This window comes from Elephas maximus, chromosome 11 (assembly GCF_024166365.1).
Source record: "Elephas maximus indicus isolate mEleMax1 chromosome 11, mEleMax1 primary haplotype, whole genome shotgun sequence".
In the NCBI taxonomy this organism is placed as follows: domain Eukaryota; kingdom Metazoa; phylum Chordata; class Mammalia; order Proboscidea; family Elephantidae; genus Elephas; species Elephas maximus.
In genome coordinates, this window is record NC_064829.1 from 74416732 (window position 1) to 74488820 (window position 72089).

The following is a 72089-nucleotide window of genomic DNA, read 5'->3' on the forward strand; positions in this document are numbered from 1 at the left end:
CTAGTCTTTTGCTGAAAAGTGAGCTTCGAGAGTGGCTTCAGTTCTAAGTTAGCATGGTGTAAGGGACCATGGAAACCTTGGTGGCATAGTGGTTAAGTACTACGGCTGCTAACCAAGAGGTTGGCAGTTTGAATCCACCAGGTGCTCCTTGGGAACTCTATGGGGCAGTTCTACTCTGTCCTATAGGGTTACAATGAGTTGGAATCGACTCGACAGCAGTGGGTTTGGTTTTTGGTTTTTTTAAAGGGCTATTTTTTTTATAGTCTCAATGGTTGCTCCAGTCTCTGCCAGACCAGTCAGTCAGGTCTTTTTTTGTGACTTTAATTTTGTTCTACATTTTTCTCCTGCTCTGTCCAGGACCCTCTACTGTGATCCCTGTCAGTGCCGTCAGTGGTGGTAGCTGTGGTAGCTGGGCACTGTCTAGTTCTTCTGGGCTCAGGCTGGTGGAAACTGTGTTCTGTGTGGTCCTTTAGTCTTTTAGGCTAATATTTTCCTTGTGCCTTTGGTGTTTTTCTTCATTCTCCTTTGCTCTGGGTGTAACGGGACCAATACATGTATCTTAGATGGCCACTCGCAAACTTTTAGGACCCTAGATGCTACTCACTAAAGTAGGATGTAGAATGTATTCTTTATGAATTATGTTATTTCAATTGACCTAGCTGTCTTCTGAGACCGTGGTCTTTGGTTCTCAACCCCAGCAGCTTGGTCCCTCAAGGATTTGGCTGTGTCTAGGAAGCTTGGTCAAGTTGTGCTGATGCATAAAATTAAGCTTGTATGGTATGGTTTCTTTCCCTTCACCAAAGTTGACACATGTCTATCTAGTTAGTGATTTCCCTTCCCATTCTTCCCCTCCCTCGTAACCATCAAAGCTTTTTGTTTCTTCTGTGTATAATTTTTTTCTTGAGTTTGTATAATAGTGGTCTCATACAATGTTTGCCTTTTTGCAATTGACTTAACTTCACTCAGCATAAGGCCCTCCAGATTCATTCATGTTGTGAGATGTTTCACAGACTGACTACTGTTCTTTATCATTGTGTAGTATTCCATTATGTGTATGTACCCTAATTTATTTATCCATTCATCTGTCGTTGGGCACATAGGTGGTTTCCATCTTTTTGATTTTGTGAATAATGCTGTGGTGAACATGGTGTGGTTATGTCGCCATATTTTTGCTTTTAAACTCTCTGAACATTAACATCCTTCAGGAGTCAGAAACTGTTTTTCATTTTTATTTGCCTCATAGCTGGATGTACAGTAAATGTCCTATACATTTTTATTAAAGAAATAACTGAATACAAAATGAATCAAGGAAGAAAACGTGTTATTCCTGTGACCACTAAATACTAAAAATTGGGTGATAATTTATGAATAAATACATTTGACCAAGTATACTAATAAAGTCACCAACAATAATTTATAGACCCCAAAGTACCTATATACGTAAATTTGACTGTAACTTGGGAAGCATGTGTAATTTTACTTTAATTTAAAACCACTGTGCACCTGTATAAACCAAGGAGTCAGCATGAAGTTAAAGCATTTTGGATCTTCAGGATTTATGCTGTGGAGTGTTTCATGGTCTTTCTCTCCCCCATCCTTGTTATAAATAAAAATTAACGAGGGCTTCTTGGGCCTTTAGTGTTTTCCAAATGTCTCTGGCTGCTAATTGGCTAAACTGAACAGCCACCACCTCCTACATTTAGCACAGCATGAATTAAGCAGACTTTCCTTAATGAAAACCTGTAATATTTACAGCAAGCCAACCTATAACCAGAAGTACATGAATGATACATTCTGCATATTCAAATAAACAGAATAAAGTTCAGCAACTTGTTTCCATGATTAAGAAGTGAAATGTTTCCAGCCATTTCAAATGTGAAGGGAAAGGCAAGGTTAACAATATTTGAAACTTAGGGAAAGTTTTTTTTTGTAGTGGGTAGTGGAGGAAATGCTTTTTCACAGAGAAAGTCTTACGATTCACATTAAATTAAGCTTGTTTGGGATGGTTTCTCTGAATATATGTTAAGTGTATATTAAAGGTATGCTTTGCTCTCTTGGCACTCTGAGATCGCGTTAGGCAAAAGTTTCACGTCACCACACTGTTTCTGAAGAATTTCTTCTCGTGGTTGCCATATCATAAGGTATTTTAAAATATCACAGTAGAAAGTTCTTAAATAGATACTTTTGCAAAATGGAAGTGCAGTGGGTCATATGTTAATAGCATAATCTGACTAAACTGAGAGAAGCCCTGTGGGGGTGAAAACAGCTTAAGATCAGATGCTGAGAGTGAAGAAAATGTTCTCAGAATATTAGACAATTTGTAAGACTATCACAGGTTTCACCACTATTTCAGAAAAAAAAAAAAAAGATTTAATTGAAATGTAGAGCAGGCAAAATATAATCAGTTAGGAAACTTGGAGTACAACATTCAAACTCAACCTCACAGATGCTATAATATGTAATTTCTCTAGGTTGCTGCTTCTCACTGTTACTGTTTCTTTTTTCCATTTCATGAGCATCTAATATTGCTAGAACTGCAATGTAAATATGTATTTAAATAATTTTAATAATAGCAACAGCTATCCCTTGAAACCCAATTAATTAAATTTTAAATATAGTTAAGTGAAAAAAAATGTTTCAAGAGCTAACAATGCTCTATTTCTCTAGAATATGATTTCTTGTATTTGTTTTTTAGCTTTAGTGTACATATGAATTATTGGTGGAAATTATTAAAAAATGCACAGCTACTTGAGTTGTCCTCAGATACCTTGGTTCAATACACCTGAAATAAGCTTCTGAAGCTAATGTATTGTAAAATAATTCTGCACAAAGTAGGGTTGAGGAAGGTGCTGGTCCATAGACTGTTGCACCCTATAGGACATAGAAGAACTACCCTATAAAGTTTCTAAGGAGTGGCTGGTGTATTCAAACTGCCAACCTTCTGGTTAGCAGCTATAACACTTAACTACTATGCCACCAGGGTTTCCACAAGAAGGTATGGGCCAAAGTTGAAACTTTCAGAAATATTTTGAGCAATTGACAAAGTGATTGAAAATTTGTTGAATCTAACAATGAAAATTTGGCCTGATAATTTGCGTGTTTTTTTAAAATTTCATTTTTCTATTAATTCTATTAATACGTTTTATTTTTATACAAACTGTCCATAATATAGTAGGAAAAAAAAAACTAATTCTTCAACATATTTTGAGAAAAACTGCTGTAGTTGAGAATCTCTGCTCTATTAAAAAGATCCTACGGAAAAGACAATACCTTTTTTTCTTTTCTTTTTTAAATGAAAATACCTTGGTAGAAACTTTCAATTGTAAGCTTTGAGTAGTCCCATATGTTGACACAGCTGAAAGAGAAGGGATTAATATAAGATGAACAGTAACACAAAATTGGGAATTGTCAATAAAAATAAGGTTTGTATGCAATTTAGAGAATAAAGAAACATGGAAAACGGTTCAGTGGAAAAGTGAGACAATCACCTAATGCATAGTAAGAGGCAGGGATTAAGTACAAATGTGCTGCCTTAGTCATCTAGTGCTCCTTTAACAGAAGTAACACAAGTGGATGGCTTTAACAAACAGAAGTTTATTCTCTGATAGTCTAGGAGGCTAGAAGTCCAAATTCAGGGTGCCAGCTCCAGGGGAAGCCTTCCTCTATCAACTCCGGAGGAAGGTCCTTGTCATTAATCTTACCCCTGTTGAGGAGTTTCTCAAGGCAAGGACCCTAGAGCCAAAAGACGCACATACTCCTCGTTCTTGTTTCTTGCAGGTGTAAGGTCCCTGTCTCTCTGCTTGCTTCTCTCTTTTAGATCTCAAAAGAGATTGACTTAAAACACAACCTAATCTTGTAGGTTGAGTCCTGACTCATTAACATAACTGCTGCTAATTCTACTTCATTAATACCATAGAGGTAGGATTTATAACACATGGGAAAATCATATCAGATGACAAAATGGTAGACAATCACACAATACTGGGAATCATGGGCTAGCCAACTTGACACACAATTTTTGGGGGGACACAATTCAATTCATATCAGATGGCTAGTGAAACATTTCCTGTGGTTAGAATTCTCTCGGGCCCTTTAAGAAAGCTAATCTTTAATTTGATAATATTTGTTCTCATATGCTGTGTTTAACTGATTTAAATAATATACATACTTTTTGAAAAGAAATGACCCCAGGAGTCTGAAAAAAATGGAGAAACCTGTGTTTCAAGTTTATTTCAGCAGAAATTAATCAGAAAATTTAGGAAGAAACAGCTCTGTAAACCATTAGATATTCAACTCAATTCACTTATTGTTGCTTAGTTTTGAAACATTTTGCTATTTCCTGAATATAATTCTGTTATTGATTTCCAGTTATATATATTATGGTCAGACATTTTACTAGATATAATTTTAATCCATCGAAATTTAGTAAGACTTTATGGTTCATGGCTTGGATTACTTTAGCTCTTACCATTAATGATAAAATAAGAACAACAAAAAACAAAGGGATAGAAAATGAATTCTAACCTCATGGCATATCATTGTAAATATAATAAATATAATCTAACTCATAAAACCTAATAAATAGCCAGAGCAAATAATAGAAAATATAAATATAAACTTGAAAATGAATGAATCTATTATAAAAAGAGTTGTATTTAGGGGGAACAAAAAATTTCTGTTAAAATTTTGATAACTTATGCATGAAATAAAAATCAAAGATAAAGCATGTATAAATGATGAATTTTATGTATCACTGTGTTAATAAAAATGAGATGTATATGATTTGGGCATATATAAATATCATATGAATTTTAGTATGTTCTTATTATTTAGAAATTTATAACCTGTGGATATTGCTTATTTTTTTTAAATATAATAAGAATTATGTCTGATAACAAAGTAACCTTTCAGAATGTTGGGAAATGAAACTGCTAGGGATTTCTAAGTGCTAGGAGAGAGCCCTCATCTTCTGAAGATCTTCAAATACCATGCGAATTAGATTTGTAACCATTTGTGTAGTTAATTGCTCTCATCTAAAAGGATAATTAAATATCTCATATCTCATAAAGAGGGCCTCATCGTTATAACTTAGACTAGGTTCATAGGTTAAGCTTCCACTGTGCTTGAGAGACTAGTATGCTTCCTTTCTAGGTATTTACTTAGCTAAGAGGAATGAAGCTTTGGAACTTGGAGACGCCTCTTGGTTAAAATGCACAGGACTATATGACCCTTCCTTTTCAGGTGCACTGGTTATGAGTTCACGTGCTAACCAAGAAGGTCTGCATTTTGAATTCATCAGCCACTGTTTGGAAACACTATGGGGCAGTTCTCCTCTGTCTTGTAGGGTCTCTATGAGTAGGAATTCACTTGATGGCAATGGATTTTATATATATATATATATATCAAAACCCAGTATATATATAATATATATATATATATAAACCCCCTGGAGAGATTTTACTTACATACCAAAGGGTCAGAGTCAAGAGGAGAACCTTTTGGGAAGAGTAGGGGGGCAGCTGCCTCCTTCCACTTGATTAACAAAAAAGCACTAAAAATAGTTTTTTCTTATTTCTTACCTATGGGGTGTCCAGACACTCGGATAGGGAAAATTCCTTTTGGCTTTTATCACATCACCCTAGGGTTAAGGTCTGGGACGAAGGTGGCATGCTCGTTATTCACTGAAGTGTAATTAATAAGAAGTCTATCTCTTATTCAGAATATGTCATGTGCACATTGGGGATAAAATTAATAAGGAAGACTATTTAAAAACCAATACAGAGATTGTTGAAAATTTTGAATTTCGTTCTTTTAATATCAGGTGGATATATAAGTAAGAGAGGACAAATGGATTTATAAGAGAAATTTTTGAAAATGAGCTTCTAGATAATAAATTATTATAATTGTTTTCTTTAAACATTCAGGGATTTTTCCAAAAAGTTAGGAGAAGGGAAGAATAGTCTCTTTTGTTTATCAAATATTATTATTTCCAGTGCTCTTTATTCCATTGCATAGATCTTTGTTTTGTCTGGTATAATCTCCCATCACCCTGAAGAACTTATTTTCTTTTAGTACAGCTCTACTGTGGAAATAATCTCTGAATTTTATGTGGAAAAAAAAGAAAAAAAAATCACCCTCAATTTGGAAGGATATTTTTGTTGTCTATGGAGTTCTGGATCACATTTTTTCTTTCAATATTATAAAGCTTTTTTTTTAATATCATAAGTCTATAGGAGAAAACAGATATTTAGAATGTTTTTTAGTAAGTAAAATATTATTAAGAAAAAAAAACTGCAGAAGTGTTGGGAGGTATACAATGTAGGTTTCTAAATAAGATTAGGCATGTCTTGAAATCTTTCCTGATAGGCTAGTACCTAAAAGAACTTTAAAGGAAGAGCTTGGCAAGAGATGGAGTTCAGGGTGAGATATTATTACATAGAAGATAAGGATTGCCAAGGCATTTAAGCCAAAGAAAAAAATGGTATGGTCAGGAAAATGCACATGGCTCAGTTTGACTCAGTATAAAGTTCAAGCTAGAAGTGGCAAGAGATGTGTCCCTAATATACATTTGAGTTTTTTAATGCTCACCCGAATGTTGAACAGATTCATTAAAGAATTTCAAGCATGGGTTTTGAATTCATTAAACTTGCATCTTGAAAGACTTTTGGGATGGCTGACTGAGGGATGAATTTAAGGTAGCCAAGCTAGAAAAAAGGATTGCAGTGAGGAAATTGTTGGAGTAATCTCAGCAGAGACAATGGGAAGTTAAAACATAACGCAATCTGTGAGGATTGTGAATAAATTTGAGCAAGTAAAATGTATATCATCATTGATTTGATTTAGAGATGAGTGAAAAAAGATAGAAGAAAATGAATCTAGTATGGTGGTCATATTTGTGGCTTTTGAAACTGGAAACATAAGGGACTCTAATCACTGAGATAAATGGTGGTTCAGTGGTAGATTTCATGCCTGCCATGTGGGAGACTCAGGTTGAATTCCCAGCCAATGTACCTCATGTGCAGCTACCACCTGTCTGTCAGTGGAGGTTTTCATGTTGCTATGATGCTGAATAGGTTTCAGCAGAGCTTCTGGACTAAGGTGAACTAAGAAGAAAGGCCTGGCAATCTACTTCTGAATATTAGCCAATGGAAACCCTATGGATCACAATGATCCAGTGCGCAACTGATCATGGGGATAGTGCAGGACCAGGTGGTGTTTTCCTCCATTGTGCATGGGATCATTATGAGTTGGGGCCTACTGGATGACAAAATCACTGAGATAGAGATCAAGAAAAAACAAGAGGGGGCGTGATAAAATAATTCACTTTGGGTCAATTGAAACCTGAGTTTCCTGCTCATTAAGCAATTCTTTATGCAGGTCTAAAGGAGAAATACATTTTAGAGATTATGTCACGGTTATCAAAGACTTTGGTGTGATAAGTACTCCCGGGAAGATTGTGAGAAGAGGGCCAAGAAGAAAACTCTAAAAAACATCAGCATTTCAGATATTGTCATAAAATTAGAAGATTGCAAAGGATTCAGGGAAAGAGTGGCCAGAAAGACATAGGGAATTTAGGGGAGAGCGATGTCATGGAAGTCAAAGCAAGAGGGTTTGAATGAGAAAAGCAAAAGCATTGCCCAAAGGAAGAATGAATTCAAGAAAAACCATTGCATCTGTGAAGATTGCTTTCAAAGGAGGTAAATGAACCGAGTTTTAAGATTACTTACTGTCCTGAAATGAATCTGGTTCAAAGAACAAAGAAATTATTTGTGATGTTGGAAAATCACTTAAACTGCTTATGTCATGGTTTCCTCATTTGCAAAATCAGAATAAAAATAGTTCACCTACAGCATGGATTTTTTCTTCTCAGAAATAGTTAATATATGTAAAGTATTTACGCTAATGCTTAGTCCATAGTGCATATTATATAAGTATTTGCTGTCACTATCTGAATTTATTTTCTTCCTCTTATCCTTTGAGATCTATTGCAGAGTTCAGGGGAGTTTTTCTTTTTCTATTTGCTAGAAAATTTGCAAATACATTTCTGTATAACCTGTATTTTTGACAGTTTTTGAAATTTGCTTGAATACATGCAGTATATGTCTTGACTTGAATGTTAATACTACTGAGTCCTATCAGAGCAGACCAGAGCACTTTGGGAGGATGTACAATTACCAGATGTGACCAGAGTTTATCACTGCCAGAGAATATGCCAGGTTTCCTCTTATCTTTCCAAACCATGCTTCCAAATGCCCAGCCAGGCTATGTGGTTATTTCCTATGTTGGAGATAATTGTTGGATAGGATTTGTCATGGTAACACAGGGTGTTGTTGTGCAGACCACTCAGCATTTGCAGAAGCTGTTTTCCATGAGCTGAGCTCGGGAGGGTACCTTGGTATCCTTTTAAGTGTTCCCTGGTTTGACTAAGTCCACCTTCACTGCCTGATGTGGGCCACAATTATTGAGTGGGCATGTTGCAAATCATGACAACTACCTTTTGAGAAGTTGATGACAGTGTGATAGTAATTGTAGTGGAGTAGTTGGATACAATGCAAACTTGCAATGGGTTTATGAAAGCTAAAAAGTACAGTTTCTGTGTGCAGACTGTTGGTGAAAGCAATGCAATGGTAGGTAGGGAACTGGACAGCAATGTGCAATTAAGGGATGATACTCCTAAATAATGTTTATGCAATAGAATGCTATAATATTCAAAAACAAATGAACTATTGCTACAGTTACTAATATGGAAAATATTCCAGAATATAAAATCAAACTTAAAAGAAAACTTGAAGATGCATACAACAAAATATTATTTAAGTAAAATTTGAACTCTAAGAAACCATCCTTTATATTGCTTAAAGGTACATTTAGTAAAAACATAAATCATGTATGGAAACAACAGACACAAAAATCAGGATAGTCTTTACCTCGGTAAGAGGCACAGGGATTGTATTATGGAAGTTTGCAGCATAGGCCTCACTATTTTAAATATATAATCTGTCAAACTGGCTGCTGAATATATGTCTGGTTGTTATATTATTTTAAAACTTTTTTGAATATCTGACATATACTGTAATTATTTTAATAAAGCAGCTAGCGAATTCAAACTGCTGAACTTTTGGTTAGCAGCTGAGCTCTTTAGCCACTGTGCCACCAGGGGTCCATAACAGAACAGAACATATATCACATTGCATTGTGCCATGCTGTGCCATGCCATGCCATGCCACAACATACATGTGTATATAGTTGTTCTGTTGCTATTGTTAGATGCAGTCAAATCAGTTCCAACTTATAGAGACCCTATATACAACAGAACGAAACACTGCCCGATCCTGTGCCATGCTCACAATCATTGTTATGTTTGAGCCCATTGTTGCAGTCGCTGTGTCAATCCATCTCATTGAGGGTCTTCCTCTTTTTCGCTGATCTACTTTACCAAGCATTATGTCTTTCTCCAGGACCTGGTCCCTCCTGATAACATGTCCAAAGTACATGAGACAAAATCTTGCCATCCTTGGTCCTAAAGAGCATTTTCTAGCTCTACTTCTTCCAAGACAGGTTTGTTCGTTCTGGCAGCCCATGGTATATTGAATATTTTTTACCAACATCATAATTCAAATACATATGTATTTGCTACATATTTTTGAAACCTAGTGGTTTAATATTTTTCTCCATAAATAAAGAATTAATTTAGGACATACCTTTGGATTTTTCTTCTCTCCAATCTAGGACCTCTTTAGTCTCTCTAATAAACTGGTGGGCCAAGAAGCAATTCCTGCGTTCTTTCAACATTTGCTCCCAATCCTATCACCTCGTATTCATGGCACCTGTACTCAGGGGAAAGGCATGGACAGACAGAAAACTAACTTACTCTCTCAGGATTACTGGAATAATTTCTTTCTTTCTTTTTTTTTTTAATTCTGTGATAAATATTTCAAGGAACTACTACTGGCTTTCCTTGCTTCTCCAAGAAATTTCCACATTGGTTATTTTATGAACTTTTTTTCTTTGACTTCTGTGTAGTAGGTTTATCCAAGAGTACTGCTTCTATGAGTCTTCCAGTTCCTTTGTATACCTATTTAATTTCCTAAGGCACCGTGATGATTATGTTTGTGTATCAACTTGGCCGGGCCATAATTCTCAGTGGCTTGGCAGGTAGATATTAATGTAATTTGGTAATTATGTAATGATGTAGTCCTGCGGTTGTATAATGATGTAATTTGGCAGTTATGGAATGATATAGTCATCCTCCCGGTTGTGATCTGATATGATCAGCCAATTAGTTGTAAGGGGAGTTTCCTCATGGGTGTGGCCTGCATTCAATATATATGTGGATGTTCTGGCAAAGCTGGCTTACTTGCTCTGGATCCTGCATCTGACTTGTCATCATCTGATCTCTGGTTCTTGCAACTTGAGCCTGCCGTCTTATCTGCTGCTCTTGGATTCATCCACCTCCACAGGCCATGAGCCAGCAGCCTACCATTGAACCAGCTGATCTTGGGTTCATCAGCCTCTGCACCTAAGTGAGTCAGGAGGAGCCTCTAGCCTGATGCTTGAGTCATGGACTTGGGACTTCCTGGCTTCTACAACAGTGTGAGCCATTTCCTTGAGATAAATCCCCCCCCCCGTGTGTGTGTGTATGTGTGTGTGTGTGTGTGTGTGTGTGTGTGTGTATGCTTCACTGGGTTGCTATGAGTCAGAATCGTCTTGACGGCACTGGGTTTGGTTTTTTGGTTTCACTGGTTTTGCTTCTCTAGAGAACCCAGCCTAAGACATTTGGTACTGAGTGGTTCCAGAGCAACAAAATCATAAGGATGAGTTTTTTTAAATTGGTTCTCAAGTCTGACTAGTCTTAAAAGCACTGATGACTTGCCTCCTGTAGTAAAGAGGGGCCGCTAATACATGATATGCAGTGGCAGTATTAATATACAAAATATCAACACCAACAGATCAAGTATTGGTGAGAAGGAAGGCTCAGGGTGATCGCCTGTTTGATCCTTTTCTACAATATTGTCAGAATGAAAAGTATAGGGAAGCTGGTTGGTTGGTCCTACTTTCACTAGACAAAGTAGTGAAAGAAAGAGATGAGCTCAATGCTTCAGAATCACAGCTGGAGGGCATGTAAAAAACCTCAAAGTTGCTGTTTGTGCCTTTAAAGAAAGCCTTATTTCTTGTAGTAACAGAGCTGATATTGCCAAAAACCAAACCCAGAGTCTTATCGTAAGAGTGGCTGAATTACATTGTCAGTTGAATTCCCAGCCTCTAATGGTGTCTGAAGTTAAAGTGAGCATATTGATTGGGAAGAAATGGGATCCTGAAACTTGGAATGGGGATATATAGATAGATAATCAGGAAGCTGGGGATGCCAAGCCCCTAATTTCTGTTGAATCATTCTTACTGACAGAACAAGCCCTCTTACTCTCATCTGAAGAGATCACTCCATCTTTGTCTGCTATGCTACCCTTTTAGTAAAACCATTATCTTTTCCAACTCCATCTGATGAGATTAACACTGCTGTGTCCTGGTGGCACAGTGGTTAAGAGCATGGCTGCTAACCAAAAAATTGGCAGTTCAAATCCACCAGCAGCTCCTCAGAAACCATATGGGGCAGATCTACTCTGTCCTATTGGGTCGCTATGAGATGGAATTGACTCAATGGCAGTGGGGTTTGGGTGTACCTGAGGAGTCTTTGTCTGAGATATCACCTCAGGCGGCGCCTGGGGCATTGCCTGGGGCATCACCTGAGATAGATGCTTTATAAGACATTACTGAATGTTCCAAAGCCCCACCCCACAACCATTCTTGCTTCTAGACCTATAAATAGACTTAAGTCCCCAGCAAGCCCTAAAAGGTGAAGTACCGAGTATGACCCAGGGTGGATGTACACTACACTCCAAAAGAACTGTTGAATTTTTTTAATATGTACAAATAGAAACCCGAGGAATATGTGTGGGAATGACTATTAGGTGTGTGGAGTAATGGTTCAAGGAACATGAAGACTTGAAGGATGCAGGGGTGGTGATTCCCACCACATTCACATTCAACTCACCTATTTGGCCTGTGCAAAAACAGATGGATCTTGGAGAATGACAGTAGATTATTATAAACTTAACCAGGTGGTTACTGCAATTGCAGCTGCTGTTCCAGATGTGGTTTCATTGCTTAAGCAAATTGATACATCTCCTGGTACCTGGTATGAAATTATTGATCTGGCCAAAGACTTTTTCAAAGGAACATCAGAAACAATTTTCCTTCAGCTGTCAAGGCCAGCAATACACTTTTTCTCTCTGACCTCAGAGGTATATCAGCTCTCCAGCCCTATATCATAATTTAGTTGGCTGGGACCGTGATCGCCTTTCCCTTCCACAGGATGTCACACTGGTCCATGGCATTGATGACATTATGCTGATTAGACCTAGTAAAGAAGAAGTGTCAATGACTCTGGAGTTATTGGTAAAACATTTGCATGCTAGAGGGTGGGAAATTAATCCCACAAAAACTCTGGGGCCTTCCACTTCTGAAATTTCTAGGAGTCCAGAGGTGTAGGGCATGTCGAGATACTCATCCTAAAGTGCGTAAGTTGTTACATCTGGCCCTTTCTACAACTAAAAAGGAGGGACAACACCTGGTGGACCTCTTTGTATTTTGGAGGCAACATTCCTCACTTGGGTGTGCTACTCTGGCCTAGTTATCAAGTGACTTGAAAAGCTGCTAGTTTTGAGTGGATCCCAGAACAAAAGAAGGCTCTGCAACAGGTTAAGGCTGCCATGCAAGTTGCTCTGTCACTTGAACCATATGATCCAGCTGATCCAATGGTGCTTGAAGTGTCTGTAGCAGATGGAGATGCTGTTTGGAGTCTTTGGCAGGTCCCTTTTGGTGAATCACAGTGCAGACCCTTAGCATTTTGGAGCAAAGCCCTGCCATCCTCTGCAGATAACTACTCTCCTTTTGAGAAACAGCTATCGGCTAGTTACTGAGCCTTAGTACAGACTGAATACTTAACCTTGGGCCACCAAGTCACCATGCAGCCTGAGCAACTCAGCATGAGCTTTGCGTTGTCTGATCCACATAAGGTCATTCACAGCAGCACTGTATCATTAAATGGAAGTGGTATATACAAGATGGAGCTTGAGCAGAACCTGAAGGCACAAGTAAGTTGCATGAGGAGGTGTCTCACTTGCCCATGATCTCCACTCCTGTCACATTATCTGCCCTGTCCCAATCTGCACCTATGGCCTTATGGGGAGTTACTATGACCAGTTGACTGAGGAATAAAAGAACTCATGCCTGGTTTACAGATGGTTCTGCACAGTATGCAGGCCCTCCTTGCAATTGGACAGAGGCAGCACTGTAACCCCTTTCTGGGACCTCCCTGAAGGACAGTGGTAAAGGACAAATCATCTCAATGGACAGAACTTCAAGCAGTGCACCTAGTTGTTCACTCTGCTTATAAGGAGAAATGGCCAGATGTGTGATTTTATACTGATTCATCAGCTGTGGTCAATGGTTTGGCTGGATGGTCAGGGACTTAGAAGGAACACGATTGAAAAATTGGTGACAAGGAGGTATGGGGAAGAGGTATGCGGATAGACCTCTTTGAATGGGCCAAAAAGGTGAAGATATTTGTGTCTTATGGGAATGCTTACCAAAGGGTGACCTCAGCAGAGGAGGATTTTAACAATCAAGTGGACAGGATGACACTTTCTCTGGAAATCAGTCATCCTCTTTCCCCAGCCACTCCGTCATTGCCCAACGAGCTCATAAACAAAGTAGACATGGTGGCAGTGATGGTAGCCATGCATGGGCTCAGCAACATGGGCTTCCACTCACCAAGGCCAACTTGACTACAGCCACTGCTGAATGTCCCATTTGCCAGCAGTAGAGACTAACACTGAATCCCTGATATGGCGCCATTCCTTGAGGTGATCAGCCAGCAACCTGGTGGCAGGTTGTTTAAAATGCACCAGTTCCATCTTGGAAAGTGTAGCCTTTTGTTCTCACTGGGATAGACACTTACTCTGGAATGTGACTTCCTTGAACACAATTCCTTTGCCAAAGCTACCATCCATGGACTCATGAATACCTTATTCACCATCATGGTTCCCCACACAGCATCACCTTGGATCAAAGGACTCATGTCATAGCAAATGATAATGGAATTCTGTGGTCGTAGCATGTTCCCATCACCCTGAAGCAGCTGGCTTCATAGAATGATGAAATGGCCTTCTAAAGACACACAGTGCCAGCTAGGAGGTAACACTTTGCAGTGTTGGGGCAATGTTCTCCAGGAGGATCTAAACAACACATAGTGCTATTTCTCTCATAGCCAGGATTCACAGAGCCAGGAATCAAGGGGTGAAGATGGGAGTGGTGAAATTCACTATTACCCCTAGTAACCTACTCGCAGAAGTTTTGCTTCCTGTTCCTGCAACCCTATGGTCTGTGAGTCTAGAGATCCTACTTCCAAAAGGAGGAATGCTCCCACTTGGAGACACTACATCGATTCCACTGAAGTATGAAAATGAAATGTGCAAAGACCTGGATTTAGAAAACTAAAAGGGAAGAACACGATCAACATTTCTGAAGCTGAAAGAACTGAAGAAAAAATGCAACCATTGAGTTGCAATTTTAAAGAATTCTAGGGAAAAATATTGAACGATGCAGGAAGTATCAAAAGAAGATAGAAGGAATACACAAAGTCACTGTGCCAGAAAGAATCGGTCAACATTCAGCCATTTCAGGAAGCAACATATGACCAAGAACTGATAGTAATAAAGAAAGAAGTACAAGTGGTCCTAAAGGCATTGGTGAAAAACAAGGCTTCAAGAATTGATGGAATACCAATTGAGAAGTTTCAATAAATGCCTTGTTCAATACTTTGCCCTAGAATTCTTTAAAATTGCAACTGAAGGATTGCATTTTGTCTTCAGTTCTTTCAGCTAGAGACATGTCGATCATGTTCTTCCCTTTTCGTTTTCTAAATCCAGGTCTTTGCACATTTCATTATAATACTTTACTTTGTCGTCTTAATCTGCCCTTGAAATCTTTTGTTCAGCTCTTTTACTTCATCATTTATTCCATTCACTTTGAATACTCTATATTTAAGAACAAGTTTCACAGTTTATTCCAACATTCATTTGGTCTTTTGTTTCTTTCCTATCTTTTTAGTGATCTTATGCTTTCTTCATTTTGATGTCCTCAATGACATCCCACAACTCCTGTGGTGGTCTTTATTCATTAGGGTTCAATGCATCAAATCTATTCTTGAAATGGTTTCCAAATTCAGGTGTGATGTACTTAAGGTCGTATTTTGGTTCTCCTGGATTTATTTTAGTTTTCTTCAGCTTCAGTTTGTACTTGCGTACAAGCAATTGATGGTCTGCTTTGCAGTTGGCCCCAGGCCTTCTTTTAACTGATGATAAATTGAGTTTTTCCATCCTCTCTTTTCACAGATGTAGTTGATTTGATTCCTGTGTTTTCCTTCTCGTGAAGTCCACATGTATAGTAGCCATTTATTTTGTTGAAAAAAAGGTATTTGCAGGGAAGAAGTCATTGGTCTTGCAAAATTCTATCATGCGATCTCTGGCATTATTTCTTTCACCAAGGCCATATGCTCCAACTACTGATCCTTCCTCTTTGTTTACAACTTTCACTTTCCAATCACCAGTAATTATCAATGCATCTTGATTGCATGTTCGATCAAATTCAGACTGCAGATGTTGGTAAAAGTCTTCAATTTCCTCATCTTTGGCCTTAGTTTTTGGTGTGTACTTTTGAATAGAATTGTATTAACTGGTCTTCCTTGTAGATGTGTGAATATCATCCTGTCTCTGACAAGGTACTATTTTAGGATGATCTTGAGAATTTTTTTAGATGATGAATATGACAGCATTCCTCTTCAATCTGTCATTCCCAGCATAGTAGACCATATGATTGTCTGATTCAAAATGGCTACGAATGCCTAGGATATCGATTTTTATGCATTCCATCTCTTTTCTTATAACTTTTAATTTTCCTAGATTTGTATGTCATACATTCCACTTTCTGAGTATTACTTGATGTTTGCACCTATTTCTTCTCATTCTGAGTCATGCTACATCAACAAATGAAGGTTCCTGAAACCTTTACTCCATCCATGTCATTAAGGCCAACTCTACTTTGAGGAGGCAGCTCTTCTACAGTTGTATTTTGAGTGCCTTCTAAAATGAGGATCTCATCTTTCAGCAGTATATTGGACAATGTTCCACTGCTATTCATAAGTTTTTCAATGGCCAATTTTTTTAGAAGTAGACTCTCAGGTCCGTCTTCCTAGTCTGTGTTAGTCTGGAAGCTCTGCTGAAACCCTGGTTATGAGTCATCCTGCTAGTATTTTAAGTACCGGTGGGATAGCTTCCAGCATCACAGCAACACATAAGCCACTACAGTATGACAAAATGACAAGTGCATGGTGTTGACCCTAACTGCCAAGGGTAAATTGGATTGATGTTGCATAACGGAGGTAAACAAGAGTATGTCTGAAATCCAGGAGATCCCTAAGGGTGTCTCCTAGTACTACCATGCCCTGTGACTAAAGTCAATGGAAAACTACAGCGAACTCAATTCCGACATGACTTACTACTACTAATGGCTCAAACCTTTCAGGAATGAAGGTTTGGGTTAAATCACCAGGCAAAGAACCATGATCAGCTGGGGTGCTTGCTGAGAATAAAAGAAATAAAGGTCATAGAAGAAGGTAGTTCTAACCCTTTCATGGACCATGGGATATACACCTCAGTGTTACATTTTTTGTCCCTGGAGGTTTATTCTCAGGCATATGAGCCACTTTAGTACATTCTGGCATTCTGGCAGATACTAGTGTAACTGCCTAAAACACGAGGAAGTTATCTATACCACACTGAAGTGTTGAGAGTTGTTCACGTGAGACGATGCTTCCTGGAGGAGTGATTGTGTGAAATTTTTGTGACATTTAGTTTCTGTATAGTGAATATAAGGCTTACAAGTATGTCCTTTGTGTTACTGGGAAGGCATGTTTACTGGCATTCGGAAATATTAAACTAATTGAGTTACTTGGGGGATTAAAACAGTTTATGATGCACTTCCTAGGCCATGGGACCGGTATGTCCCACATGTGTGGTGTGTTTCATGGAACACGGACAGATATGGCCTACTCTAAATAAAACTGATAACAATTATGTCCAGCAAGTGCAATGTTTATTTAGTATTTCATTTGTATTTTTGGGAAGTTGAGTAAGATATTTTATGGTTCAAGTGTAAACAGAAAGTGTGATGTGACATGGGACTGATATGTCCCACATGTGTGATGTGCTTCATGGAACATGGAGTTGATAAGTCCCACTGTCAATTAGCACCCTTTGTTTTCAATACATACATGGATGTTCTGGCAAAGCTGACTTGCTTGCTCTGGATCCTGCATCCAGCTAGTCATCATCTGACCTCTAGTTCTTGGGAGCTGAGCCAGTGGCCTGCCATCTTACCTGCTGATGTTGGGATTCACCAGCCTCCACAGCCTGTGAGCCAGTAGCCTGCCATTTTACCTGCTGATCTTGGATTCCTTAGCTTCTGTAGCCTGAGCCAGCAGCTTGCCATCTACCTGCAGAATTTCAGTTTATCAGTCCCTGCAGCACTTAATTCAGAAGAAAACTCCAGCATGACCCAGGCCCACAGACTTGGGGTTTCCCAGCCTCTATGACAACATGAGCCATTTCCTTGAGATAAATCTCTCTCTATATATATATATTTATACGTTTCACTGGTTTTGCTTCTTTAGAGAACCCCACCTAAGACAGGTGCTAACCATTTTGACTAATTTGCTTAAGTAGACACCATTATAACCTCATTCAGCAAGCATAAAACAAAGAAAAACTTGACATAAATATAGTTAAAAACTTTCATTTCTCAACTCTTTCTCCTCTTGTTTTTTACCTTTTCTTGCTTCAGCGCTCCAAATTGGCATCTTAAATTTAATATAGAATTATCAAAGTAATTATAGGATGTCATAAAACAGACTTAACCATGGACTTCAACAAAAATGATAGACACTCCGAGATATAATTTATTTTAGGCACTTTAAGTGTTTTGCAATGTCAATTTCCCTCAAGCCTTTCAAGGAATAAAAAGAAATTAAGTACATTCACAGTAATGAATATGCAAGACAATTTTTATCATCAAATTAATAACATAGCAATTTGCTTAGGATTGTGTTTATTGACTCACTAATTGTGAATAGACTTCCTCTGAATTCCAGCGATTTTACTACATGTATTACAATAATTAAAGATGTACATACCAATACTCATTTCTGCATTGTCTTTCACTGATCTGTCTCCTCTTAAACCGTACCAAAACACTTAATATTGTTTTAAAATATGTTGAAGTGTCTTCTTTTTAAAGATAATTTTACTGCAACTTTTAACTCTTCTAGTCAAACTGAAAATCAATTTGTCAATCAGAGAAAACATTTTATTTTAATTGGAATAACAACTTTGGAAAGCATATGGAATAAAAGTATGTTTTCAAAACTTGCAAAAGAGTACAGAAAAACAAAATATAAAAAGGGTAATATTCTTACATAGTGGGAGTATGGTTTATTTCCACCACATGTCTGTCAGTTTGTCATACTGTGGTGGCTTGCATGTTGCTGTGATGCTGGAAGCTGTGCCATCAGTATTTCAAATATCAGCAGGTTCACCATGGTGGATAGGTTTCAGCAGAGTTCCACACCAAAACAGACTAGGAAGAAGTACCTGGAAGTCTACTTCTAAAAAAATTGGCCAGTGAAAACCTTATAAATAGCAGTGGAACATTGTCTGATACAGTGTCAGAAGATGAGCCCTTCAGGTTGGAAGGCACTCAAAATACGACTGGGAAAGTGCTGCTTCCTCAAAATAGAGTCTACCTTAACAACAAGGATGGGGTAAATCTTTTGGGACTTTCATTTGGCACGACTCAAAATGAGAAGAAACAGCTGCAAACATCCAAAAATAATTGGAACATGGAACATATGAAGTATGAATCTAGGCAAGTTGGAAGTCATCAGAAGTGAAATGGGCCACATAAAGATCGATATTCTAGGCATTAGTGAGCTGAAATGGACTGGTATTGGGCATTTTGAAACAAAGAATCATATAGTCAGTTGTGCCAGGAATGATAAATTGAAGAGGAATGGCTTCGCATTCATCATCAAAAAGAACATTTCAAGATCTACCCTGAAGTACGATGCTGTCAGTAATAGAATAATAACCATATGCCTACAAGGAAGACCAGTTAATAAGACTATTGTTTGAATTTGTGTACCAATCACTAAAGCCAAAGATGAGGAAACTGAAGGTTTTTACCAACTTCCGCAGTCTGAAATTGATCAAACATGTAATCAGGATGCATTAATAATTACTGGTGATTGGAATGCAAAAGTTGTAAACAAAAAAAAAAAAAAGGATCAATAGTTTCAAAATATGGCCTTGGTGATAGAAACGACACCAGAGATTGCATGACAGCATTTTGCAAAACGAATGACTTATTCGTTGAAAATATCTTTTTTCGATGACATAAACTGCGACTATACATGTAGATGTCACTGTATGGAAAACCCAGGAATCAAATTGACTACTTCTGCAGAAAGAGACAATGGAAAAGCTCAATATCATCAGTCAGAACAAGGCCTGGGGCCCAGTGCAGAACAGACCATCAATTGGTCATAAGCAAATACAAATTAAAGCTGAAGAAAATTAAAATAAATCCACAAGAAACAAAATACAGTCTTGAGTGTATCGCACTTGAAATAGGAAACCATTTCAAGAATAGATTTGATTCATTGAACACTAATGAACAAAGACTACGAAAGTTGTGGGGTGACATCAAGGACATCAAAATGAAGAAAGTAAAAGATCACTAAAAAGATAGAAAAGAAACAAAAGACCAAATGGTGTCAAAAGAAACTCAGAAACTTGCTCTTTACATAGAGTAACTAACATGGGTGAAATAAATGATGAAGGAAAGAGCTGAATAAAAAATTTCAAGAAACAGATCAAGAAGACAAAGTAAAGTATTACAATGAAATGTGAAAAGACCGGGAGTTAGAGAACTGAAAGGGAAGAAGACGACTGACATTTTTCAAGCTGAAAGAACTGAAGAAAAAATTCAAGCCTCAAGTTACAATTTTGAGGAATTCTGGGGCAAAATATTGAATGATGCAGGAAGTATCAAAGGAAGATAAGAAGGAATACTCAGGCACTATACCAAAAATAATTGGTTGACATTCAACTATTTCAGGAGGTAGTATGTGACCAAGTATGATGGTATTGATGAAAGAAGTCCAGGCTGCACCAAAGGCACTGGTGAAAAACAAGGCTCCAGGAGTTGTTGGAATACCAACTGAGATGATGCAACAAATGGATGCAGCGCTGGAGGTGCTCACTTGTCTATGCCAAGAAATTTGGAAGACAGCTACTTGGCCAACTGATTGGAAGAGATCCATATTTGTGCTCAGCCCAAAGAAAGGTAACCCAACAGAATACAGAAATTATCGAACAATATCATGAATATCACACGCAAGTAAAATTTTGCTGAAGATAATTCAAAATCCTTTGTGGCGGTACATCACAAGGGAGCTGCCAGAAATTCAAGCTAGATTCAGAAGAGATTGTGGATTGAGGGATATTGTTGCTGATGTCAGATGGCTCTTAGCTGAAAGCAGAGAACGCCAGAAAGATGTTTACCTGTGTTTTATTGACTATGAAAAAACATTTGACTGTGTGGATCATAACAAATTGTGAAAAACGTTGCAAAAATGGAAATTTCAGAACACTTAATTGTGCTCACGCAGAACCTGTACATAGATGTTTCAACAGAATATGGGGATTGTTGTTGTTGTTACTACCTCATAGTGACTGTATGTACAACAGAAGGAAACTGCCCGGTCCTGCACAACCCTCACAACTTTTATGTTTTAGCCTACTGTTGCAGCCACTGTGTCAATCCATCTCATTGAGGGTCTTCCTCTTTTTCACTGGCCATCTACTTTACCTAGCTTGATGTCCTTCTCTAAGGACTGATCCCTCCTGACAACATGTCCAAAGTATGTGAGATGTAGTCTCGCCATCCTTGCTTCTAAGGAGCATTCTGGTTGTAATTCTTCCGAGACAGACTTGTTCGTTCTTTTGTCAGTCCATGGTATATTCAATACTCTTCTCCAGTTCCATAATTCAAAGGTGTCAATTCATCTTCAGTCTTCCTTATTCATTGTCCAGCTTTCGCGTGCATATGAGGCTACTGAAAACACCAGGGCTTGGGTCATGCACACCTTAGTCTTTAAGGTGACACTTTGCTTTTCAACATTTTAAAGAGGTCATTTTTAGCAGATTTTCCCAATGCAATGCATCTTTTGATTTCTCGACTGCTGCTCCCATGGGTGTTGATTGTGGATCCAAGTAAAATTAAATCCTTGACAACTTCAATCTTTTCCCCATTTATCATGATATTGCTTATTGGTCCAGTTGTGAGGAGTTTTGTTTTCTTTATGTTGAGGTGTAATCCATGCTGAAGTCTGTGATCTTTGATTTTCAACAGTAACTGCTTCAAGTCCTCTTCACCTTCCACAAGCAAGGTTGTGTTATCTGCATAAGGCAGGTTCTTAATGAGTCTTCCTCCAACCCTAATGCCCTGTTCTTCTTCATATAGTCCATCTTCTCGGACAAGGGGATACTATATGGTTAAAAATCAGGAAGGGTGTACATCAGGGTTGTATCCTTTTACCATATTTATTCATTCTGTATGCTGAGCAAATAATCCAAGAAGCTGTACAATATGAAGAAGAACGTGGCATCAGGATTGGAGGAAGACTCGCTAACAACCTGCAATATGCAGGAGACACAACCTTGCTTGCTGAAAGTGAAGAGGACTTGAAGCACTTACTAATGAAGATCAAAGACCACAGCCTTCAGTATGGATTGCACCTCAACATAAAGAGAACAAAAATCCTCACAGCTGTACCAATAAGCAACATCATGGTAAATGGAGGAAATAATGAAGTTGTCAAGGATTTAATTTTGCTTGGATTCATAATCGACGTCCCTGGAAGCAGCAGTCAAGACATCAAAGGATGTATTGCTTTGGCAAATCTGCTGCAAAAGACCTCTTTAAAGTGTTGAAAAGCAAAGATGTCACTTTGAGGATCAGGATGCACGTGACCCAAGAGATGGTATTTTCAGTCCCCTCATATGCATGTGAAAGCTGGACAATAAGTAAGGAAGATCAGAGAATTGGTACCTTTGCATTATGGCGTTGGCAAAGAATATTCAATATACCACGGACTGCCAGAAGAATGAACAAGTCTGTCTTGGAAGAAATACAGCCAGAATGCTCCTAGGCTGCGAGGATGATGAGACTTTGTCTCACATATTTTGGACATATTATCAGAAGAGGCCTTTCCCTGGAGAAGGACATCATGCTTATTAGAGTGTCATCACAAAAGAGGAGGACTGTCAGCAACATTGATTAACACAGTGGCTGCAACAATGGGCTCAAATGTAACATAAGGATGGCACAGGACCAGGTAGTGATTCATGCTGCTATAGATTAGGTCACTCTGAGTCGGAACCAGTGAGAGGGCATCTAACAACAACAGGGTTTATATTTATATTTAATACATTTCTATATTTTCTAAAAATTAAAAAAAATTATTTAGTTGGAAAATGATAATATTTAGTTTAAGTGGAAGAATTAATAGGTCAGAAAATGAAGACAATTTTAGAAAGAGAAGCATAAGGGAGAAATTATTCCTATTTTAATTAAAATATGGTAGCACCCTCCTCCCCCCCACCCCCCCACCCCAATCCGCTGTCATCCTTTCTACAGTTTCAGTTATCTGTAGTCAACCTAGGTCCAAAAATGTTAAATGAGTAGGGAGATGAAATCTCAAGCATCCCACTTTGTCCTACCTATGGACCACATTCATTCCCATAACGATTACTACAGTATAAACCCTAGTGGTGTAGCGTTTAAGTGCTATGGCTGCTAACCAAAGGGTCAGCAATTCGAATCCACCAGGTGCTCACTGAGAACTCTACGGGGCAATTCTACTCTGTCCTTTAGGGTTGCTATGAGTCGGAATTGACAATGAGCTTTTTTTTTTTTTAATTGTTATGATTGTTCTATTTTATTATTAGTAATTATTGCTAATCTCTATTGTGCCTAATTTATAAATCAAACTTTATCATACATATGTATAGGACAAAACATAGCATGTATAGGGTTCCGGGAAACCCTAGTGGCCTAGTGGTTATGTGCAACAGCTGCTAACCCAACCGTCGGCAGTTCAAGTCCGTCAGGCGCTCCTTGGATACTCTATGGGGCAGTTCTACTCTGTCCTATAGGGTCGCTATGAGTTGGAATCCACTGGCCAGCACTGGGTGTAGTGTTCCATACTATCTGCAGTTTCAGGCATCCACAGGGACTTTCAGAACATATCCTCTTTGCATAAAGGGGGACTACTGTATGTTTTAAATTTTTGTTTATTAAAAATATAATGGGACAAAACTCTAATAAAATAAATGGGTCCGAACAGGTCAACTTGAAGAAGGGATTGTAGAAGGAAGTCATTGGTAATTGCAAGCTTTTCTCCCGGGTAAATTCTTTCAAATATTTGGTAAAGTATTTAAAACTAAAATGAAGTTGTATTATATACAAATACTATATGCAAATACACAAATACTATATGCAAATATCACTTAGATTATATTCCTAATGGTATGAAATAACTAGAAACTAGACTTTACACATTCAAGTATTCTTTACACTGTGAAAAATTTTCTATATGTAGCTGTATCGAAGCAATTAATAAGATTAATTCTAAATTCAGCTAAATTAAAAATTTAAACATCTTTATGTTGAAACAGTAAACACAAACACAAACTGGGACTATTTGTATGGAATTTGAGATTTGAGAAGCACTACCCTAAATATGGAATTATCTTATACAAATCAACAGAAAAATTATAAAAATTCCATTTAAAAATGATTAAAAATCATGAATAGGTAATTTACATCAAAAAAGAAGCAGTGAATGAATGTTACTTTATCCATGCTAGTAGACAAAGAGGGGATGAAACAAACAATATAAAATAACCACATTTACAAAAGAGAAGACTCTGATTTTGAAAAAAAGGATTTTTAAAAAAGATAATGTATGGATATAAACCTTCGGGGGAGGGGGCACACAACAATTTGGCCATAAATATCCAGAACATTAGACAAGAACATACCAAGGGAATATGCTTTTTTAATGATCCTTAAAGGATTACAGATTTTTGCAACATTTTATTTCCTTAAGTTCACTAGGAGCCCTGGTGGCACAGTGGTTAAGAGTTCAGCTGCTAACCAAAAAGTTGGCAGTACAAATGTACCAGCTGTTCCTTGGAAACCCTATGGGGCAGTTCTACTCTGTCCTGTAGGGTCACTATGAGTCAGAATCGACTCGATGGCAATTGGTTTTATGTTGATTAATTACAAAGTATTGTATAAAAAGAAGTGGGTGAAAATAATCCACATAAAAGATAAAAAAAATTCAGTAACATAAGGAGACAGGAAAAAGGAATATCAAGAAAATGGAAGTTGAGTCAGAGCCCTCAGTCAAACATTGAGAGAGCAGTAAGTAGAGCTGAGGAAATGTTCAAGTGCAAGTGAATTTCCTCATGAGATTGCTCTGAGTTTAGACAGGAAGTTTATTTTTATTTTTGCAGAATATACTGGACGGGGTAACAAATGAGTCAAATTGAGGAATTAATAATTAGACTAATGTGTTTGAAGTATGCTGTTATGAATGTAAAATTAGTTAGAAACTGTCAATTTGTAATGTTGAAAAAAGTTACAGGTGCTAACAGGTTTGACTAAAATAAACTCAAATATATGCTTATTAATTTCTGTATTGAAATAATGCTTGTACACTAAAAAGGAAATTAAAATAATAAAATTACACATAATTTCAACATCAGACTTTAAAATATTTTAGAATGCTTGCCATGTTTTCTTAAAGCCTTTGAATTGATGTTTCTGTCAGTTTTAAATTAATTTTAATTGTACAAACCTGGAGGCTTCTGTTCTGGTTCTGTGTATGCTTAAAATCCAAAACCAAACCCACTGCCGTCGAGTTGATCCTGACTCATAGTGACCCTATAGGACAGAGTAGAACTGCCCCATAGAGTTTCCAAAGAGTGCCTCGTAGATTCGAACTGCTGACCTTTTGGTTAGCAGCCATAGCACTTAACCACTATGCCACCAGGATTTCCCTTGATATGCTTACCATTACAATATTTATTTACAGTGCATATACAAAATCAGCAAATAACTGTTAACAAATTCTAATTTTTCACCACTTATTTTCAAGCTAATTTCAGAAAATTTTAAATAATTTGCCATGAGGACTTGAACACAGAACTTGAGGAGAAATTTTCCTGCCTTAAATAACCATGCTTTCTTAACTTTCGTGTATTTCCCTCCCTATAGAACTGTAAGAGGTGGATATAAAATTTGTGGCAAAGTGCCTCTTCATTTTTTTATTCAGAAATATCTAGAGACCAACTACTAAAGAGAATTATTTTTAAAATTAAAATTTATTGATTAATGTCTCAGATTATTGAAAGTGTTTTCTTCAACCAATAACAATGTATCTATTTCTGAAGCATTCTTATAACTGTTTCGTTTCTCCAACTTTATTAAGCCTTTTGAAAACATTTGTTATAATTTTTAAGTGCGTAGTTTTTACATTAAGCAATTAATGTAAAAGTAAATTTAAAAAATTAGAAGAAAGCAGACAGGCAAATGGTAAATAAGCAAATGATCAAACTAAGCTAAAAAAGTTTATTAAACCTCTTTTTTATGTTTAACACTGATATATTTTTTTGAAAAAATCATGACCTTAAGAAATTCACAGTATGTTTATATAGAAGTCAATTACATGGATGTAAATTAGAGGGAAATCACATTTATATATTTGTGCCAAATTATATATATATATATATTTTTTTTTATCATAGGTGGTACAGATTACAGTTTAAAATTTCTAAGAAGAGATTGATTAATGTGGTATGAAATAGATCTAAGATCGTGGAAGAAAATAGAACTTGAAAGGACTGCAAGAGGCAGAAGTAAAAACAGAGGACGTGCTAAGTTTTATTGAATGGAATAGTGAAGACATAGATGCAAGAATTGTTAGCCAATGCTTCTGCAAACTGGAAACTTCACAATTTTACTGAAGCAGAAATAGTGAAAAAACATACCAAGATGTGATTATGTAGCGCTTGGGCACTATGCTAAAGAAAGATCCTTAAAATATAATAATGCAGTGTTTAATGACTTGTTTGTGTCTAAAGGGGGAGTTCAGATAAATGACAGATTTGAGAGGCAAAAAGAGCCTCCTTAGAATATCAGAGATAAGGCAATAGGATGGTACCAGTGGAAATAGAGTAATATAAAAAGTACAGAGCTTTGAACTTGAGAAGAAAGGACTGTTTGAGAACGACACATTAGCTTCTTATGAATTGACCCATTGTTCAGAGCTTATGAACTAATTAAATACTTCTGAAAAGACTACTGATTCAATTTCAGAGTTGACTGAAATGACACGAAAATATTTTCAAAATAAATATGGCACCTTCAACGTGAGTTTCTTGGAAAAGTCTTTAGGCTCATCGTCATTTTCTATAACCTCAGTTTCTGCTGTTCTGACAGGCTGGAACATTGCATAATTAGCTGTGACATCTTTTCTTTCCACTAAAGTTTTATAGCAGTTTCTTTCTCACTTTTCAGTAGTGAAATTAATCTTTTAAAAAATATAAAAATAACTCTATTCTCGAGAGAATGTGACTGTTTTGTTTCATAGCAACTTGGTGTTGCTATGGGGAGAGTTTCCAGGTTCAGTTTGTTTTGTGTCATTGATTAAAAAATTGTTGGGCAGTTTCTTCTGGATTTTGGTTCTTTCTCCAGTCAATATTTGAATAATACAGTTTATCATAGTTCCTATTGTTTTCTAAGTGTTTAAATATGTGTGCATCATTGAATATTTATTATTATTTTTTATTTCCTCAGCTTATATGGAGATGGGGAACAAACTTAACTTCAGTCATTAAAAGGCTGTAGGCACTTATTTTTGTTTTGTCTGCATCGAAAAATATAACCTTGCTTCAAAAGAAAATAAATAGCAAAGATTAATATTTGAAATAAGGCACCAATTTAAAACATCAAAACAGAGAATTGGTTCCCTTGCATGATGTCTTAGTCTCTCAGGAGGCTGCTGACTTAAATGACACTGATTATACCTGTTACTCTAATGCATTATTCATGAAATTGGTGATAGAGCATTTTCAAACGGTCTGTCGTTTTCCATTACATTCCATCAAAGAACCATATGCTGCTCTCACGGTGTATTGATATTAACACATACATAACATACTCAGAAAGGCATATGGAGGCATTATAGGGTTTCTGATGAGCCTTGGAAAATACTTATTCAGTGCTTTGAATGGCTTACATGATTACGCGGTGCTTTTTTTTTTTTGATTAACAAGCTTCAACAGAGGAGACAATTGGTAGCCGTCTCCTCAGCAACGATTTTGTTGATTACCAGCTATTAGCCCTTAGGTACAACATTTGAGCTTCGTTGACCTTTTTTCTCACTTATCAAATGAGGTTAACGACTTGATTCTCACAAGGTGGTTGTGAATATGAAATAGAATAAAAGTGTGTGAACCCTATCAGTATCTGGCAGAAAAATGATATTCAATGAATGCTATAAGTATTTGCTATATTTCTACTGGTAGACAGGTTATTACCAGAGACATAAAGGAATTTTTGAAAAGGTAAAAAAAAAAAAGTACTTTATAATTCTGAAGAATAGAATCTGTGCATTTGTGTGTATGCATATGTCTGAGCAATCGACATTTTAATAAGTATACTTCTTTCTGACAATTTAGACCCTGGGCTGGTAGACCTCTAAGTTAATATACGAGGGATTCCTGTGACTATAAGTAGACTTGGGCAGTTTTTAAATATAACACCATTCAGCTGCAGTAAAGCCTTTCTTCTGTTTGCCAGTGCCACGTGCCATTGGATGATAACATTCAGTTTTATGTGCACATTGCTTTGAAAGTGTGATGGTACATGTTTACTAGTGGAAACCTCAGTCGAAATAGGTTTTCATTATTAAAATAGAAAACTCCTCTCTTCACCCTTCTTTTGATGATCAGTTAACAATAGTTGTAAAAAATTCTTACGCAGCTGTCCTACCTAAGCACATTAAAGATTTACTGGATTTAAGGTTAAGGAAATGATCATGAACATTTAGACATGCCGTATCCTTAAAACTTAATAGAGTTATCTCGATTTTTCATTTTGGGATTAATCTTCTCATTTCTTTTTTTTGTAGGCAGAATTGAATATAATCTCACCACATGGGGAACATAAAATTTAAAAATAGAATAAACCAAATTCCATTAGAATGAGAATGTGGAAAGTCAATTTATCTGCTAATAATCCAGAGCTCAAACAGTAGAGTTGCAGAGAGCAAATAGGTTAAAATCAGAGGATAAATATTTTACTTTATTAAGAATACTTGGATTTTCAGCTTAAGAACAAGCTGGCTTCTATTGACAACATATTTTTGAGCTACCAAAATTAAAAATTGGAAATACAACATCGATTACAATTACAAACATTATTTGTAGCGGTTGTTCGTTGAAAACTATTAAGATGAGCCACTGGTTTTTTCTGAAGTACTAGAGACTTACAGCTGAAACTGTATAATGCAGTTGATCAAAAAAGCTTTACATATTTATCCTCTTTTTTCCCCAGTGGTGATTTGAGAGCTAGTACATTCAATTCCCATGAAGTGACAGAGAAGATAATCTATTTTTAACTTCATAATCCATTGTAAAATGATATGAAATTATAAAACTAGAGGACAAAATAAATGCATATACAGAGAATCATTATACCAAAAAGAATCAGTCGCTATCCAACCATTTCAGGAGGCAGCATATGATCAGGAACCGATGGTACTGAAGGGAGAAGTCCAAGCTGCTCTGAAGGCATTGGCGAAAAACAAGGCTTCAGGAATTGATGGAATATCAGTTGATGTGTTTCGACAAACAGATGCAGCACTGGAGGTGCTCACTCGTCTATGCCAAGAAATAGGGAAGACAGCTTCCTGGCCAACTGACTGGAAGAGATCCATATTTATGCCTGTTCCCAAGAAATGTGATCCAACCGAATGTGGAAATTATAGAACAATATCATTAGTATAACACGCAAGCAAAACTTTACTGAACATCATTCAAAAGCAGCTGCAGCAGTATATCGACAGGGAACTGACAGAAGTTCAGGCCAGTTTCAAAAGAGGATGTGGAACCAGGGATACCATTACTGATGTCAGATGGATCTTGGCTGAAAGCAGAGAATACCAGAAGGATGTTTACCTGTGTTTTATTGACTATGCAAAGGCATTTGACTGTGTGGATCATAACAAGTTATGGATAACATTGCGAAGAATGGGAATTCCAGAACCGGTAATTGTGCTCATGAGAAACCTTTACATAGATCAAGAGGGAGTTGTTCCGACAGAACAAGAGGATACTGGTTGGCTTAAAGTTAGGAAAGGTGTGTATCAGGGTTGTATTCTTTCACCATACCTATTTGATCTGTATGCTGAGCAAATAATACAAGAAGCTGGGCTATATGAAGAAGAATGGGGCATCAGGATTGGAAGAAGACTCATTAACAACCTGCATTATGCAGATGACACAGCCCTGCTTGCTGAAAGTGAAGAGGACTTGAAGCACTTACTAACGAAGATCAAAGACCACAGCCTTCAGTATGGATTGCACCTCAACATAAAGAAAATAAAAATCCTCACAACTGGACCAATGAGCAATGCCATGATAAATGGAGAAAAGATTGAAGATGTCAAGGATTTCATTTTACTTGGATCCACAATCAACAGCCATGGAAGCAGCAGTCAAGAAATCAAAAGACACATTGCATTGGGTAAATCTGCTGCAAAGGGCCTCTTTAAAGTGAAGGGCAAAGATGTCACCTTGAAGACAAAGTTGCACGTGACCCAAGCCATGGCATTTTCAATTGCATCATATGCATGTGAAAGCTGGACAATGAATAAGGATGACTGAAAAAGAATTGATGCCTTTGAATTGTGGTGTTGACAAAGAATATTGAATATACATACCATAGACTGCCAAAAGAACGCTTAGTTAGTCAAAAGAACGAACAAATCTGTCTTGGAAGAAGTACAATCAGAATGTTCCTTAGAAGCAAGGATGGCAAGACTGCATCTTACATACTTTGGACATGTTGTCAGGAGGGATCAGTCCCTGGAGAAGGACATCATGCTTGGCAAAGTACCAGATCAGCGGAAAAGAGGAAGACCCTCAATGAGGTGGATTGACACAGTGGCTGCAACAATGAGTTCAAGCAAAACAACGATTGAAAGGATGGCGCAGGACCAGGCAGTGTTTCATTCTGTTGTGCATGGGGTCGCTATGAGTCGGAATCGAGTCAACAGCACCTAACAACAACAACTATATATGTGTATATATATATATATATGTTCATGTTTATCCTTTGTGATACAAATAGTTAAATGCTTGAGTACTAGCCGAAATGTCGGCAGTTCAAACTCTCCTAGAGGTGCCTCAAAGACAGGTTCAGGGATATGCTGCTGAAAGATCACAGCTTTGAAGACCCTATAGAGCAGTTCTACTCCACATATGTGGTCACTTGAGTCAGAATCAACTTGACAGCAATGAACAAATATATATTCTATAATTATATAGATACATGGAGCCCTGGTGGTACAGTGGTTAAGAGCTCAGGCTGCTAACCAAAAGGTCGACAGTCTGAATCCACCAGCTGCTCCTTGGAAACACTTAGGGACAGTTCTACTCTATCCTACAGGGTTGCTATGAGTAGGTACTGACTCAATGGCAATGGGTTTGGTTTATATAGATACATAATAATATGTGTGTGTTGATTACATATTTTTTCTGAAAATAAAGGTAGAAGAAAGAATATATTAGAACTTATTTTATGTGGCAAGCATAATATATAGATATTCACACATATGTGTGCATATATAATACATACCTAGATATTACATATGTGTAATGCAGTAATACACATGTATAATAAGAAATACGTATGTATATACATGAAATAAGTATGTGCATTCATGTGTGCATATCCATACAGAATGTACATATATACATGTAATCCAACCTGTTGCCGTCGAGTCGATTCTGACTCATAGCTACCCTATAGGACAGAGTAGGACTGCTTCATGGGATTTCCAAGGAGTGGCTGGTGGATTTGAACTGCTGACATTTTGGTTAGCAGCCAGGCTCTCAACCACTGTGCTACCAGGGCTCCATATACACTATATATATTTTTTTAATTATTAGCAACTTTTTTCTATATATACAAAAATTATGCTTCTATACAGCTCTGTATACAGGCTCTATACAGCTTCCTACTTTGCCATTTTCCCATAACTGTTTCTTGACTTTAATTTCTGTAATTAATAATATCTCACATTTTAGGAGTCACTGGAATTTAGAATATAATTTATCTGGCATTATTCATTTAATCTTCATAGTAAATCTGTGAGAAGTGTAGAATTATCCTCAATAAAAGGTAGTGGATTTGAATTGAATTTGAGTGAGATTGGAGCTCATCTGCAGTGCCAGAAGGAAAAGGAGACAATAGCATTTATTGAGCACCTCCCATATACCATAGAACATACTAGGAGACATACATTGTGTGTTGCATTTATTCATAACTTGGAATTCGACCGAAATTTAAACTCAGAATTTACATCCCAGTTTTAACAGAGCTTCCTCCCTAATAATAAATTACATTTGCATATTACAGTTGTCCTTTTTTTTCCTTGTATGTGTATATCTGCTTTTTATAGTTAGATAACTAAGGTAAACGTGCTTGAAGTTATTAAGTCTAGATCACAAGAGTAAGATGAAAACTAGGTAAAGTCAAAATTTAAACATATATCTTCTGACTTCTAAATCAGTGCAGTTTCTTACTCTACCATCCTGACTGAACACACACACACACGCACACACACATCACTTTTATGTACCCTGAACCTTACAAAGAACGTTCATATACATTTATTTAATCTGCTGACAAATTAGGATGCTATTGAGCTTCTTTTTGGTTTTAAGTTGATTTCACTTTGTTTTAAGCAGTACATGTTATGCTTTGTATTATATACTCACTTTATACCTCATGACTCAGAAGAGTGAAAATTGCTGAATCTGCATACAGCAATGACTGGTGATAGCGCCAGCTCTAGGAATATGCTGACCAAAGTGTCTGTGCTTTATGATAACAAGATGATTTGTCCACACACCATGTGCATAAATCTAGCAATAGCTAATTACCATGGAATTTTCAGACAATTAGCTTATGACACCTGGATATTGCATCATTTCTAAGTAAAGAAAATTGCATGCAACTTGAGCTCTACTTGTTTGATAGGCCTTGCAGGGTTTTCTGTTTTAAAACCAAAAAAGCTTTTGATTTTCAGTTTGATTTTGAAGCGGTAATATCCTAGCCAGTAAAAGTGTCAACTTCGTGGCAAATAATGTAGTGTTACACACGAAATGTAATAGTGCAAAGATGTTTCTTGGGCTTTTCATTATAAATATTGTATAAATGTTGACCTCTACCTAGTCCCTTGGAGATTTAGGTGTCTGTTTGAATATCCTAGACAGGTTTTGTTATATCACTATATTCTCACATGTGCCTTTTGAAATTGTGCTCTTAAAAATGACACCATTTATGGGACCCATAAAGAATATGATTTCTATGGAATTTTACGTGATTCTAGTAAAATATTGAAAAGCATGCTGTACTAAATATACTAGAATTAGAATTTTCTCTAGGCAGTTTGATGAGAGGTTTAAGATGTATTTAAATAGCAAATCAGCTAGCACTTTAAGTACTTCCTAAATCATACAATATAAGAAGGATTCTACGGAAAATATTTTAACGTCTAACTAACATGCACACACACACATACACAAAAGACTTTGCTTTCTAATTCAAATATATTTTGGGATAGTTTTCTAATTTTTCATAATGCTTGGGATAAATTAAGCAATGGATTACATCTTTGAAGCTAGTTTTTTTGTTTGTTTCTTTTTTTCCCTTAAGTTAAAAGGTACTCTATTTTCTCCTTCTTTTTCTCTTGTTATTAACTGCATCACTGCCATAACAAGAGGAACAATGGAAGATATTATAGAAATATTTTAAGTCAGAAATCTATTTAGGTATCATTTTTTGGAATTCATTCCACTGCAGCGAAGTGCAGCATCCTGTGGTTTCAGTACTTTTGGTGAAAAGTCATCACAGTGAAGGTAACAACAAAATAACATGAATTTCATCATGAGGTGATTTTGGATATATATTTTTTGGCACTAAGCATCCCTTTATTCCTGCCTATTTCCTCAGCCTAATTCCCTAGTCTTCCATCAAATCGTGGGAGGCACCCAGTCTCCTTCTAATAAATTTATCCTCTAATAAAGTTAATCAGAGCTTGTTATTTTTATTTAGGACCAAGAAACCTGACTGGCTGGAAATTTTTACTAGAGTGGGGTTCTAGGAAATGGGTAAAATGTGGAAATGGATACATAATATAATTTGGGCTGAAAACAAGAACAACCCAGTTAGTAATCAAATGTTGGAATATTGTGCACATGGCATGCAATACGGCTATAGCTAACAGTAATACATTATCTCTTATGGTCACCAGATTAAATTCTTCATTGGAGGCAAAGCTTTGGGGCTTTGTTGAGAATTACATGGCTTTGAAATGTCATGGTTGAATAATCATAAATAAGAGGAGTAGGAAGCTTACTTCCTTAAAGCTTTCATATAAGGAACAGTTTAAGGCATAGGGGAGTTCTATAGCCCATTGTATAACAGCTGTAGACTTATAATACCTTAAGCCAATACCTGTGCCAGTTTCTTCCTAGGGATGTTGAAATGCAATTCGCAAATTAACCAGGTCTCCTATATGGTTAAGAGCTATGGCTGCTAACCAAAAGGTTGGCAGTTTGAATCCACCACACACTCCTTGGAAACTCTATGGGGCAGTTCTACTCTGTCCAGTAGGGTCACTATGAGTCAGAATCAACTCAAGGTCAATGGGTTTGGTTTCTACGTGAAAATGCGGGTATTTATCAGAATAGAGGATTCCGAGAATTACAACCAAGATCGTTTTCCGAGTCCTGATGAGGTTTGCTTGGCAAACAAATTTTGAAGCCCCTTCTTAACTTCTTAACCTATGTTTGCCTTGATTGAATATGCTTTAATTCCTCACTCAAAAACTCACTGTTCCTTGTAGTAGACAACTAGTTACCATCATGTCTTTCCCCCCTCTCCAATTGTCTATACTTGTATCCACCCAGATGTGACTCAGATAATGAAATATTCTGGGAGACAATTACAAATTCAAGCCTCGTAGAAGTCTCTCATTCTAAACAAATTTGCTAATTTATATTGCCAACAATCTAAAAGATGTGTGTGCTGACAAAGAAATGAAGAGTTGGTTCTAGATTAAGATGAAATCATCTACATGGTTTCACTAGTTAGAGATAATGGTTTGAATGTTCAAGGTCAAGAAACAAGGGCAGGTTTTTAAAAAATTATTATTATATATTTATTTTACAAAATGGTTTTGGTTATGTAAATCATAGGATCAGTTATTCCTAATGCTAACTAACATGACAGTATCAAAATATTTGGTATGATATAAATAAAAGTGATGTAGTGATTTGTAGAGGCAGGCATTCTCATTTCAATTTATCAAGAAGTACTCACATGAGGACCTTCATTGATGCCAGCTGTCTTAGAATATTTTCTGAAATACATTGGTTAGAAAAGCACCAGCCTTTTCCTTTTTTCTTTCTTCCTTTTTTCCTTTTAATTGTGCTTTAGGTGAAAGTTTACAGCTCTAGTTTCTCATACAAATATTTATACACACATTGTTATGTGACATTAATTGCTATCCCTATAATGTGACAACACATTCCCCCTTTCCACCCTGGGTTTCCCATGTCCATCCAACCAGCTCCTGTCCCTTGCCACCTTCTCCTTTTGCTTCTTGTCAGGAGCTGCCCATCTGGTCTCGTGTATCTACTTGTACTAAGGAGCATACTCCTCACGAGCTTTACTTTATGTTTTATAGTCCAGTCTAATCTGTGTCTGATGTGTGGGCTTCGGGAATGGTTTTAGTTTTGGGTTAACAGAGCATCTGGGGACCATGGCTTTGGGGGTTCCTCCAGTCTCAGTCAGACCATTAAGTCAGGTCTTTTTATGTGAATTTGAGTTCTGCACCACACTTTTCTCTCGCTCTGTCAGGGACTCTCTATTTTGTTCCCCGTCAGGGGGGTCATTGGTAGTAGCTGGGTACCGTCTAGTTCTTCTGGTCTCAGTCTGATGGAATCTCTGGTTTATGTGGCCCTTTCTGTCTCTTGTGCTAATATTTTCTTTGTGTGTTTGGTGTTCTTCATGCTTCTTTGCTCCAAGAGGGTTGGGACCAATTGATGCATCTTAGATGGTCACTCGTAAGCTGTTAAGACCCCAGACACCACTCACCAAGGCAGGATGCAGAACATTTTCTTAATCAACTGTTTATGTCAATTGACCTAGATGTCCCCTGAAACCAGGGTCCCCATACCCCAGTTACTCTGTCCCTCAAAATGTTTGATTGTGTTCAGGAAATTTCTTAGCTTTTGGTTTAGTCCTGTTGACCAGCCTTCTAAAAGGATTTTGTTGCCTGTTTATGTTTAGTCTTTATTATTTGCATTTGTTTGTTTTGTCTTGGGATACTAGGTGATGATATTGTATTTTGATGGAGTCCACTATTTTCATGGTGATGAGAGGGTTCTCTTTTACCAGAAGCCATGTGACTGTTTTTGGCTCTTCTTTTCAGTGTATGAATCAACAACAGCAAAAAATATCAATGTCCATGAAGTGTCCATTATATGACAATTTAGGGGAAATTCTTTTGCTGGCATACCTGAAATTTTTTGTGGTGTGTCATTTAGAATATCCAGTTGAACATTTTCCTACATTTCCTTCCTTTTAACAGACATGAATTTGTGGAATCCTGGTAGTGCAGTGGTTAAGAGCTTGACTGCTATCCAAAAGGCCAGCAGTTCGTATCCACAAGCCACTCCTTGGAAACCCTATGGGGCAGTTCTACTCTGTCCTATAGGGTCACTATGAGTCGGAATCAACGGCAACCATTTTAGTTTTTTTATACCTGGATTCATTGTTACCGATTAACTCTATGATCCCTGGTGGCATAGTGATTAACAGCTTGGCTGCTGACCAACAGCAGGTCAACAGTTTGAATCCACCAGCCGCTCCCTGGAAACCCTATGGGGCAGTTTCACTCTGTCTTGTTTCACTAGAGTGGGAATCGACTTAGTAGCAATGGAATTTTAATTAACCGTATCATTTAGTAGATGGATTGCAAAGATGGTACCATAAAAGAAAGAGAGGAAGAATGGATACCATCCAGATAATCTTGCATTGGAACTAGATGTAATAAGTGATGAAGCTTTGGGCTATGTTAGGGAAGCTTTATTTTCAATAGTTCAGGTAAAAGTTGAATTATATTAGGTGAAATTATTTATATTTGGAATCATACATATGGAAAGAAGCATATATGTTAATGTCTGACTCTAATATTTTTGATTCATTGGACATTTATAATTTTTGCCACTTACTATTTGAAACCTCTATGTTTGGAGATCCTGTGCTGTGGGAATCTTGGCAAATGCTCCCATTTACTGAATTTAAAAATCAGATGTATTTTTCCTTGACATTTGCAAATTAGGTCACTGAAGACCACTACGCTTAAGGACTGCAATACACTAGACACTATTCTAGACACATATATACTATATTCTTGAAAATTTATTAGAAATAGAGGTGAATAAAAAGATGAATAAGGCAAAATGAGTGAACTTCACACAGTACATGTTATAAAAAAGACATAGTAATCAAAATAATTTTAGTTCAAGACAAGTTTCTACCATGTATCAATAACATCTAGAGGCTGAGTTTGTGCAATGCTAAACATATTTGGAAGGTTCTGTTAATGGACCTATCAAAGAAGAACTTTGAGAGCCAGAAAAAGAAGTCTGGGATTTATGTGTCAGGAGGGAGGTACTAAAGATTTTTGAGGAGACCAGCACATTTCCTTCTGGCAGCAGAATGCTTGGCTGTTTGAAGTGACGAGATTAAAGATAGGGAAGATGAATTATAAGGCTACAGTACTTGGCAAGGAAATAGGTAATAAGAACCAAAGCAGCTAACATAAGTGGGAATGAAAAGTGTTCTATAGGCAGGAAGGGTTTTACAGAGACAGAGTGAGAAGAATTGAGAGAAAGGACAAGGTGGGGGGTGATGATGATGAGAACAGTTAGAGGAATAATTCAGAGATTCTACAAGAATCTGAGAATGACAAATTTTTAAATGGCATTGTTAAAATTGATATGAACTAGGAAAGTTTCTTCATTCATTCTCTTTTTTTTTTTTTAAGAGTGTCCAAAGAGTAGTTTGAGATGTAAACTTGGGCTAGATTTTCTGGTATTCATGTGACAACTTAGTGGAAGAATCTTTTAAGAATATTTTCATTTTTATTCTGAGGAATTTTTAGTCTGTGTTTTTTTTTTTTTTAGGAAATGATTCCAGCTTTCTGAAGGGCAACATGAAGACCAACACAAAGACCTACAAATAAATAAATAGAACGAATAAATACATTGCTTGTTTAAAAAATAGAATAAAACTCTACCATGTCAAATCCATTTTGTGTGTGTAACTATTTGACCATGGTACCTAAAACATAAGAATTCTGTGCTTTCTGCTCTTCCGTGTGTGAAATCTTCTCAACTATTCCATTAATGGATAGATAACTAGCGTACCTCCATCCAACAGGGAAGTGTAGAATATGGCTTAACATTTACAACATACTCCTCTATGGTAACTACTCTCCCAAGAAACAAAGAGTGTTTGCTCTTTATGCCTAAATCAAATAGGCTATGAAATAACAAGAGAAGAACATGCTCAACATTTCTCAAGCTGAAGGAAAAAATTCAAGCCTCGAGTTGCAGTACTGAAGGATTCTACAGGGAAAATATTAAAATATGCAGAAAGCATCAAAAGTAGGTGGATGGAATACACAAAGTCACTATACTAAAAGAATTGGTGGATGTTCAACCATTTCAGAAGGTAACATATGATCAGGAACTGATGGTACTGAAGGAAGAAGTCCAAGCTGCACTGAAGGCATTGGTGAAAAACAAGGCTTCAGGAATTGATGGAATATCAATTGAGATGTTCCAACAAATGGGTGCATCAGTGGAAGTACTCACTCATCTATGCCAAGAAATTTGGAAGACAGCTACCTGGCCCACCAACTGGGAGAGATCCATATTTTGGCCTATTCCCAAGAAAGGTGATCCAATCAAATGTGGAAATTATCAAACAATATCATTAATATCATATGCAAGCAAAATTTTTGCTGAAGATCATTCAAAAGCAGCTGCAGCAGTTTATCGACAGGGAACTGCTAGAAATTCAAGAGAGTTTTATAAGAGGGTGTGGAACCAGGGACATCATTGCTGATGTCAGATGGATCCAGAAAGATGTTTACCTGTGTTTTATTAACTAATGCAAAGGCATTCGACTGTGTAGATCATAACAAGTTATAGATAAAATTGTGGAGAATGGAAATTCTGGAACATTTGTTCTCCTGAGGAATCTGTACGTAGGTCAAGAGGCAGTAGTTTGAACAGAACGAGGGGATACTGATTGGTTTAAAGTCGGGAAAGATGTGCGTCAGGGTTGTATCTTTTCACCATACCTATTCAATCTGTATGCTGAGCAAATAATCCGAGAAACTGGACTATATGAAGAATGGGGCATCAGGATTGGAGGAAGACTCATTAACAACCTGCATTATGCAGACGACACAACCTTGCTTGCTGAAAGTGGAGAGAACTTGAAGCACTTACTGGTGAAGATCAAAGACTACAGCCTTCAGTAAGGCTTACATCTCAACATAAAGAAAACAAAAATCCTCACAACTAGACCAATAAGCAACATCATCATAAACAGAGAAAAAGTTGAAGTTCTCAAGGATTTTATTTTACTTGGATGCACAATCAACACCCTTGGAAACAGCAGCCAAGAAATCAAAAGGTACATTGGGAAAATTGGCTGCAAAAGACCCCTTTAAAGCTTTGAAAATTAAAGATGTCACCTTGAGGACTAAAGCACTCCTGACCCAAGCTCTGGTGTTTTCAATTACCTCATATATGTGTGAAAGCTGGACAGTTTATAAGGAAGGCCAGTGAAGAACTGACTCCTTTGCACTGTGGTGTTGGCGAAGAATATTGAATATACTATGGACTGCCAAAAGTACAAATCTGTCTTGGAAGAAGTACAGCCAGAACGCTTCTTAGAAGCAAGGATTGCGAGATGACATATCACATACTTTGGACTTCTTGTCAGGAGGGATCAGTCCCTGGAGAAGGACATCATGCTTGATAAAGGAGAGGGTCAACAAAAAAGAGGAAGACCCTCGACAAGATGGATTGACATGTTGGCTACAACAATGGGCGTGAGCATAGCAACAATTGTGAGGATGGCGCAGGATCAGGCAGTGTTTCCTTCTGTTGTGCGTGGGGTCACTATGGGTTGGAACTGACTCAACAGCACCTAACAACGACGATGACATGAAATAACAAATGAATCAAAATTGTTCATTAGTGGTAATTGACACATGCAACTTTACTAAGAAAATCTATATGCTTAAAAATGTGAACAAATTATAGACATGGTTTGGGTTCATGTGTTATTCATCATTGTATCATCTTCATCTGGCATGAGCCTGCCACATAATACAAACTCAATAAATGTATGATACTTTGGATTGAGAATGGCTTTCCATTACCCATAATAACGGGATATGATGTCTTTAATCTTGTTTAAGTATATAATTAGAATATGAATTATTCAATACAGATACAGGATAATTTTGAAAATGTTGCTACATTTTAAGTTGAAGTGAGTATCTTTCAGAAAATACAAATGCTGTCATCTAACAAAAATTCTCTATCAATTGAAGCGTTTACTCTATTGCTCCTTTTATCAGAAGTTATGCGAAAGTGATATCCAACTCAACCAGAAAAATGTGCTCAGTCAGTGGTAAAGGGGTTTGTTTTGTATTCTATATCTTTGGAAAAAAATATCATATATACTACATTTTATGCTAATTAGACTCTTTTATTACCAAATTTTCCAATTCAAGTTCTTAGCCATAATACAGGTCAATTGACACATTACCTTCGTGAAAAAATAACTAAAATCTACTCCATGCAAAGTACACATATTCGGTTGTTTATGAATTCTTATATGTGTGTGAATGTTTGTGTGTGTGTGTGAATTTTTGATATTCCTGTAGGAAATATTGTGTTTTGAGTAGAGGATGAAGTATTAATTTATATCAATGTTATTTTCCCAAGAAAAAATGACAAATGCTTTTTAAAAATAGATTTTATAAACATACCTTTTCTCTTTAGCGCTTCTATTTCAAAAGCTTTGCAACCAATTTTATTAATCAAATAATTTATTCTAATAAAAGTGGAAAATGGATTTTCTTCAGTTAAATATGGACTATTGAAAATGAGATCAATATTTATCTCAAAAGATAATATATATACATATATTTTTAAACAGGGCTCAAGAGCAACATTTTCAGAAATATCTTAAAGTCCTGATTTATACTTTTCAAAGCAGTAGGTTATTTATATTTTAATCCCTAATTATAAAAATAACTAAATTATATTAGGAGAGCATGTTGCCAAAAACAAATCATATTTTTACTATTCAGAAATTAATGCTATTATATATTCACAAAAAGCATTTACTTTGAAAAACATTTTCTTAATTCTGTATTTTGATTAAATGAAAAAAAATTACATGTTGAAAAAGAAGGCATCAGCTCAAAAGTTATTAGCATAATCATTTAGAGAATAAGATCGAGAAAATTCTTGTATACATTTTTTCTTCTCTTTACTCTTTTTAAGAAAGGTTAACATTTATTCAGCTCTTTTTTTCTAGCTTCCTCAGTGATTAACATTTTATTCCTTTGCTTCCTCCCTCAACGTCTGTCTGTCTCTCACTGTACAAAAAAAACAACAAAAACCCTGAGTGTAACAGACCAGTGGCGGAAGGAAACTGGCATCTCTTTTTCACTGTTGAGGCCCTAAAAGTCCCGGCTGGGAAAGCTACCACCCTATCATTTCAGACAGTTGAGCCAAGGTTTAATTTGGGGTTTCAGTTATCTCCAGATGAAAGTATCACGTCTGATACATCCAGAAAATTATCTGTTGCTTTTATTTGCAGAATCTTACTTAATCCTCACAATCTGAATGAAGAAATGTCAGAGCAGATTCTAAGAAACTTGCTGGACATACATCTAATAAGTATCTGGTATTCAAAACCAGATAGAACAATTCCAAACACTGCTATCTTTGTCATACGACTAGCCTGCCTTCCCTCTGTTTCCCTCTACTCAATACCCCATTATATTATTATGTGTGGGCTCAGCAGTTGTGCACATTTGAAATGATCTGGTATATACTGGTAGTGATTAAAGATTACCACAGCCAAGTGTATCTCTGGAACAAAAATGGCCCACTAGATACGGAGATTGGCATTTAACCAAAGGGTCAGCAGTTCAAATCCACCAGGCGCTCCTTGGAAACTCTGTGGGGCAGTTCTCCTCTGTCCTATAGGGTTGCTATGAGTCAGAATTGACTCAACGGCACTGGGTTTTGTTTTGGTTGGTATACAGCTTCAGCAATAAAGTAAAGGGCTTGGCAGTAAGATTCAAAGCCATGCATACACTTAGATTCATTGCTGGTTTCATAAAAGATAACAACAATGGCTTCCTGCAACTTTGATTAACATGCAACATGTAGGATAGTGTTTGCCAAAGCTGCCTTCAAAGATAAATGCATTTTATTGGAATCTGTGATGCATAGAATATTGTCTAATTGATTACACAGCCCATTCGACAATCTAAAGTAAAAGAGATTAATGGATCAGTGCAACCCTGAGTAGAATTAGCTGCCAAACAGCTCATAATTCAATTTATCTTGTCACTAGAAATATGGCCTGGATATTGCACCTGGCTATTAAGAGCAAGTTGATGTCTCTACAGCAACGTGTACAGAACTTTTACCTATGTGGACTTGAAATATCACGGACACCTTTCAGAGAAACTGCACATTGGAGGAACTACACACAAATTTACTATCAGAAAAGGATATGCATATGCTATTGACTTCTTTTGATGCTGCATAAGCCCTATATTATTATAACTTTAGTTTGCAATATATATAGACAAAAGAGGCACATAAACTGATGCAGTTCTTAAAAGTGCTGACAACATATGAACGAACATGTTTCTGAGGCACTTAAGAGTGTAGACAGGATGAAGAATCATTCAGCCACAATAAACCTGTTGGAGATCTTTCCCAGGCTTCCAGAAAAAGGCTTTTAAGTTATTTCTTATTTTATGCTTTGATTAGATTGACATGAGGAGCACCATAACAGGAAGTGTTAGATATGAACTTATTAAGTATGTCAAGCAAATGGGAAAAAGTATCTATTCAAGGCTTCTATGAAAATCTATGTCAGAGCCAAGATCTTGGTTGGTAGAAACATTATCGCTTCATAAAGCTCTTCAAGTAAATTTTCATTCTGCTTTTTATTTGAGTGACAGAATGACTAAAATAATGAACACTGCACGACTGTTTAAAATGATTGCATTGGCCACATCTGTAAGCCCTTGAAGTAATGGCGGCCTTTATGAATTAATTGATCGTTATGTAGAATCCTGGGTGCTTTGTGAAGTAAATAGGCGGTATCAAAGGCGGAGGCATGACTGTGTGCAGCATTGCTAAGAGAATTCCTTTATAACTCCACCCTCCTTTTGATTATGCTATATCTTTAGTGTTAAAAAAGTTTCCCAACATGATTAATTTTGGTTAACTCTTCATTTGAGAAATCTGCTTTCTAAGGTAGTGTTTTTCTTATCTTGAAAGTAGCAGAACCCTTTTGTACACAAAAGTATTTTTATTGTATCAGTGATAAAAACCAAAAATACCTGTTGCTGTTGAGTCGATTCCAACTCATAGGGAGCCTACAGGACAGAGCAGACTGCCCCATAGGGTCTCCAAGTAGCGACGGGTGGATTCAAACTGTTGACCTTTTGGTTATTAGCCAAGCTCTTGACCACTGCACCACTAGAGCTCCATCGGTGACATGAAGCAAATTAAAATTGTTATTTAATTTGTATAAATATATTCTATAAATTAAGGTAAGTGACAGTTAAACAACAAGTAAAAATAATGAAACTATTTCGATAAATATAAAGCAGAGAATGGGGTGATAAATAAGGATTGCTTTCTTTTTCAAAAACCAGCATTCAGTCGAGCTCCATTTTATTTTGGTTATACAGCCATTGAGAAAACCTTGGCAAACTGTTGCAAATGGTAACTGTTTTTAAAGAGTTTGTGTTAGGTCACTGCTGCACAGCTTTTAAAGAGCAGTTAACAACAGGTTTTCCTTATCTGCCAATCAAATACCTGGCAAAGATTAAACTTCAGTATGGGATAATCAATTATTTCACTGAGAGGCTTATAATAAAATTTTTCTTTTCTGAACTGAATATATGAATAGCTTCCTTTTATGCAATCGTTCATTTTTTTTAAAGATATTGAAGTGCATTTTTTCCATTTATTCACCCACCTGAAGCTTCTAGAGGTTTTAATATGGAAATGAAAAGAAATAACTCAGTAATTGTGAAGCAGTCACTGGCTAGGAGGGAAGGTAAACCTAGATATGAAACCAGACTATAGGATTTATTAACTGTAAGACCTTGACAATGTTATTGAACGTCTTTAATCCTTCATTTTCTTATTTGTAAAATGGTGATTAAAGGATGTACCTTTCAGCAGCACACCTGTGACATAGTAATAATTATAATGAATGGCACCTATTAATTGCGTATTATTTTGCAAGCACAGGCTGAAGTACTTTATCCATATTATTTCATTGACACAGAAAAATGCTTTTAGGTGGGTACGATTATTATCTCACATGTCATAGATGAGGAAAACGAAACATACATTTTTTTAATAGTTTTCTAATGTCACCCAGGTTAGTAATAGAGTCAATATTTCAGCCCGTGAAATATGACTCCAGATCCAGTTTAAAAAAAAAAAAAAAGTCATTAATTTAGAGTTAGTGATGTGATCAGAATTATCAAATAACTCTGTGAAAGAGCTTTTTTGAAAACAATTATGCATCATTTAAAAGTCAAAAATAGGTTGTTAAATAAAATAGAGGTGGTTACAGTTATATAATGGTAAAACAGCAAGATAGTTATAAAAAAAAGAGCAGTATTATTCGGTGATTTTCATGTAAAATAAATGTCTGATGAAAATTCAAATTAATACATCCAAAAATCAGTAAAAGCATTCTACTTCAAAAATAAATATGTTCCTGATGGTGCAGCTCTGGTGGTGCAGTGGTTAAAGTGCTCGGCTGCCAACCGAAAGGTTGACAGCTGTACCCACCAGTCACTCTGTGGGGAGAAAGATGCGGCGATCTGCTTCCGTAAAGATTTATAACCTTGGAAACCCTATGAGGTCGCTATGAGTCTGGAATGCACTGGACAGCAGCGTTTGATTTTTTGTCTTCCTGGTGGTACAGTGGTTAAGCACTCGACTGCTACCTGAAAGGGTAATGGTTTGAACCCACCGGCTGCTCCGCAGGAGAAAGATGTGGCAGTCTGCTTCCATAAGGTTATAGCCTTGGAAACTCTATGGGACAGTTTTACTCTGTCCTATAGGGTTGCCGTAAGTCAGAGTTGACTTGACAGCAGTGAGTTTGGTTTGGCTAAAATGGAATTCGGTAATTTGATAGATTAGTGATGCATAGATTAGTGATGCATAGAGGTTTTTTTTTAGAGTTCTAGAGTCTTCTACGGCTTTAACTCTCTTGCTTTGCTGAGAAAAAGAAAAGTGGAAGGAAAAGTAAAAACAGAATGAAACACAGACATACAGAACTAGGAATTGCATCATATATATGCTCTGACTTTTTTTTTGTTCTTGGAAATAAAAAGGTTGGGGAAGCCGAAGTGTTATTATACAGGACAGATTGATGAAGCAATAGTGGAGAAAAATTAAGTTGAATAATTGAGCTGTTTAGTAGTGTGGTGTTTTTATTTCTTTGTATCTTCTTTTGATTTTATTATATTTTGAAAGTGATAAACATGGTAATTATATTTAATACCTGAAAAAGCATAACTGAATAGAATGTTCCATTTTTATTAACCACACCTAAGCAAAGCCTATGAGTCGGAATCAACCTGACGACATTGTGTTTGTTTTTCGTTTTTTTTTTTTGTTTGAAAGCAAAGCCTAACTCCTGTGATAAAGAAAATACTGATTATATATAACATATTGAATACTAAGTGCTATGATTGATGGAGGCATAGTGGTTAAGTACTACAGCTACTAACCAAGAGGTTGGCAGTTCGAAACTGCCAGGTGCTCCTTGGAAACTCTATGGGGCAGTTCTACTGTGTCCTATAGGGTCGCTATGAGTTGGAATCGACTCAGCAGCAGTGGGTGGGTGTGGTATGATTGCTGTATTTGAATTAACTTATTTTATACTCATGAAATCCTCTCAGGTAAGTGGTGTGAAAAATTTGTGTTTTTCTCTTGGAGAAACTGAGGTTTATAGTGGTTGTTTCTTGCCCACTGTCAGGAAATTAATAAGTGGGAAACTAGGATTTGTACCCTAGCCATAAGGTTACTAAAACAGCAAGATAACCATTGTGATACTATTTATAATTTATCTCCATCCATCAATTATGTGATAATTCCTTCACATTTAAGTTGTAAAAAATAATTTTGAACATTAATCTTAAAGCCTTTCTTTCTCTATTAGCTGGGCACTCTTGGAGCCAATTAGATATACTCTGTCTGGATTTCATTGCAATAATTGGCTCATTTCAGTTGGTGTGTTAATTCCTCTCTAGGCAACCTGGCAGAACTGTTGGCAGCTCTAATGTGTACCTCTCATTAGGTCTGCATTACGGTACTTATAACTTTTAGCACCCTTGCTGATATTACATTTTCTTCCTCATCTATGAAAGGCTGGTCATATCAATCACTTATTATGACTGTTAGGACCTATAAACAAAACCCCGTTGATTTTGGCACAGTAGGGCAAGGAGCAGAACAATGTTTCTTACATCAACTGGTTCTTCAGACTTGTGATTCCTTTGGTGGGAGAAATAGTGACATTTCTTGGGAATGATCTTGGTTTCCTAATTCCCTTTGGGGCCACACAATTATTTGTCCAGCTCAACATTTAAGAGCTTAGTCAATTTCCTTGAAAGAGTTGAAAGATGACAGTCACATTGGTCTCGGATGTTGCCTTTCACTGGGAGCTTTATACCTTCAGTCTTTCAATTCCTGGCATTCAAGATGGAAGAGAGAATGGAATTTCATCTGTATGTCCAGTAGCCATTATTGTTATGATTCTGACCTTCTAGCATTAGAAGCTATTTTTCTTCATATTTTCTTTCAAATTCATTTGTTTGGCTTTGTATTTACTCATTTATACATTTGCCATTGCTTTGGCTTCATTATATATACATTTCACAACATATCAGTGCTTAAACTGAATTATATATTTTTTCTAGAGCCCCACACTTTCACTATCACAGAAGATGGTAAGGCATACGTAGATAGTGGCTACCATGTCCGATGAATACTGCCCCAAATCTGGTGATATTTAAGAACATATTGCAAGTACAGTTAATAGCAAACAAACATTAGAAATACAAAAAATGAACAGGTTAGAGCATGTAGTAGGAGAAGATACCTTAAGAATCATTTTTTCTTAATGCAGGAAACGTATCCAGATTAAACCGTCATTGTTCCAAGTACTATCTATTGTGTCAAAAATGCTAGTTGTCAAACCTACCCACATCCAGCATGCTATTGTCTTTTTTTTTTTTTATTACTCTTTTTTTCCCCGAAAGTGATAAAACCATAAATATGTATCAGGGCACATATGTAAATGAAAGAAAGACTATTTCTCTGCCTCTCTTATCGTAAGCTAATTATGGCAATTAACTTGATGGTTGGTAATTGGAAACGGCTTCTACTCACAGATTCGCTATGAGTCAGAATTGACTCGCTGGCAATGTTTTTTTTTTTTAATTGGAAGTAGTGTGCATTATTTCCAGAAATACTTTATAGAGAGGAATGCCCTTTTTTCATTCCTTTCTATGGACAGTCCTATAATTATGACTTGCTGTAACCAGAGCAATTACCTTGAGTCCTGAGGTAGATAGTGAGTTTAGGGCAGGAAGATACAACAACTTGGTCCTTGAAGCTCAGCCCTGGAATGTCTAGGTTTACCTGAGTGAAAAGTAACCTTCTATCTTGTTCAATCTACCACAAGGTTGGGTTTTATGTTTTTTTACAAGTAAAATAATCCTAATTAATACAGAAGTTGATGCTTGGAAGTGAGATGTTATTCATGAAAGAAATTAAAAATGTGTCACCAGCTTACCAAAGACAAACAAACAAACCCAAGTGGACTCTGACTCATAGTGACCCTATAGGACAGAGTAGAACTGCCCCATTGGGTTTCCAGGGAGTGCCTGGTGGATTTGAACTGTCAACATTTATGGTTAGCAACTGTACCTCCTAACTGCTACACCACCACTGGCTTAGTCATTAGAAAAAAAGGAAGCGATAACTTAATCAGAATCTCTAAATATTCATGTATGAATTTGATTGACTTCTTGCCTATTCCTCTGACATGACAAGAACCCAGCTCAGATAGTCATTGTTCCTGGGGCTTACTTCTTAGAGTCAAGACATGTAGAACAGACTGAAATCTGAAGGAGCCAAAGTACAGCTAACTCCAGTAAAGGTCAAGCATGATCAGCCAAACCACAGCTAAACTTCAGCCAATCTGCAGAATCATGACTGTGAAGTAAATAATTCTTGTTTTAAGCCCAAGGTATTTTTTCTTTTTCTTTTTTATCTTCTGCATTATTGCAGCATAACCCTAATATATATTTTAACAAAGTGAATCTTCACAAACACCATCTGAGGTAGGTAAAATTATTCACATTTTGCAGTTGAAGAAATTGAGGTACAGGGAAGTTAAAGAGCTTCAAAAGTGTATTGATAGGAAAAGGTAGACATGTAATTCAAAACTAGGTAAACTATTTTCATATGCATGCATTGAGCCATTATATTATTTAGGGAAGCCTGTGTTCATGGAGAGAAAAATAAATGTCTTTTTTGTTTATGCCACTCTTGCTTCAATCACTCTGGGAGCCTAAGCAAGCCCTAACTATTATAACTTCATGAGTTATTAGGGCTGGGAGTTAGTCTTATATAATTGATTTAAGAACAGCTTTTTAACACTAGAGATAAAAGCAAAAAGCAGATAGAGCTCAGTGAGTTATAAGAGAGTGAATATGCGTAGGATCACCACTCTGGTCAAGAAATAAAACACAGTTAGAACCTCAGAAGCTTTAAATATGCTCCTTTCCAATTACAGCCCCCTCAACATCCTAAGGATAACCACTCTACCGGCTTGTGTAATTATCACTTCCTTGCTTTTCTTTAGAGTGTGATCAACTAAATATTTTGCCAGGGTTTGTAGTTTACATAAATGGAATTGAACAATATTATGCCAGTTTATTCTTTTTTCTTGCTGTATGATACTACTTTTTACAAATATATCACATTTAAATGATTCATTATACAAATCAAAAACCAAATTCCTTGCTGTCAAGTTAATTCTGGCTCATAGCAATCCTATAGGACAGAGTAGAGCTGCCCCATATGGTTTCCAATGAGTGACAGGTGGATTTGAACTGCTGACCTTTAGGTTAACTGCTGTGCCACCAGGGCTCCAATTAATTATACAGTGATAGACATTTAGGCTTTTTTATAGTTCTTCATTTCTGTGAATAAAGTTGCTATATGCAAGCTTGTATATGTCTCGTTGTGTTTGTGCACACATGTCTATGTATTATATACCTAGGGATAGAATTGCTGAACCATTTTTTATGGTATACATATCTTCAAATTGCCAATATTATTTCAAATTAATTAAATAATATATACTTAAACAAGCATTGTAGCTAGTTTCTGCACACCACAAACTTTCCACAACTTAGTATTGTCAGTCTCTTCTGTGATTTTAATTTTTACTTTCTGATTTACTAATGACATTGGGCCATTTAGATGTCTTTTTACTGAAATTGCCTATTTAAGTGGCTTGCCCATTCTTCTTTTGGGTTTTATGTCTTTTTAGTACCGATTTGTAGGAGTCTTTATGTATTTTTGATACAAGTTTTTGTTGGATACACGGACCATCTCCTTGATCTCACAAAATCCTATCATGCAATCTATCACCAAGACCATATTTTCCAATTACTGATCCTTCTTCTTGGTTTCCAACTTTTGCATTCCAATCACCAGTAATTATCGATGCATCTTGATTGCATGTTTGACCAATTTCAGGATACAGTAATTGATAGAAATCTTCAATTTCTTCATCTTTGGGGTTAGAGGTTGGTGTGTAAATTTGAATAATAGTCATATTAACTGGTCATCCTTGTAGGTACATGGATATTATCTTATCACTGACAGTGTTGTACTTCAGGATAGATCTTGAAATATTCTATTTGGCAATGAATGTGATGTCATTCCTCTTCAATTAGTCCTTTGTGGAAAGAGATAATGGAGGAGCTCAATATTGTCAGTCAGAGCAAGACTAGGTGACAGCTGTAGAACAGATCATCAATTGGTCATAGGCAGGATCAAACTGAAGGTGAGGAAAATTTTAAAAAGTCTATGAGAGCCAAAGTATGACCTTGAATACATCCCACCTGAATTTAGAGACCACCTTGAGAATAGATTTGATGCATTGAACACTAATGGACAAAGACCATGTAGGTTGTGGAATGACATCAAGGATATCATACATGAAGAAAGGAAAAGATCACTGAAAAGACAGGAAAGAAAGAAAATACCAAAACAGATGTCAGAAGAGACTCTAAAACTTGCTCTTGAACATCAAATAGTTAAAGAGAATGGAAAAAATGATGAAGTAAAAGAACTAAACAGAAGATTTCAAGGGGCAGCTCGAAAAGACAAAGTATTATACTGAAATGTCCAAAGACCTGTGAGAGTTAGAAAAACAAAAAGGAAGAACATCCTCAGCATTTCTCAAGGTGAAAGAACTGAAGAAAATTTCAAGACTCGAAATGCAATATTGAAGGACAAAATATTGAACGATGCAGGAAGTATCAAAAGAAGACGAAAGGAGTCACTGTACCAAAAAAAGTGGTTGATGTTCAGTCTTTTCAGGAGGTTTCATATGATCAAGAACTGATAGTACTGAGGAAATAAGTTCAAGCTGCACTAAAGGCTTTGGAAAAAAATAAGGCTCCAGGAATTGACAGAACACCAACTGAGATGTTTCAATAAACAAATGTAATGCTGGAAGCATTCATTCATTCATATTAAGAAATTTGGAACACAGCTATCTGATCAACTAACTTGAAGCAATTCATATTCGTGCCCATTCCAAAAAAAAAAAGTTGTGCAATGTAATGTGGAAATTATTGGACAATATCATTAATAACATATGCAAGTAAAATTTTGCAGAAGATATTTCAAAAATGGTTGCAGTAGTTCAAGCTGAATTCAGAAGAAGATGTGGAAAGAGGGATATCATTGCTGATGTCAGATGGATATTGGCTGAAAGCAGAGAGAATACCAGAGGGTGTTTACATTTTTAATTTACTATGCAAAGGTATTCGACTGACTGTGTGTATCATAAAAATTATGGATAACATTGCAAAGAATGGAAATTCCAGAACATTTAGTTGTGCTCATGTGGAACCTGTACACAGACTAAGAGGCAGTCATTCGAACAGAACAAGGGGATAACTACATGGCTTAAAATCAAGAAAGATATGTGCCAGGGTTGTATTCTTTCACAATACTTATTCAGTCTCTTTGCTGAGCGAATAATCCGAGGAGCTGAACTACATGAAGAAGAATGCGGCATCAAGATTGAAGAACTCATTAACAACCTGTGATATGCAGATAACACAACCTTGCTTGCTGAAAGTGAAGAAGACTTGAAGCACTTACTGGTGAAGATCAAAGACTACAGTGTTCACCATGAATTACACCTCAACATAAAGAAAACCAAAATCCTCACAACTGGACCAATAAACAACATCATGATAAATTGAGAAACGATTGAAGTCGTCAAGGATTTCATTTAACTTGGATCCACAATCAGCACCAATGGAAGCAGCAGTCAAGAAATTAAATGGCCTATTTACATCGGGCAAATCTGCTGCAAAAGATCTCTTTAAATTGTTAAAAAAAAAAAAAAAAAAAGATGTCACCTCGAGGACTAAGGTACACCCTGACCCAAGCCATGGTATTTTCAAATACCTCATATGCATGTCAAAGCTGGATGTCTTAGTCATCTAGTGTTGCCACAGCAGAAATACCACAAATGGATGGCTTTAACAAAGAGAAATTTATTTGCTCACAGTCCAGTAGGTTACAAGTCCAAATTCAGGGTGTTGGCTCCAAGGAAAAGCTTTCTCTCTCTGTTGGCTCTGGAGGAAGGTCCTTGTCCTCAGTCTTCCCCTGGATTAGGGAGGTGACTTGAGTGAGGGTGGTGTTACAATCCTACCCTAATCCTCTCAGCATAAAATTACAATCACAAAATGGAGGACAACCATACAATACTGGAAATCATGGCCTAACCAAGTTGATACACACATTTTTGGAGGACATAACTCAATGCATGACACTGGACAATGAATGAGGAAGACTGAAGAGGAATTGATGCCTTGGAATTGTGGTGTTGGTGAAGAATATTGAAAATTCCATGAATTTCCAGAAGAAGAAACAAATTCGTCTTGGAAGAAGTACAGGCAGAAAGCTCCTTAGAAGCGAGGATATCAAGACTTCATCTCAAGTACTTTGGGCATATTATCCGCCAGGAGGGATCAGTCTTTGGAGAAGAATATATTTTATTTTTGGCGGTTTTGTAATTTTTGCTATACATTTAGTTGTTATATTTATGTATGTGATCAGTTTTGAGTTACTTTCTGTATATGGTGTCAGGTAGGGTTTCAGGTTGTTGATTTACTCATTCATTTATAGTATATGGCTATCCAGTTGTTTCAGCACTATTTATAGAAAAGATTAGCCTTTTCTCCTTGAATTGTATTTTTTAAATTGTCAAAGTTAAAGTGCCCATCTATGGCTGTTCTATTTCTGGACTCTCTATCATGTTCCCTTTATTTCTATGTCTCTTTACTCCAATACCACACTTACTTGATTAATGTAGCTTTATCAATATATTAATCAGCTTTAACATAGTGTTGAAAACATATAGTGCAATTCTTCCAACTTTTTCTTCTTTTTTGAAGTTGTTTTGGTTATTCTAGGTCCTTTGCTTTTCCATATAAATTTTAGAAATGGCTTGTAGATTTCTACAAAACAAAAGCATTCTGGGGTATGATTTAGATGGCGTTTAATTTATTTGGGGAGAATCAACATTGTAACATGATTGTTGTTTAATTGATGAATGTATCACTGTAGTTATTTAGATCTCATACCAAGTAGTCTTAAGATGGGATCTGAACCCACAAATGTGGGCACCATATGAAGATATCAGTCTTGGAAGCTTAGGAATGAGGGACTTGGTCCTGAAAGAGGATATCTAGGTGATGTAAAAAAAAAAGATATACCATAGTATATTTCATAGTCCAACCTGTGTCACTTGGATCCATTGCTTCATGTAATAATCTCTATAGTCCAATCTGTGAACAGTTCCTCCAATATTCTGTTTGTCTCTTAGCCATATACCTGAGGCAGCATAACTCTGAGAAAAATATCACATCAGATGAAGCAGCCGTAACTGGTGAAGTTTGCAGGAGTACTACCAACATCTGCTTCCTGCATCCTTTAGGTTTTTAAGTGTGGCACTAATTCCTCTACCTAGAGCGTGTTACCATTTTTTATTCTACTTGACCTTCTCTACTGTGGTAACACTTAAGTGAGAGTTCTCAGTCCAAGGAAAAAGTATAGGGATTCTCCAGATTTTCCAAGTGAAACCATTGTAAGTATTTATTCGTATACCAGAAAAATATCCACTTGATGGGTGTGTGCACCTTGGGACCCCACTGTGACTGAGACTTGGGCCAGAATTCCACATACTATGCCCACTAAATGCACATTCTCATACGGAGGCCATTGTAGCAATTCAAGTCCCTGGCTATCAATGTCACCTTGGACAGTGTGTTCAATATAGAAATACTTTATAACTTTTTTCATTTTTAAAAATGTGAAAAGAAAAAAATAACAAAGGACCTAGATTCTAGCTTCCTCTAAATCTTGGGATGCTTATAGGTTTTTCTTTTATAAATCAGAGAGAAGACAAATGAGTTTGAGTGTATATATATTATATATATATACACAAATTTTATACATGTGTGTGTATAAAAAAAATTTTATATATATATACACACACATATATATTTAAAATAGCCGAATATGGACTTATTTTTTATCTTATTTCCATTCCAGAAAGTTCAAGTTAAATATTTGTAGTTATTTTTTTCTTTGTTAACATATATATTAAACTTCTCTTCTTTTATATATTTTATGAACACAATTTCTGTGAACTAGTTCTCCATTTTCACTGTTTATATTCCCAGTTTCTCTTTTATACCTGTATACTTTGCTGTTATTTCAATTTCTAAGTGAAATTTGTATTATCTTTTTGTGATATTTTTCAAGAAATTGTTTGTAGGTCAATATCCTCGTGTTCTCTGCAGATATTGTCATTTTCCTCAATAAGGCCTTTAACAGGCTCTTTCTCCATGAACTGCAGCTTGCAGCGAGACTAACAGGCTTTTGAAGTTGCTTGTTAGATTTTCTTTGATGTATTTCTGAAGATTGTAGAGAACACAATCAACCCCTAGTGTGTTCATATATGTTTTGATGTCTTTTCAAATCCAATTTTTGTTTCTAAAGTAGAGAAGTTCACAACCCTATTTCTAGCAGTTTCTATCCTTCTGAAAGAACATCTTTCAGACTTTTGCCTTCATCACTGTGATAGGTTTCGAATGCTTATTGTGTTCCTTACAACTGAAAATCGAAATATTATAATATTTAACTATGCTTGTAAGAAAGCTAAATGCATTCAAATACATCATTGTTATTTAAAATTTTGTGATTTCTTCAGAGTTTATAGTCATTTAAAAGTTACTCTGGATAAAAGCAAACTGATGAAAAAGCTGGAGTAATAAGCACCCTAATAGAAGAGGATTTGTGTTTTGGGTGATTTTACTAAGAGTGGGGAATATTTCTAACTAAGTACTCCAAAAAGAATCTTTATGAGTAAATAGGTTACTGATTGGTAGCTCTTACTTTTGGGATATAATGGGTCATTATCATTAGTTATGTTCCCCAAATCATAGCTTCAACTCTAATAGGAGTTCTAATAGGACGTTCCTCTCCTTCTTCCTCTCTCATCTTTTGTTCTATTATAGGTTAAATATCAGTGAAACTCCATTACGCTACCACTTAATTCACAACACAGACAATAATCATATGCATAATGGGCAAATGTTTCAGGGAAAGTCAAACGATAGGATTTCCAAAGATTTGTCTAATTACGTCAGTCTAGTGACTCTATTTTTTTTTTTTTTTTAGTGACTCTATTAAATAAATAAATGGTTGTTTATAAGTAATTCCTACTGTAATGTAACTCCTATTGGTTCTTCATACAGTTAGGCTAATTGTATTTGTTGAAAATGCACTTCTACTTACTAGAAATGAAAACAACTAAGCCCAGTAGTTCATGGTTCAGGGCTTAGGTTTTCTGTACCTGGCTTTATAAGTGACAACTCAAGTCAACTGTCCACCTGTTTCCCCCTTGTGTTCTTCAACTTGAAGCCTAATATCAAGAAGAACCAACAAGTCTAAAACCAGGAGCAATCTTGTTTTCCAGAAGTTCTTTTCTAATATGACATCCTCAACGAAGCTTGGCTAAGTGATTTTCTTCTGAAGTCCCACACGTATATAGATAGCTATATTGCATTTCTTATCATTGTATTTATTTTACTCCTTTACATATGTTTCTCCATAAGTAGCTTATTATGAAGAAATGTCTTAAAATAAAACTATGCCTTCATCATTTATCCATATTACTTACCATATCCTAGATCAATAGATGCCCAATAAGTGCTAATATATTTATTTCAGTGAATGTTGTTGTTTATTAAGCTTTCTGCCAGGGTGACTAATTAGCAAACCTGTCTGCTACTTCACTCAGAATCAGAGCTGGAGAAACTATAAAGAGAAAGCATAAATCCAAGAAATAAAACAACAACAACAAAAAAAAAACCATACGGAGTGTCTGCCTTGGCCAAAGCCTACTACCACCTCTTCATGTTCCTGCTGATTGGGACTCAGGGGTGGGCAAGACTTGTCTGATCATTCTCTTTGCAGAAGATAATTTCAACAATATTTACTTCTCCACCGTCAGAATTGACTTCAAGATTTGCACTGGGGACATACAGTGAAGAAGATCAAACTGCAAGTTTGGAACAGAGTTGGCTAAGAGCAATTCAAGATAATAATTACCACCTCTTACCTGATCATGGGGCCACGGGCATTACCGTAGTATATCATAACACAGATGAAAAATCCTTCCAGAATATACAGAACTGAATGAAGAGCATCAAAGAGAATGCTTCAACTTGAATGGAACACCTCTTGCTGGGAAGAAGTGTGACATGGAGGCCAGGAGGAAGGTGCAGAAGGAGAAGGCTGGTAAGTTGGCTTGGTAGTGTGTAATCAGATCTTTTGAGACAAGTGTGAAATCCAGTATGAATGAGCATGAGGCCTTCAGTTCCCTGGCCTGGGACATCTTGCTCAAGTCAGGAGTCTAGAGACTGGGAAACAACAACAAGCCCACCAGCACTGACCAGAAAACCTGTGGCAAGAAAGACACCAACAAGTGCTCCAAGTGCTGAGGACCCCTGCTCCCTCTACCCTGAGGCTGGGTGCTGAGCTTGTGGAAGGCAGGGCTGAGGGGCTGGGCAGGGGAGAAATAGCTAATGGGGCTTAGAGGAGTAAACGAGTATATGGTAGGGAAAATGAGGAGAAAATAGAGAAGAAATAAAGGGAGGGGTAGCAGGTAACAGGGAAAGAAGAAAAAGAGGTAGAATAGAGAGGGAAGGAGAGACAAGGAGAAGGTATGAAAGAATTGAGAAAGTGAAAAAAGGTGAGAAGGCATAGGAAGAGAGGAAGGAAAGACAGATGGCCCCAGACTGCCCTGGGTTTCCAGGGAAAACCTAAATGTAAATATATTGATTTATTATGTTACTAAATCAGGTTTTAGGGCCCTGTGAGTGGCTGACTCAGCACCACCCTCTGAAATTCAGTCCTATCCTGTCAGTCTGCATGTTCTTTCTCAATATTAAAGGCCACTATTTGCAACCACCCACACGCACACAATAAACCATGAGAATTCCCTGAAATGTGGAGGCAGAAAGGAAAGGTCAATATAAAAACATCCAGGGTATTTCAAATGCGTATACATATACATACACGCATATGTGTGTATATATATATATATATATATACACACACATACACACATACATACATATACATGTATGTATGTGTGTGTGTATATATATATCTTTGTGTGTGTATATATATATATCTTTGGGGGAAACATCAACCTAATTATAAAGGAAATCACTGAAGAATTATAGTACATTAAAGACAAAAACTTGGGGTCTACAAAGTGAGGAGTGAAAATACAAAGCAGAGAAGAATTTATTTTTGCAATACGTATGATAGACCATGAACATAAATAGTATCTACAAAAAAATAGGAAAAAGACAAATATCAACCTCCACCCACCCCAGAGTAGGCACAATACTTGAAAATGACTTCCCAAAAGGAGATGCTCAAATGCCCATTAACCATGTGAAAAGGTGCTCAATCTCATTAGTACTCTGGGGGAATGTAAATTAAAACTCTGATTAGACACCAGTGTTCAAAATCGCTAAAATTAAAGCCTAAGATACCAAGTGTTGTAAAGCAAGTTGAATGCCTGAAACAGCTCTACCTAATTGTTGCAATATAAATTGTTATAATCATTTTAGAAAATGATTTGGTATTATCCGTTAACATAGATCACTGGCCTACCATATTACCAGCAATTCCATTCCTGGGTATGTTTCCAGTAGCATTGTACACGTGTGTACCATATATTCTTAATGGTAGCCCTATTCACATTAACAACAAAAAATAATTGGAAACAAATGCCCAACAATAGCAAAATGCATAAATTGCAATATATTCGCTCAGTGGAATTCTGTGCAGTAATGGAAATACATATACTGCTACTCCACTCAAAGTCATGAATGTGTTTCACAAACATAACGGTAAGCAAAAGAAGACACATATAAATGCATGCTACATGATTCAAGAGATCCAGAGAGAAAACTGCAGAAGCAGAATGCCAAATGTTGCCAGGCCAGGAGACCTGTTTCACCAAATAAATGGACCAAGCTCCTAGCTGGAGAATAGTCTGAGAAATCTTAAGGCTGAAATTTATCTGGAATTTTGGTGTGTATTTCATAACCATAAATGAATGGATAATGTTACACCACAGAACTTTAGAAATTCATTTCTTATAACACTTTATATAATGAATAAAGTATTTTTAGGAAAAAGAGGATCATCAATTTTGCCTTTGCATATTAGAAACAACGCTGGAGATCAAATGATAGAATTTTGTAAAATCAACTACCTATTCATTGGAAATACCTTTTTTTCAACAACATAAACAGTGACTATACACATGGACTTCACCAGGTGGAATACACAGGAATCTGTGGAAAGAGATGATGGAGAAGCTAATATTATCAGTCAGAACAAGGTTAGGAATTGGCTGGGGAATAAACCATTAATTTCTCAGATTCAAGTGCAAGTTGAAGCTGAAGAAAATCAAAACAAGTCCATGGGAGCCAAAGTACGACCTTGAGTATATCACCCCTAAACTTGGAGACCATCCCAAGAAAAGATTCAAAGTGTTGAACACTAATGACTGAAGACCAGAGGAGTTGTGGGATGACATCAAGGACATTATACATGAAGAAAACAAAAGATCATTGCAAAGACAGGAAATAATGGATGTCAGAAGTGACTTTGAAATTGGTTCTTGAAATAGACTAGCTAATGAGAATGGAAGAAGAGGTGAAGTAAAAGAGCTGAATGAAAAATTTCAAATGGCAGCTCGAGAAGACAAAGTAAAGTATCATAATGAAATATACTAAGACCTGGAGCTAGAAAACCAAAAGGAAAAACATACTCTGCATTTCTCGAGTTGAAAGAACTGAAGAAAATTCTCAAGGCTTGAGTTGCAATTTTGAAAGATTCTATGGCAAAATATTGAATGACTCAGGAAGCATCAAAAAAAGACGGAAGGAACACACAGAATCACTGTACCAAAAAGAAGTGGTCAAAGTTCAACCATTTCAGTAGGTAGCATATGATCAAGAACTGATGGTATTGAAAGAAGAAGTTAAAGTTGCACTGAAGGCACTGACAAAAAACAAAGCTCCAGGAATTGACAGAATTCCAATTGAGAAGTTTCAACAAAGGGCTGCAGAGCTATAGGTGCTCACTCATCTATGCCAAGAAATTTGGAAGACAGCTGGCCTGCTGACTGGAAGAGATCCGTATTTGTGCCCATTCTAAAGAAATGTGATCCAAGAGAATGTGGAAATTATTAAACAATAGCATTAAAATCACATGCAAGGAAAATTTTGATGAAGATAATTCAAAAACAGTTGCAGCAGTACATCCACAGGGAAGTATCAGAAACTCAAATTGGACTCCGGAGAGGATATGGATTTAGGGATATCATTTCTGATGTCAGATGGGTCTTGGCTGAAAGCAGAGAATACCAGAAAGATGTTTACATTTATTGACTATGCAAAAGCATTAGACTGTGTGGATCATGACAAATTATGGATAACATTGCAGAGAATGGAATTCCAGAACACGTAATTGTGCTCATGCAGAACCTGTACATAGACCAAGAGGCAGATGTTCAAACATTACAAGGAGATACTGCAAGGTTTAAAATCAGGAAAGGTGTACATCAGGGTTATATCTTTTCACCATATTTATTCAATCTCTCTGATGTTGAAATAATCTAGGAAATTGGACTGTATGAAGAAGAACACAGCATCAGGGTTGGAGGAAGACTCATTAACAACCTGCTTTGTGCAGATGACATAATCTTACTTGCTGAAAGTGAAGAGGACTTGAAACACTTACTGATGAAGATCAAAGACTACAGCCCTCAGTATGAATTGTACCTCAATATAAAGAAAACCAAAATCCTCACGACTGGACCAATAAACAACATCATGATAAATGCAGAAAATGTTGAAGTTGTCAAGGATTTCATTTTACTTGGATCCATAATCAATGCCCATGGAAGTAACAGTCAAGAAATCAAATGACCTATTACATTGGGCAAACCTGATGCAAAAGATCTCTTTAAAGTATTTAAAGGCAAAGATGTCGTCCTTTTGAGGACTAAGGTGTGCCTGTCCCAAGCCATTGTATTTTCAGTGGCCTCATATGCATGTGAAAGCTGGACGATGAATAAGAAAGATCTAAGTAGAATTGGTGCAATTTAACTATGGTGCTGGTGAAGAACATTGAATATCTCATGAACTTCCAGAAGAATAAACAAATCTGCCTTGGTAGAAATACAGCCCGAATATTCTGTAAAATTGAGAGAGGTGAGAGTTTATTTCACACATACTTTGGACATCTAATGAACAGGGACCAGTCCCTGAAGAAGGACATCACGCTTGGCAAAGTAGAGGGTCAGCGAAAAAGAGGAAGATCTTTAATGAGATGATATGACGGAGTGGCTGCAACAATGGGCTCAAAAATGTCAATGACTGTGGGGGTGATGCAGGGCCAGGTTGTGCTTTCTTCTGTTGTCAGAACCAATTGATGGCACCTAACAAGAACATATTATTTTGAAAAATAGAATAAACCAAATGCAAAGTTTTTTGTCCACCCCAGAATGTGTACTCCTATCGCTGCTGAATGATGTTTGTTTATAACTTATCATCTTACTCAATGGACATGATCCCTTTTTTGTGAGATATATTTGTCAAGTTTCAATGGTTGTTGATATTTGGATTTCATATTTAGCTAAGAATATTCACATGCATTCAAATTTTTGTCTTTTATTGCTAAGCGAAAATACATTGTCTTCTAAGAAGTGTTTTCAGAAAATCATAGGACAAAGTAATTTCTTTTTCTACTGGACCAATAGCAATTACTGTCTCTAACACTTTATGAAAAATCAATCATTTTATTGCTAAACAAAACTCTTGTTTTATGCATAGTTCTTTTATTCATTTAATACTAAATAGTTCATGTGCTTTCCCTTTTCACGACCAAAAGACTAACATTAACCTTCTAAAGAAAAGTATTACTTTTATACTTCCAAATATTTACATATTAATGTTCTCCTGTGCAAATTTACCACAAAATTAACCTGAATCAAATATTGTGTAAAATATTGGCACTCTTAAAGAGAATTTTCTAGCAATGTGGGTGCTAGCTGTTATTACTATTTGATGTTTATTATTTGGTAATTAACTAAGAGCTGTGTACCAATGAGTTAATGATTTTGTATTCTAAAAAAGTTTAAATGTTACAGTAGAAATGGAGTTTCTTCTTTGCATAGTCAATATAGCATTTGATTTCTTGACCGTTGCTCCCATGGGCATTGACTGTGGATCCAAGTAATTGAAATCCTTGACAACTTTAATATTTTCTCCGTTTATCATGATTATTATTGGTTCAGTTTTGAGGATTTGTCTTTATAAAGAAAACCAAAATACTGAACATGAGCATAGCTTCATTACAAAAAATGCATATTCCTCACACGTTTGTAAAACACTATTTCTAACATTTTAAAGCTGATCAGACATTTAATAAAATGAATTTGGAGGGAAAAGAAATCCATGAGGAATAAACAATTGGTTTTAAAAGCTTGTGATGGCTCATTTTACCAGAAGTTTTTGAGTCAAGAACTGTAATTTCCATTATTACCGTAAGCTATTTATTGTAAAAACAACAGGATGGAAATATCTATCATTCGGGTCTTTTAAAACAGCCTCCTACAATACATTCCATACAAATGAACCATTGCACTGCCAGGCTATAATGGAGTAACTGAGGACACAGTAGTCCCTGGGTTTGTCCCAATCTGTGCTAAGTGCTTCTCCCATCTAGGAACTCCTTCTTTTTTCCTGCAACCTCAGTGACCCTTAATTTGATTTCAGAAGTTGTTTAGAAATTATTTTTATCACTGAAGTCATTGGTAAAAACAATCAGAAAACAACTCCTGGCCATTAATTATTTTGAGCATTTACCTTCAATAGTGAATTATCCCCACGCATTCAGGACATTATATAACAGTTCTTAATGTGGTTTTTTGGGTTAATGTAGTGTTGAGAAAGTGATAAGTATCCCTAGAAAATCCTTCCTCAGACAGTACGTTACTCAAGAACTTTACTTCAACTCTTGATTGATGTGATAACTTACTGGATGAAATAAAATGTCTAATTTTAGAGAAAGAGAACTACAAGGCTTAACGTACCCTTTTCAATATGATGGATGTAGCATTTTAGGAGATTATAACTGACCCCATGAAATGTTGCTTTGCTTATAGCTCCTATGGGGAATGAACAGGTGGTTTCTGATAGGCTTGGGTCTGATTCTCCTGATCAAAGGGATTGGGAGAGGCTTCAGAAAGGCTTCAGAGTTTGATGCATGTGAAAAGTTCTAACGAGGGAAAAATGATGTATGTGCAGGTAAGAGGCTCTGAAATCATTCTGTTGGAGAAAAGGAAAGGGTATTTAAGCATCCAAACAGCATTCTAATGATACAGTTATTGTGAAGGTGAATTATTTGTAGTTATCTTGATTATATCATCCTGATGGCCAACAGTAGCATTACTTCTGATTTATCAGATCTCCACCCTTCAAAACAAACAAACAATCAAACAAACAAACAAAAAAAACCTTTGTGTACCTTTTGCTGGAATTCTGCTCTTAGAAATTCAGGGATACAGGGAATTACTCTGTTGAAGATTTCTTTCTCTTCAAGATAAATAATGCACTGCATTTAGCCATTTACAGAAAACAGCATTTTTCAAGGTGTGTTTCATTGTAGAAAGGGCATACAGGTGTTGTTCTTTGAAGGGGTAACTTTTAGAATATTTTAATATAAATATACTTATTTAAAGGATACACAAGGCTAGACAGAATATTTCTCAAAGACTATTAGAGTCCAGCTCCACGTGATTTTTTCTTCTTTTCTTGAATCACGGAGCTCTTTATAGGGGTTCAGAGATAAAAAGGGGTAATTTTATCTTAAAATATATATGTTGTTGTGTGCCATGGATTCGATTCTGACTCATAACGACCCTATAGGACAGAGTAGAACTGTTCCGTATGGTTTCCTAGGCTGTAATCTTTAGGGTAGCAGATGGTCAGGTCTTTTTTCCCTGAGGGGCCACTGGTGAGTTTGAACTGGTGACCTTTCGTTAGCAGCCAAGTGCTTAATCATTGCACAATTAGTGCTCCTTATGTGTTGTTGTTATTAGGTGCCCTTGAATCAGTTCTGACTCATAGCAACCCTAGGCATAACAGAACGAAACAGTCCGGTCCTGCTCTGTCCGTAAATCGTTGTTATGCTTGAGCTCTTTGTTGTACCCACCGTGTCAGTCCACCTAGTTAAGAGTCTTCCTCATTTCCGTGACCCTGTACTCTGCCAAGCATGATGTCCTTCTACAGGGACTGATCCTTTCTGACAACACTTCCAAAGTATGTAGGAGGCAGTCTCATCATCCTTGTTTCTACAAAGAAGACTGGTTAATAAGACTATTATTCAAATTTATGCACCAATCACTAAGGCCAAAGATGAAGAAATAGAAGATTTTTTACCAGCTGCTGCAGTCTGAAATTGATGGAACATGCAATCAGGATGCATTGATAATTACTGGTGATTGGAATGGGAAAGTTGGAAACAAGGAAGAAGGACCGGTAGTTGGAAAATATGGCCTTGTGATAGAAACAATGCTGGAGATCGAATGATAGAATTTTGCAAGACCAATGACTTCTTCATTGCAAATACCTTCTTTTACCAACATAAATGGCTCATTACATAGAGTACCTAATTAACTAATGAAATCTGAATGCTTATAAATAAAACCCATAATCAATCTCAAGGTATGTAAAATAATGATATTGAGGCACTCATGTTTTCTAGAGATCTGAGGATGTAACCTGTCATTAATATGAGATCACTAAAAATACACTGGTCTCAGGATAATGTACCAGAGGGAAGTTACCTTTTTAATATCTGTAGAGAATTTAGCAATAAAACCCTGTGCTTACTTTAATCTGTGGTGTTCTTTCAAATACTGAGTCTGGTGAGTTCCAACTGTTGACCTTTCCCTTAGCAGCCAAGCACTTAACCACTGTGACACCGAACCAAAAATAAACCCATGGCCATGGAGTCAATTCTGAGTCATAGCAACCCTATAGGACAAAGTAGAACTGCCCCACAGAGTTTCGAAGGAGCACCTCGTGAATTTGAACTGCCAACATTTTGGCTAGCAGCTGTAACAGTTAACCACTGCGCCACCAGGGATTCCTTAGGATAGAGTAGAACTGCCCCATATGGTTTCCAAGGAACGCCTGGTAGATTTGAACTGTGCCACTAAATAGGGCCCCTTAATTTCAGTATACCCCCAAGATATCTGGCTTTCATTCAACAGAATACTTTTAAAACAAAATATAACTAACTTTTTTTAGTCATCTTCCAGCTGCAGAGGTCAACCTCCTAACATCCTTACTCACTGTTTTCTCCAGTTTAAGGAATATCTTCGTAGCATTGCAGCTTTATCTACATGGGTTGTCTGCATGTGTAGATTCTCTGTTGGATTAGTTATCAATCTATTCTTTTTAACTTTATTAGATTGAAGTAGAATCAATTAAAAGGACCTAATACGGGAGTAGGGTTTGTAGGCAGAAAGTGACATTTTAACCCTGAAAATTATTTTCTTTTTATCTTCTTTTATGGCTGTGTGATGTTTCATTTAAATAAATAATAAGGAATATTGATGAGAATAAAAACTGTATATGTGTAAATATGTAAGATTAATTCCAGCTTAAGCATTTATTTCTGCTAATACATTTGTTGTTCTTGTTAGATGTCGTCAAGTTGGTTCCAACTCATAACAACCCTATGCACAACAGAACAAAACACTGCTTGGTCCTGTACCATCCTCACAATTGTTGCTATGCTTGAGCCCATTGTTGCAGCCACATGTCAGTCCATCTCACTGAGGGTCTTCCTCTTTTTCCCTGACCCTCTACTTTACCAAGCATGACGTACTTCTCCAGGAACTGATCCCTCCTGACAGCGTGTCCAAAGTATGTGAGACGTAGTCTTGCCCTCCTTGCTTCTAAGAAGCATTCTGGTTGTACTCCTCCAAAATGGATTTGTTCGTTATTTTGGCAGTCCATGAAATACTCAATATTCTTTGCCAGCACCACAACACAAAGACATCCACTCTTCTTTGGTCTTTTTTATTCATTGTCCAGCTTTCACATGCATATGAGGCAATTCAAAACACCCTGGCTTGGGCCAGGTGTATCTTAGTCTTCAAGGTGACATCTTTGCTTTTTTAACACTTTAAAGAGATCTCTTGCAGCCAATTTGCCCAATGCAGTGCATCTTTTGATTTCTTGTTTGCTTCTTCCATGGGTGTTAATTGTGGATCCAAGTAAAATGAAATCCTCGACAACCTATTTCTTTTCTCCATTTATCATGATGTTGCTTATTGGTCCAGTTGTGAGGATTTTTGTTTTCTTCATGTTGAGGTGCAATCCATACCAAAGGCTGTGGTCTTTGATCTTCATCAGTAAGTGCTTCATGTCCTCTTCACTTTCAGCAAGCAAGGTTGTGTCATCTGCCTATAAAAAAAAATTTTTTTTTTTGTTGTTGTTAATGAGTCTTCCTCCAATCTTGATATCCTGTTCTCCTTCATATATCTTAACTGTCTTGTCTTCAGTCTTATAAGAGTAAGACTAGTTGAGCTCAATGATATCAACCTTTCAAGTAAACCTAATGAGGTACGCAAGACTAATTTAGCCAGCTTTATACCACTAATTGTGAGTTTTGGGTGGTGCGAATGGTTAATGCATTCAACTGCTAATCAAAATGTTGCAGGTTTGAGTCCACCCAGAGGTGCTTCTGAATAAAAGGCTAGTGATCTACTTCTGAAAAATGAGCCACTGAAAACCCTGTGGTGCACAGTTCTACTCTGACACACATGGAGTTCCTATGAGGTAGAGTCCACTCAATGGCAACTGGTTTATACCACTATTTCTAGTTTCTCACGCTAACCTTTTTCAAATTAATTTTATAAATAATTTCTAGCCTTTGTTTTAGAATAATTGAAGTAGATAACATAAGTGTTGTTGATTCTTCTAACTTGAAATCACAGGGACAAGTGAAGAAAAAGGTCTTAATTGGTGTGCTAAATTTTAAAACTCATATCCAGTAAAAACAGCTTTAGATGATTAAAATCCAAGCCTTTTCATAAAGACTAAATATGAAAGGTCTTTGTTACGCACTTTTCATTATAAGCGTGGAAATTGCACACTTATGGTAACATAAGTCTGCAATGATATGCTTTACTGTTTTTTTGTTTATAAAAATTAGGATTAGTAAAGTTCAAGATACTTGGATTACTATTGCTACTAATTTTAAAGCTACAAATAATTACTTGGGTCCACAAGAAAGCAACCTGGTCAAGATGTGATGGAATGAAACAGCTGACCTTTTGAGATTACACACATATTAATATTCAGAGTGTAAAGGTTATAAATGGCAAAATTTAGCAGTTAGTTTCATGAATGTTTCACTTGTTTTCAGGGTCACAAAGTAGGTGGGAAACTATATTGGTATTTTTCTGCTCCTGACCCACATCTACCCTCAAGCAAGTTGTCATCATGGTCATGTTTGAGACAGGGTGAATATCAGAGAGAAGTGTAATTTAAGATATAAAAATCAGTGTGTTTGATCAATAAATAAATAAACACAATTTTTTTTTTTTTTTTTTTAACTGAGTGCTGCTGGCCAAGTGGTGAAAGCAATCCATTGCTAACCAAAAGGTTGGTGATTCTAAACTATCAGCTGCTCCACAGGAGAAAGACGTGACAAGCTGCTTCTGTAAAGATTTACAGCATCGGAAGCCCTATGAGGTTGCTATGAGTCGGAATCAACTTGATGGCATTGGGTTTGGTTTTCTTTTTTTGTTTACAGTTAAAAGAGACAATTTAAAAAAAAAATGACTTTCATGTGGATATAAAAATAAATGTGCATCACAACGAGGTACCAGGCAGGTGTTATAACTGGTTCAAAAAGGAATCCAAAGAACAGACATATTTATAGATCAGGAATATGGAAATGAATATACAAATGGAGGCCAAATTACATTTTTTTCACAGTGGGGGAGAGAAGTCATTTGGACTTCTACTGGGTGGGAAAGCATTTGCATGTTTGGAGACAAAAATTATTTTGTATCACTATCAGCTCTTTATAATTTATAGGGTTATAAATTGCTCCTATGAGAAGCCCTGGTGGTACAGTGGTTAAGTGCTTGGCTGCTAACCAAAAGGTCAGTGGCTGTAACCCACTCAATGCCTCCACAGGAAAAGATGTGACAGTTGGCTTCCATAAAGATCTCAGCCTTGGAAACCATATGGTACAGTTCTACTCTGTCCTATAGTGTCGCTAGGAGTTGGAAATGACTCCATGGCAATAGGTTTTGGGTTTAAAATGCTCCCATGAGCTGTAGTGTTGTCCTTTACAAAATGCAGTTTTCTACTGAAGCATCTTTTTTTTTTTTTCCCCCTGCACTACTAGGTTTTGGATGCTTTAACATTTATTTTCAGGATAAATATATTTCAGAAATAGAATGAACTGGAAGAGATCAATATTTATGCCTCTTTTCAAGAGAGGTGATCCCATTGAATGCAGAAATTATCAAACAATATCATTAATATCACAAGCAAGCAAAATTTTGCTGAAGATCATTCAAAAGCAGCTGCAGCAATAGCATATGAATTAGGGAACTGTGAGAAATTCAAGCCTGGTTCAGAAGAGGATGTGGAATTAGGGATATCATTGCCGATATCAGATGGATCTTCACTGAAAGCAGAGAACACCAGAAAGATGTTTACCCGTGTTTTATTTACTATGCAAAGGCATTTACTAATGCAAAGGCATTAGACTGTGTGGATCATAATAAATTATGGATACAAGATTGTGAAAAATGGGAATACTGGAACACTTAATTGTGCTCACGAGGAACCTGTACATAGATCAGAGTCAGTCGTTCAAATAGAACAATGGGATACTGCATGGTTTAAAGTCAGGAAAGGTGTATCCTTTCACCACACCTATTCAATCTGTATGTTGAACAAATAACCCAAGAAGCTGGACTGTATGAAGAAGAATGGGACATCAAGATTGGAGGAAGACTCATTAACAACCTGCATTATGCAGATGACACAACCTTGCTTGCTGAAAGTGAGGAGGTCTTGAAGCACTTACCGATGAAGATCAAAGACCACAGCCTTCAGTATGGACTACACCTCAACATAAAGGAAACAAAAATCCTTAAAACTGGTTCGGCAAGCAACATCATGATAAACAGGGAAAATATTGCAGTTGTCAAGGATTCCATTTTACTTGGATCCACAGTCAACATCCATGGAAGCAACGGTCAAGAAATCAAAAGATGTATTTCATTGGGCAAATCTGCTGCAAAAAAGTCTTTAAAATGTTGAAAACCAATGATGTCACCTTGAAGACTAAGGTGTGCCTGACCCAAGCCATGGTGTTTTCAGTCACCTCCTATGCATATGAAAACTAGACGATGACTAAAGAAGACCAAAGAAGAATTGATGCCTTTGATTTGTGGTGTTGGAGAATATTGAATGGATTGCCAAAAGAGTGAACAAATCTGTCTTGGAAGAAGTACAACAAGAATGCTCATTAGCAGCAAGGATGGCAAGACTACATCTCACATACTTTGGACATGTTGTTAGGAAGGATCAGTCCCTGGAGAAGGACATCGTGCTTGGTAAAGTAGAGGCTGCAACAATGGGCTTAAGCATAACAATTATGATGATGGTGCAGGAACAGCCAGTGTCTTGTTCTGTTGTACATAGGGCCACTATGAGTCAGAACTGACTTGATGGCACCTAAAACAACAACTACATGTTTCAGAAATAGAATGAGCTGTGCTGTCAGAAGAACATGAATTCGAATCCTCTTTGCTACTTACTGTCTGAGTGATCTTAGTTATCTAATAACCCCAAGGCTCAGTTTCTCTTTGTGAAATAGAAGACATAAGTTCATATAATGAAGGTGTTTTTTGTTTGTTTGTGTCTTGAGGATTAAACGAAATAGGATAAGAACCAGGTGGAAGCTGCATGGGCTTTGCTGGTGAGCCTCAGAAGTCACCCAGGGTCACTTCTGCTGCATCCTACTGGTCTAAACAATCAGCAGCTGACCCAAATTTAAGCAATGAGGACATAGTCCCCACCTCTCAGTGGCAGGAATAGTGAGGAATGTGTGGTCTGTAAAACACATACAAACTATCAATACACTTGTTTTAATGGATGTTTTTTGACATCTAAGTCAAAAAGTTACAGAATATTTCCAAGAAAATGTAGTATATTAAAGTCCAGTGGGCTGCACACAAATATACTGAGCAATACAGCGCTGCCCAAAAATACAATGCTTAGAATTTTATATTCCTTGTAATGTTACTTCCTACTGGATGGTCATGTCATAGTTATTCTTTGTTAATTTTGAATAATCTACTCCTGTTTGTTCTGGTTCCAAGGCATGCTTCAAAGTTGAAAGAAAAAAAAATAGCAAAAACTTCTACTAAAAGGTTTTTGTAAGACATGTAGAATAGCACAGTCATACAAATAAGTCCTTCAACTTAATTTTACAGAACTTGAGGTTGTAAATTCACGTAAATTATATGGTGTATGTAGGTAATATGTTCCAAGAATAGTTCAGTGTCCATGTGTGAATTGTCCCCTTCTTGTGGGAGAAAAAAAATGAAATGCTAGGTCACTGGCTCTCAAATTACTCTTCCCTAATTTGATTCAAGGATTACCTTGTCAGAACGGCTGAAATTATGTTCTTGCCAATTAACTAAATCACTATGGTGACAAATATTGTCAAACTTATTTTACTACCAAAACTGTGGTTTTTATAAGGCCTAATATCCACTAGGCCTTTAAAAAGATGAAGAAATAGAAGATTTCTACCAACTTCTATAGTCTAAAATTGATCAAATATACAATCAAGATGTGCTGATAATTACTGCTGATTGGAAAGCAAAAGTTGGAAACAGAGAAGAAGGATTGGTAGTTGGAAAATATAGCCTTGGTGATAGAAACAATGTTGGAGATAGCATTATAGAATTTTGCAAGACCTATGACTTCTTTATTGCAGATACCTTTTTCTCAACAACATAAATGATAACTGTACACTTGGACTTCGCTGGTTGGAATACACAGGAATCAAATCAACTACATTTGTGGAAACAGACAATGGTAAAGCTCAATATCCTCAGTCATAACAAGGCCAGGGGCTGACTGCAGAACGGTCAACTGCTCATATGCAAGTTCAAGTTGAAGTTGAAGATCATTAGAACAAGTCCACAAGAGCCAAAGTACGACCTTAAGTATGTCCCACCTGAATTTAGAGACCATCTCAAGAATATATTTGACATGTTGAAAACAAGGACCAAAGACCAGATAAGTTATGAAATGATATCAAGGACATCATTCATGAAAAAAGCAAGAGGTCATTAAAAAGACAGGAAAGAAACAAAACACCAAAGTGGATGACAGAAGAGACTCTGAAACTTGCTCTTGAACATCGAATGACTTAAAAAAAAAAAAAGGAAGAAATGATGAAGTAAAAGAGCTGAATGAAAGATTTCAAAGGGTGACTTGAGAAAGAGTAAAGTATTATAATGGAATGTGCAAAGACCTGGAGTTAGAAAACCAAAAGGAAAGAATACTCTTGGCATTTCTCAAGCTGAAAGAACTGAAGAAAAAATTCAAGCCTCGGGTTACAATACTGAAGGATTCTGCAGTGAAAATATGAAGTGATGCAGGAGGCATCAAAAAAAAAAAAAAAATGAAAAGAATACACAGAGTCGCTAAACCAAAAACAATTGGTTGATGTTCAGCCATTTCAATAGGTAGCATATGATCAGGAACCAATGGTACTGAAGGAAGAGGTCCAAGCAGTGCTGAAGGCACTGGTGAAAAACAAGGCCCCAGGAATTGATGGAATACTAACTGAGATATTTCAACAAACAGAAGCAGTGCTGGAAGTGCTCACTCATCTATGCCAAGAAATTTGGAAGACAGTTACCTCGCCAATCAACTGGAAGAGATCCATATTTATGCCTATTCCAAAGAAAAGTGATCCAACCGAATGTGAAAATTACCAAACAATATCATTAATATCACATGCAAGTAAAATTTTACTGAAGATCATTCAAAAGTGGCTGCAGTAGTACATTAACAGGTAACTACCATAAATTCAAGTGAGATTCAAAAGAAGACATGGAAAAAGGGATAGCATTGCTGATGTCATATGAATCCTGGCTGAAAGCAGAGAATACCAGAAAGATGTTTAGATGTTTACCTGTGTTTTATTGACTATTGTAAGGCATTCGACTATGTGGATCATAACAAATTATGGATAACATTGGGAAGGATAGGCGCTCCAGAACACTAAATTGTGCTCATAAGGAACCTGTACATAGATCAAGAGCCAGTCGTTCGAACAGAACAAGGGGATACTACGTGGTTTAAAGTCAGGAAGTGTGTGTGTCAGGGTTGTATCCTTTCACCATACTTATTCAATCTGTATGCTGAATAAATAATCCAAGAAGCTGGAATCTGAAGAAAAACAGGTCATCAGTATTGGAGGAAGACTGATTAACAACCTGCTATATGCGGATGACACTGCCTTGCTTGCTGAAAGTGAAGAGGACTTAAAGCACTTACTGATGAAGATCAAGACCACAGCCTTCAGTATGGATTACACTTCAACATAAAGAAAACAAAAATCCAGGAGGCGGGACCAAGATGGCAGAATAGCCTGATGCTTCCTGAGAGCCCTCTAATAACAAAGACCTAAAAAATCAAGTGAAACTATTATATGTATGACAAGCTAGGAGCCCTGAACATCAAAGGCAAAGTTAGAAAATGAATTGAGCAGCAGGGGAAGGGAGAGACGGTTCAGAAGGAGAGGAGTTACCGGACCTGAATCACCAGGATCCCTCAGGCACCATTCCCGGGAGCAGCTGCAGCAGGCTGGTAGTAGTGTTCAGCCGCAGTTTCCTCAGGGAGAAGGAACCAGCCACACAGCCTACTCACACATCCAGAACCAGAGAATGACAGAGTTTTTGGCAAAAGCCAAGTACTTGCATATATTTTACTGCACCCTCAACCCCAAGCCAGTTTCGGTGGCTGTTGATTTCCCTTAGCCTGAGATATGGTTGCTATGAGTCAGAATTGACTCCATGGCAGTGGATTTGGTTAGGTTTGGAGATAGGCTGTGTTGAGC

General features: G+C 36.7%; 1 pseudogene; it reads left to right on the forward strand.

Moving 5' to 3' along the window:
* The first annotated feature begins 13022 nt into the window (after positions 1–13022).
* On the forward strand, positions 13023–56314 carry LOC126086140 (ras-related protein Rab-13-like; annotated as a pseudogene).
* The last annotated feature ends 15775 nt before the right edge of the window (positions 56315–72089 follow it).